Source organism: Scardinius erythrophthalmus (assembly GCF_964197995.2).
Source record: "Scardinius erythrophthalmus genome assembly, chromosome: 24".
NCBI classification, from domain to species: Eukaryota; Metazoa; Chordata; class Actinopteri; order Cypriniformes; family Leuciscidae; genus Scardinius; species Scardinius erythrophthalmus.
The window spans coordinates 18,089,684-18,150,631 of record NC_138244.1 but is presented as its reverse complement, the minus strand read 5'-3'; the positions used below and the strand labels follow the sequence as shown (position 1 = coordinate 18,150,631).

Here is a 60,948-nt window from a genome sequence, read left to right as displayed (position 1 = left end):
AAAATGACAGACTCTTAAAACTAAAGTTTCTTTATTGGCATCGATGGTTCCATGAAGAGCCTTTGGCATCCATAACCTTACCGTTTCTTCTCATTTTCAAAAGAAGTCAATACTACTCACGCAGTTTCACACACGCGGAGAGCTCCTCCACTCAATTATTTTGTAGTATGATAATTAACCAATTCACTATGCATGGCCAATTCTCAAAGGCGTCTTTGAACTAATTGTTCTCATTGACTCAATTAATTATTTGTTTGCTGATTTAATTATTTTCAGATCTGGAAAAATGGAAATTAAATAAGAGGCCAATGACGGTTGCCAGAAAAAGAAAAAAACAACACAAAAAACAGGACCCATATGAGTGATGTCCATACCAACTCTTTCTAAATAGAAAAAAAATAGTCAACATAAAAACATTAACTGATCTGTCAAATTTGATTGCCAAGCCAAATATCTTGAATTTTAAGACATAACACAGAGCCACATCAATCTTTGGGATAAAATAATTAGAAAAAATTAGAAAAAATCTTTATTTATGATATACAGAAAATATTTGACCAAAGTACTTAATGCAAATTGAGAAAAAAAAATATTTTAAATTCATGTTTACTCATTTATATGATCTTATTCTATTTATTCTGCCTATTCCAGTTACACTGCTTACAATATTGAATATCTTGTGTATATGATGTATATTACAGTGAAATGCAAAATTGGGTTACAGATCTGTTCTGTTTAGACTGCAAATAACAAAATGCAACAAACCATATGCAAATAAGTTAAAAAGGATGTGAAAATTCTTCCACATATGTGACCCTGGACCACAAAACCAGTCACATGGGTCAATTTTTTGAAATTGAGATTTATACATCATCTGAAAGCTGAATAAATAAGATTTCCGTTGATGTATGGTTTGTTAGGATAGGAAAATATTTGGCCGAGATACAATTATTTGAAAATCTGGAATCTGAGGGTTCAAAAAAATCGAAACATTGAGAAAATCGCCTTAAAAATTGTACATTTATGTTCGTGATTGTGCTGCATTCACTCACAAAAATAAATGTTTTATATATTTACCGTAGGAAATTTACTGAATATCCTCATGGAACATGATCTTTACTTAATATCCTAATGAGTTTTGGCATAAAAGAAAAATCTGTCATTTTGACCCATATAATGTATTGTTGGCTATTGCCACAAATATACACGTGCGACTTGTGACTGCTTTTGTGATCCAGGGTCACATAATGTAAATGACATGACCTCAACTTCAACTTCCTGCATCATGTTAATAATTTAGCATATTATGTGGTCTACATTTATTGTAATATTAATATTTTTGATTACTCATGTATGATAAACATTGGTATTGAGTTGGTTTTCCATTTTTACTCACAACAAAATAATTGAAGTATATAGGCCTAAATGTGAATTCTTACACAGATTCTGTTTAAAATTGGGACTTTTATCTGGAAATAATGGAACACATTCAAATATTGTTGTTAAAAGCAGCACACAAGTTACTTGAATCCTGACACTCTTCATATTTGTCCTCATCAGGTGGAGGCCGGTGTCTCGACGAAAGATGATACCTATCAGATTGTGCTACCTACACTATATTTGCATTGTTTTAAGGGTAGGGTTAGGGTTTGGACGCTAATAAAGCCTCAAACGACATGAATGTAATGCTAGTAGCACACACATTTTTCCTTGACGAACTTATCGTCAGAACACCGGTCCTCTGGCATAAAACATCATCTCAATGCCAGTGTCCTGCCCTCCACTTGTACCAGAACAGTCGACACATTAAATTGTGACTAGCCCATGGCATCCATCCAACGGCTCTCAACAAAAAGCTAATATTCCCCTGCAACGCACCAACCCCCGTCCGCTGACCGTGCCCCCGTAACGACCGGCATATGGAAAACAAATCGCCGAGGCCGGGATCAGACACCACGCGGATGTTTAAGGCCTCATGGCAGCCACTTTTTTTCCCCACCCGACAACTCCCACTATTATTTATCATGCTGTTTTAAATGTTTTTCTCATTTGTTTCCCCTTAATATTTCATCGTCCCTTAAATATTCATTTAACTTCTTCTGCTTTTGAATTTTTTACCAGTTTCTCTTTCTCCACACGTCTTTCCCGGGCTCAGCGATCATAAATAATTATGCGTGTGCTCCTAGAAACAGACTGCATAAATCATGCACATGAAGTCTTTTTTGTCTTTTCTCATTAAAACGTGTACTTCAACTAGCCTAAACACTTCCCACTGCCCCACTTGTGGAAATTGGATGCTGTATCCCTCAATATCATCGCTTAAATTGGTTATAGCCTCTTGGTATTACACCGAAAGGCGCCTTTTAATTCCTTTTGTTACCTTTATATATGGTCATCTTGAATGATGCTTTGTTAGCGCAACCGCTGGTGCGATTTAAACTCTTGCTAACTTGTAAACATTTAGGCAATTAGCCTATCTTTTCGCAAAACCAAAGCGCTGACTTTCTCGCCCTGAGTGGCTCTTTCATGCCAGCCGAAGCAGGGAAATATGTTTGCTTAATAGCTTCCTTGTTATGTCCTCATAAATTAAGAACTCACTTCATCTCATCGCGCTCCACAAGAGGAAAACATCAAACATCTCCGCGCGGAACTCACGCCCCGACTCAGGAAAAAGAAAGTTTGCTTTTGAAACATTCACAACAGTGGCGGAGAGAAAGGGAATCAGACACTCACCCCAGATGTCAACGGAATCAAATCCCGTTGAACACACAAGCCCTCAAGTTTCTCAAGCCCACTCCTGATCACACACAGGTTTCCAAATGTTTGAGGAGGGGAGAGGTTATTTGTGAGGAATGAGCATATTTGAGCTCATTTGCATACAAGCAAATCAATATTTTATTCTTCCCAATAGTTCATGTGTTTTACTCTTGCAACACCATCCTTGAGATGTTAATATTGCATCACAAATATCTCAGTCCATCTGTACGGGGAAAATTAAGACACTTTTATAGTCAGACAACAAACATTGATAATTAGAAAGGAGAAAAACTTTAAAACATCATCTTGTTTGCAAGCTATTTAATGTGTTAAGCAAATTTGCTTTAGTTAATGAGAAATCCACGACTAACCATCCCATCCTGGATAATTCTGATGGTCCAGATATGCACTTTCTGTGCACAAATTCACACATCAAAGTCGGCATCTGCTCTGTATTTGTGTATGACGCCTGCACGGAGCCTCTGCAAACATCTGGGCGAGCGGAAACAAAAAGGTACTGTAAACTTTGAATATTGTGGGATTATCTGTTACTTAATGAGGCCGTTCGATCAGACAGAGCAAATAGCAGTATGTTAATTAGTGATTATACTCAATGATCCTGAGCACACATCGCAGATATCTGTGGTACATTTATCAGTCGCCCATAGCCAGAAGCAACCAAGACATTATACAGCATCCATATCCAGATATATAAACTATGTTAATATGATGCTGCAATGAAAATCAGTCCAATTCAAGAAAATATCTTGGGTACAATATTTTTTTTTAATGTGACTATTTTGCATTTTAGATATAAGCTCTGTAAATTTTCTTTGTTCTGTCACAAAATTAGTGAAAGCTCAGAGTCCTCTCTCATTTGCATACGCTAATTGCTCGTTCTCATCGTGCAGTGTGAAGTAACCTCATTTGATAATAAGACAAGACCAATAAATCATGGACTTCATCATTAAATGAATCGCTTCCTGGGGGAATATTGATTGTTTTATCTAATTGTTTTTGTTATGTAAAAAAAAAAAAGTAAATGTAAACTATTTATACACCTATGCCATTATAAGTAACGATAAATAGATTATTACAATTATTACATAATTATAGTTTATAATAAAAGTCTTTGGGTTTTGCTCATAATTGCTCGTTTTGAATATGGACATTTTCAGTTGTTTTGAAAATATTCTATATTGACATTGTCATAAAAGATTCTGACATTTCAAAATTATTTCAGAGATTTACATACACATATGCACATATATACACTAACACACACACACACACACACACACACACACACACACACACACACACACACACACACACACACACACACACACACACACACGTATACACAAACACATATTTAAAAAAATATACATATATGTACATTCAGGTGTTTAAATATTCACTTTTATTTATAGACAGCATTTTTTTAAAGGCACACTATGTATCTTTTCAACCTTCATAATATATTTCCAAGACCCTTGTGATGTTACATCGACTTACAATAAGTTGAATGACGCGTCTGCCATAGCCTGACGGGGTCTGTATCGCTTTTACTGGCACTGCGTAACTTCGGGGTTCCGGTAGTAACCCGAGCACAAAAAGAACTACAAAATGTGTCTGCTTTACGGCATACGTCACTTCCCCCACCACTTCCTCAAATTTGGAGGTGAGAGGCCAACCAGCGTTTGTTTTCGGCTTTCGTGCGTATGTTTTTGTCATGGGGGTTGTTTACACCTGGCCACTTCATGCGTTTTCTGTTTTTCATCCATTTCATTGTTGATAATTAGACCAGTCCAATAATTTCCACATATGTCTAGCTAGCTTTCGATTATCAGAGCTGTTAACAGACTTACAAACACTCGTTTCTCTTACGAGTTTTTTGCGTTATGTTTTATTGCCTAGCTTGCCTCACAAACTAGTTTGCCAGCTGAACTCAGGTGTTGTGAGGTGTGTATTTATCACGTAGTCCTGAGGGATATCAGACGACGCTGTTGACGTTTATTCCTGCGATTATCATGAGAACAGTTTTCAATATCTCACATAAATATCAGGACATAAATAAGCCTAACGTAGAGGTTGTAAATAAACGAGCACAATTTGCAAACTATTATGATAAATTGCAATAATCATGTCTTCGGAGTCTATGTGTGCCTGTTCCATGCCCTACGCAGGTACCGGTGTACAGGGTGGAGGGTAGGGGGGGTGGAGGAGTATTTACGACAGTGCAAGTATTCCACAGCGACTCTAGGGGTCGCTGTTTGACAAAAACACAAATTCTCCACAGTGTGCCTTTAAATTAGAGTATTAAGATTTAAGCTTACAACTATGATTGAAGCAGAGAAGAAGATTTGAAGACGATTTGTTAAAGCAAGTCACCATTTAAAGCATCACAATTTAAGAGATAATATTATAGCATTGCTTTCAAACTTGCACATTTCTGCTAATTACTGTAGTCAACTGAAATTTCAGAACAGCCTAACTAAAAGTCAATGTTATCATTGTCATGAGGCTCTTGAAAACTGACATATAAAAGACATCTCTGCTGTAGACATGCATCACTAAAACATCAATGACTTAAATTATAATATCTTATAATCAGCTTTATTGTAGAAATCAAAACAGTAAAAACAGTCTTAAAAATATTAGCCTACTCTTTGTGCAGATTTTGGAGGCATCAAAAATGGGAAAAATTAACTTGTAGCCTATATTTTTTGTTTAGCTTACTAAACCTCCAAACACGGAGTATAAAAACATTAATCGAAAAATAAAATTTTATTCTAACACATTGTGATTTCAATGTTGACACTGAATCACTAAACTTAGCGAGGTCCTTCTATAGTGTTCTGCCGCCATCTTCTGTATTACTTTTGAATAGATGAATACTTGACGGCCTTATGTTATGACATCTATTCTCTATTCGACTCATCCATTAAGTCACAATCATATATCCACTGTAACTATTCTACGCAAAATACATTAACGTTAACAGTGTAATTTGCACCACATCTCGAAACAGGCTCCTTTGTTTAGAACTCCCTGAATAGCATTCTCCTATACACACACAATTAAATGTAAGTTTTACACTTTTCGGATAATTTGACAAAGTGACGGGAATAAATATTCGGTTCAAACGTGATATTTACCTTGAATTTCTTCGGACATCACGTCTATTTCATCTCAAACTCTTCACCGACGCTGCTGTGTTGACTCCTTGATAAACTACAAAAACATTGGGTGCCACCTTTAAATGCTAACACATTCATCTCACATCCCACATTAATCTAATAAACACCAACTAAAACATTTCCACTTAAAAAAATAAAATAAAAATGTTAATTTCTGAGCTCACTCTTGACTTTTAGTGTAGAAACCGGGAGACTTTTATTTTGAATGAGGCCCGGAAGTTTGGTATTATTGAGTCAGAATTCACCTTAATTTACCCGACACTTCCAAAAGGAGAATGACGGCCGGTTAAAGCAACAGATAAGATGGATCCGCAGAGTTTGTCAACTACCTAATCTGCCCTCTAGACCGTTATCTACCATTTTAAGTGTTATGTGCATGTGTTTTGATATGATCGACACGCAATCTCACCGTTAAATCCGTTAAACTGACAGCCGTTGTGCTTTAGGAAGGAAGCAGGAGAGGAAAAGGGTCTGACTGCGCACTAAAAACACACACTCATCGGGAAGTTTACTTAAAAGGGCAAGATTGTTTTGCAACTTACTTGATAACCACATAAACGCTCTTATTTTAAACATAATCTATTATATTTATTGATATTAATCAGAGATAACGTTATATTAGACTATGTAAAGTCCTGATTGGTTTATTATTAAGGTTTGTTTTTCGTGCAAAGGATTGTTTTTCTTCTGTTTTGCTGATCGATAATAATCGATCACATACCCCCGAAGTGATCGATCATGGCCACAGATGCAATAGCGGCAGAAGAAGTCTCAAACCAGACAGACTCGAGTGATATGAACGCTAACAAAAGTAATCCCGAATCAGACACACCCAACTGGACATCTGAGACGCAAGAAAACAGAAATATAAGTGGCCCAATATCATTATCATCACCATCGGTTTATACTGGGGAAGAGCTACCTGAGGACTCCATACCAGGGAATCCACTGGCGAATGGAAACAGTGGGATAGGAGCGGGAGATCCACCGCAGGAAGCAGCGAGTCCAGACAATGGACAAAAACAAGGCGTGAGGACTTCAACTCCTGTGCACACACTCTCTTCACCAGCTGAACACAATGGAAGGTATTTTTAAAGTCCCCGTGAAATCATATTTGGCAATCCTTCTTTTTTTATGGAATATAGCAGTGTTTATTATAAATGGTTTATCTGTGCCATCATAATCTTTAATCAAAATAACACCCCCTCCCTCTTGTAATGACATCTCTTCTCTGATGATGACGTGTTTACTGGCGTGAGGGCGGGACAGCCTGTCACTCACATGAGATCGACCAATAGCAAACCACAAACATCCAATCAATTCCCTATGAACAAAATCAAGTCCTGCCCTACATTTTATTCTTGTTTGAGAAGTTACATATGGATACACATCACAATGGTGAAAGAAAAGACTATAACAAATTACTTTTCATGCCGAATTTAACATTCTCTGTGTCTCAAAACAAATGCTGTCTGGGTAGGCAGGACACTATGGGTGCACCCGAAATCGCATTCTTCCCTATTAAATAGTAGGCGGAAAACAGTATGTGACAAGAATAGTATGTCTGAATTCACAGTACTCTTAAAAGATAGGCAAACAGTATCCGGATGATGTACTACTTCCGGCGAGATTCTGAAGTGCGCATACGATGGACACTACTATCCCATGAGGCAATGGGGGAGGATTTTTGAATGGCTGTGAAGCAACGCAACTGACACCGTAGGTCACGTGATAATGACAGCATGGCGAATGTAGTATGCTCAGATCAGATTACAGTCATACTATAATAGAACATACTTTTTTAGCTAATTTTACTATTTTATTCAAAATAAGTAACTAATCTAGAGAGTATGCGATTTTGGACGCAGCCATTGTTTTAAGACTCACTGATACAGTCCTTGAATACGGTACACTTTGGTCTCCCATGACTGTTTTTTAGTCATCAAAAAACAAATCAATGGTTTTGTTGAGAGAAGTAGTTTGATCAAATAAACTGTTATTTACCATGAAGTGAACATGGAAGGAAAATTTGCTAGTTTATCAAATGTCTGAATCTCCCCTTAAACTGAATAATTGTTTAGTTATTCAAAATACGTAAGGATTTTTCAATCCAATTTGATGGAATTTTACTATTAATTGAAATGTGTAAATCTGAGGGGGGAGGGGAGGGGGTGGAAAGGTTATGCAAACCCGTTAACAATTTTATTGTCATTTTTTTCCCATGATTATTGTTAGAACATTGCAGAATTTTTTTTTTTTTTTTTTTTTTTTCTATTTAGACCAAATTGTGGTAACAGGGTTTAAAATCCTAGAAAAACAATGATGATCAGCATTTTCTGAAGGTTAAAAAAACTTCATTTTTGAGTTTCAGACTTTATTTTGCACCCTGTTCGTGCCTTTTCTTTCTGTGCTGTTATTGTCACGTAAAGAGTGGCTACATGCAAAAGGAATGCCTGCAGGTTATTTACTCTTAACAAACTCTAGGTGTGTTCAGTCTATTCAATCATGTTCTTTGTGCCAAGTGTGTACATAGTTTTCATTATTAATGTTCTGTGTGCCACTAGCATTAATCATATTCTAATCTGTGATTCTACTTGACAGGTTTGATTTAATAGTTAGTTCACCCACAAATGAAAATTTGCTGGTAATTTACTCACCCTCTGGTTATCTTTTCTTCTTCAGTAGAATAGTAACAAAGACTTTGAGCGGAAACTGGTCATTGGTGATTTGTATAATGCAAGTCAATGGCTGCCGTCACTTTGAGAGTGAAAAAAAAAATAACAGATAAAGGCAAAACAAAATGAATACCCATTGCTCCTGAAGATACATTGAGGTCTTAATGAAGCAAAACGATCGGTCTGTGCAAGAAACAACATTATTACCTGTAATAAAGACTGATGTGAACACGCAATGGACCGTTTGCAAAGTGGATTACAGGTAATAAAAATCTGTTTCTTGCACAGACCGATCATTTCTCTTCATAAGATCTCAATGTATCTTGAGCCACAGGTATTAATTTTGTTATGCCCTTGTCTGTTTTTCAAAGTGACTGTAAGCCATTGAATTGCATTATGCGAATCAGCCATGGACCACAGTTTCAGTTAAAAGTCTTTGTTACTGTTCTACTGAAAAAAAAAAGTCACCTACATCTTAAATGGTCTGAGGGTGAGTAAATAAACAGCAAATTTTTATTTTTTGGGTGTTCAGTGATTAGAATATAAAGTAGGGAATCGGGATGCACCGATATGAACATTTTGGCTGATACCGATAATTCTTTATATTAACCGATAACCGATACATTGGCCGATAAATCTAAATCCAAATTTTTATAGAATTTTTGAGGGCCTGATTACAAAAAAGTCTCCCCAATAAAATCCACGTCCCAAGCACACAATTATAATGTTCTCATTCTAATTTTATGTAGCCTATATGACAGACTTGCTCTGCACATGTTGCACTTAAAGGGTTAGTTCACCCAAAAATGAAAATTCTGTCTGTAATTACTCACCCTCATGTTGTTCCAACCGCTTAAGACCTTCGTTCATCTTCGGAACATAAATTAAGATATTTTTTAATGAAATCTGAGAGCTGGATCACTCCTCCATAGGCTGCTAGGTGACCGAAACTTGCTGGCCCAGAAAAGTTATTAAAGAGATCGTTAATATAGTCCAAGTGATTCCAGTGGCTTAATCTTAAGTATATCAAGCGACGAGAATACTTTTTGTGCGCAAAAACGAACGTAGTGTTTTTGGCTAGCGCGTCTGTGTTACACGTCACCACGTAGGCTCACAATTGGCCGAAGCTGGTCATGTGTGTGATGCGTGTTGACGTGCAACACAGACGCGCAGCGCAAAAACACTACGAGGCCCAGAGAGAAGGAAATGAATAGTGGAATAAGTCGTTATTTTTGTTTGTTTTTGCGCTCAAAAAGTATTCTCGTCGCTTGATATACTTAAGATTAAGCCACTGTAGTCACTTGGACTATAATAACGATCTCTTTAATAACTTTTCTGAGTCAGCAAGTTTCGGTCACCTAGCAGCCTATGGAGGAGTGATCCAGCTCTCAGATTTAGGCTAATCAAAAATATCTTAATTTGTGTTCCGAAGATGAACGAAGGTCTTGCGCGGTTGGAACAACATGAGGGTGAGTAATTACAGACAGAATTTTAATTTTTGGGTGAACTAACCCTTTAACCATATTTTCCTTTTTTGAAGTGATTCCAATCATATTTCAAGCAATTCAAAAACGTCATGGCGAACAGTGCGCATCTGAAGGAAATAATCCATTATTTATCGGCTTTATTATATCGGCCAGATTTTCTTATCGGACCGATAACAACAACATTAATGAACATAGGTGTATCGGCCGATACCAATATGGTGGCCGATATATATGGTGCATCCCTAATATAAAGTTACAAAATGTTAAACATAAACTAGTGCTAAGAACCAGAATCTGCTCTACCTAAATTTACGGTTAGGAGCTGCTGTATGTCATAAACAGAAAAGAAGATATTTAAAAAAAAATTCATACTGTAGTTTTCGTCCATACAGTGAAAGTCAGTGGAGTCCAGAGTTGTTTTGGCCCCCTTTGAAAAACATATTTTTGTGTGTTCCTATTTATGTCGTACTAGTTTTAGCAAAGTGACATGAGAAAGCATGCGGCGTTGTGTCCCATTCGAACAGTGTGAACTGTTGCAGATCTCTTCTAGGAAGGGTGGCATTCCCCCTGGAGGAGTATGACGGACACCACATGGATGGCATGGCAATTAGCTCCCTTCCACAGTTAACCAGTGTCCACGTCTCCCCCTCACATCTGAGCGCAAGCTTCTCTTTCAAATGACTAAACAGCTGGTGGATGAATGACTCCTTTGCTGTGCCTCATTCATTAAAATCGGAAGACATAACAACCTGGACTCACAAAACGCACACACAAGCTGTTTTCTTCAGCGGGAAGAAATTCCTCATATTCTTCAAATATGATTTTGTTTTTTATTATCAAACCTAGATTTATAAATGCTTTAAAAATTTAGTTCATCATATTCATTTGAAAATAAACTAAAATGTAAGTATTACACGAAAAAACCTGGACTTAACTTCAGGTTAGAAAAACTTAAAAAAAATTGTCTTGGCAACTGAAATAAAATAAGTTGAAGGTAAATAGAAGTAAAACACTAATAAAAGGGACAAAAACACATAAACAAACTAAAATTAAATTGAAACGAAAAATATGAAAAAAGCTAACTGCCATAATAGTATATAAATTATGTAAGGGTTAATGCCCGACGAGGTGTCCATTATCAGGTATTAATGGACACCCTGCAGCCAATCAGAATCGAGTATTCACCCAGACCATGGTATAAACTAAAATAACACCGCTTCAAACAAACATTTGCTCCCAAACTAGCTACCACCTGTTATTTGCAACCCCGTTACTAATTCTGCCATAGTTTTTATATTCTTTTTTTGTACTTTTTTCTGTTTAATTTGATGCTTGTTTAATGTTTTTTTGCAAAATCACCCAAATACGGTTTTCAACAAATGTTAGTCAACATTTGAAGTGGATCAAACCCTTTCATCAAAGTTATACATGAATTTTGAACAATACCCGTTCTCGTCGAACAACTTTGATGAACTTTTTTGATCCACTTCCAATGTTGACTAATGTATAATGTTACTTTATATTGGCCTACTACTGTTTGAAATTGTGTACTGCATATCGTTTTAAGCAGTACACTATTCCAGTCCAGTGTTTAGTATTATTTGAATTTCAATTAAAGTTTGTCTTTTTGTAGTGTTAAAAAAAAAAAGACTATATATTTTTTTCATTTATTTTATTTATTTTTTTTATTTTTTTTCTAGATCAAGTTAAAATGTTGCCTTGGCATCTAGCTGAAATAAAATACATTTTTGCATATTTTATTTTATTTCAGTTAACGTTTATTTTATTTCAAGTAACAAAAATGTTTTTTTATGGTTTTAAGTTTCAGCCTGAACACATCTCATGAGAATGAATTTGTTTTTCTGTGGTTTTTGCTCTTCTGTTACAGTCTACATCATAGATGTATTCAAACATTGGATCTAGTGTTTGTTAATTAGATATAAAAAAACAACCCTTGAGGAAGCGTCCTGTCCTACCAATGATCTCGCTGTGAAATGACTTTAGTTCTAGTAAATAGGGCATCTGAACCTGCTCTGTTTCCAAGAAATTAGAGCGGGTTTGTTCTTTACATCAACACATTGAACTTTGAACACAGTCCAAGAATTTCAGGCTTTTTCAAAGTCACCACCCAAATCTTTCCCCAAAGAAGGTGAAACTCTTTCGCCTACTTCCATTTGTAAAAGAACTTATTTCGTAACAGAATTTGTTGTGTGTGAAGTCCTCAATAGTTTACATACCTTTGGATTTGAGATTAACGCACCAAAGAAGCCCATATGGATTTTTTTATGCACTCCGTCTTAATGTGCAGTGGTCTTATTAGGCCTTTTCAACCATTAAGCCTTTTCAACCATTTCTCAGTAACTACAGCAGTTTGAGCTCTGTGATGAATGACTATCAGCCAATATCGGATTTTAAATTCTGGACTCTTTCAACTCGAATGTATTGGTTTTTTTAGTGAGTGAATAACAGAATATGAATTACAGTTGTTTTAAAGTCAAAACATTTGGCTAATGGATTAATTCTTTTATTATCATTGCCTTCAGTTTTGAGCACCAGGAGTCAGTGGCGACCACAGAAGCTCGGCTGAGAATGGAAGGTGTGGAGCTAAAGGAGGAGTGGCAAGATGAGGATTTCCCCAGGTATGCTGTTATGTGTGTGTATGGTATGTTTTTTTTATATAAATGATGTAGGCTATATATTGCAAGATACATTACTATTCAAAAGGTTAGGGTCAGTAAAAGTTTTGAAAGAAATTATTACTTTTATTCAGCAAGGACACATTAAATTGATCAAAAGTGACAGTATAAAGACTTTCATATTGGTACAAATGTCTACTTTTTGTAAATCAAAGAATCCTGAAAACCCGTAAATTAGTTTCCACAAAAATATTAAGCAGCACAACTGTTTTCAACATTTATAATAATATTAAGAAATGTTTTTTTGAGCACAAAATCAGTATATTAGAATGATTTCACAGAATCACGTGACACTGAAGACTAGAGTAAAAATGCTGAAAATTCAGCTTTGCCATCACAGGAATAAATTACATTTTAAAATGTATTCAAATAGTTATTAAAAATAAGTTTACTGTATTATTTTATCAAATAAATGCAGTTTGAGTTTTGCATAGGATTTTTTTTTAAGCATAAAAAAGTCTTGTGGTAATTAATCTTGCTTGTGCTAGAAATTTAACCCAAAACTTATTATAATGCATAACAACCAGACTATTACTGTATTATTATTATTATTATTATTACTATTATTATATAATGTAGTATATATTCATTAAATGTGACCCTGGACCACAAAACCAGTCACATGGGTCAATTTTTTTAAATTGAGAGTTATGCATCATACAAAAGCTGAATAAATAAGCTTTCCATTGATTTATTGATTGTTAGGATATGACAATATTTGGCCGAGATACAATTATTTGAAAATCTGTAATCTGAGGGTGCAAAAAAATCGATACATTGAGAATATCGCCTTTAAAGTTGTCCATTTATGTTCGCGATTGTGCAGCATTCACTCTCAAAAATAAATGTTTTATATATTTACCGTAGGAAATTTACAAAATATCTTCATGGAACATGATCTTTACTTCATATCCTAATGCTTTTTGGCATAAAAGAAAAAGCGATAATTTTGACCCATACAATGTATTGTTTGCTATTGCTACAAATAAACCTGTGCGACTTGTGACTTTTGTGGTTTTGTGATCCAGGGTCACCTATATTATAAATACAATTATAAAAAAATAATAATAATAATAATTGCAGATTATACAATTTACAAATGAAAGATACTTCATCTAAATTGATTTCCTTTTTTTATTTGAACTGCGCTCTAAATAAAAGTCTTTTTTATGATTATAAATTCATAGCTGGGAAAAAAAGATAATTTGTTTTATTTGGATGTAAACTACAATATTAAGATTATTCATAACAATAAGTCTGGCATTACAGCAAAAATAAAGACTCAAAACGGTAATACCTTATAAATCTAATAGGATGAGCCATATTCAAAATAGTTGTAAAATAGCTAACTTATACACATATGTAATGTGACCAAATATAAATGCAAAAAAAATGAATATAAAAATAAATTGAAACTAGCCATTATTTTCTGCTTAAAGGCCCCCTGAAATCAAAATGTAAGTTTTTTAGCTTAGTATGAATATGTTAGCCTTAAGGTTATGAATAAGCTGGTGTGTTGACAAAATTCGCATTTAGGAGATATAAGCATTCAAAACTTACAGTATCTCACTTCCGCTAAAATGGATCACGGATTTTTATGACGTCACCGCGGACTTCAGCTTCTCATCACATCTTCTGTCCAATAAAATGCTCTAGCTATGCTATAAATACCACCTGGCCAAAGCGACCGTGGCTGTACTTGACTGTACGTTCGGTAGTACACGCATGCTCTCAGCACAACATGTCTCAGTTCAGTGAATTGTCAGAGTTACTGGAGTAACATTGACTTATTTCGAGTCGGAGGGACTATCAGGCACGTCCAAAAGTGAGTAACTTTAGAAAACGTCTCCGGTTACTTTCGTAAACTCGGTTCCCTGAAAGGCAGGGAACGAGACATTACGGATGTCGTATATGGGAACTCCCTCTCTTCTTCACATCTGCTGAAATCTTATAGGCTAACGCCAGCTGACACAGCTGGCCAATTGACGCAAAATATGCAAATACTGACAAGACACCTGGCAGTATAAATTGCATTAAACGCGCCAATTGCATCAGAATAACGAAAAACGCTAAAATCTGAAGCGAACACGGCGGCTAGCGTAATGTCTCGTTCCCTGCCTTTCAGGGAACCGAGGTTACGAAAGTAACCGGAGACGTTCCCTATCAAGGCGGAACTTCGACATTACGGATGTCGTATATGGGAACTGTATAGAATCCCGCCGTGGAGAAACATACCACTTGAGACTGACAGAACCCACAACCAATAACCGTCCTTCTGGGAATGCGATCATCTGATAGGGCGAGACTGTCAAAGCAAGCCCCTTACCCTGATAGGCCGAAACTGGCCAATAGCAAGCTCATCTGGACCTTGCTAGAATTTGCATATCCCAGGCAAAATAATGAGGAGGATGCAGCACTGACAGTTATACAGGGCAACACAACTCAATAGAGAACAGTTCAACGCATAGCGGCGACAGTGCACTAAGCATAACACAGTAAAACACAGATGACTCATGAGCAATGCGCAGAGTAGAACAACTGTAACTGTGTAAGGGTTAAATCTTAACTCACCGAAAGCACTTGAGATGCTACAGAGGGTATATCCAACTTGTAAAATCTGGCGAACGTATTGTGAGAAGACCAGCCAGCCGCAAGGCATAAATCCTGAATAGACATACCCTTGGCCCAAGCCCATGAAGAAGCAACCGCTCTCGTCGAATGGGCCTTGATGTTAAGGGGGCATTCCTCCCCCATGCGATCGTAAGCCAAAGCAATAGCATCCACAATCCAGTGAGCAAGCCTCTGCTTCGAAACTCCCCGACCTTTGTTACACCCGCCAAAGCACACAAACAGCTGGTCCGATTGCCGAAAAGCGTCCGAGCGAGTAATATACATTCGTAACGCTCTGACCGGGAAACAGGACTCTGAGCATCAGCGTCACCCGAGGCTGACTGCTCAGCAGATAAGGCCGGCAGGGAAACAATCTGCGCTCTGAACGGGGTATTGAGCGATTTAGGGACATACCCAGGTCTCGGTCTCAGCGTAACATTACAGTCTCCCGGTCCAAAACGAATGCAGTCGTCGTTTATCGAGAATACCTGTAAGTCCCCGACCCGCTTCGCCGAAGCGAGAGCTATAAGAAGAGCCGTTTTTATGGAGAGTTCCTTGATCGCTATCGAGGCTAGGGGCTCGAACGGCGGAAGAGACAAAGCCTTCAAAACCAGAGCCAAATCCCAAGGCTGTACCGAAGGCGGTCGCGCAGGGAATAATCTCCTAGCTCCCTTAAGAAAACCGATCACAGATGCATGCTTACCGATCGACCGTCCGTCGACCGGGGTGCGAAACGCAGCAATAGTGGCCACATACACCTTTAGCGTGGACGGTGAACTCCCGTTATCCATCCTGTGCTGAAGGAAGCGCAGGACATCCGACACGGAACAGTTAACCGGGTCGATCTCGACATCTTGGCACCATTTAGAGAAAACACCCCATTTCAGAGCATACAAACGTCTGGTCGACGGCACCCGCGCCTCAGCAATGGTGTTCAAAACCCGCGAGTGCAGCGCGTCCTGTCCGCTCAGCAAGCCTGCAGCGGCCACACATGGAGGTTCCACAGCCCAGGATTGGGATGCCAGATCGTGCCGCTCGCCTGGGACAAAAGATCCCTCCTGAGTGGAATTTCCCATGGCGTTCCCGCTAGTAATTCATTCATGTCCGCAAACCAAGGCTGGTTTGGCCAGTTGGGAGCTACAAGGATTACTGACGCTTTTTCCTCCCTGATCTTGCACAACACCGTGGGCAGAATTTTTACCGGAGGAAAGGCATAGAGTCTGGTCTTCGGCCAGCGCGAAGTCAACGCGTTGCCCAGCGGGGAACGAGTCAGCGAGAAGAACACCTGACAGTGCGTGTTCTCGACCGTGGCAAAGAGGTCGATCTCTGCTCTGCCGAAACGGTTCCAAATCAGTTGGACCGTCCCCGGGTGGAGCCTCCACTCCCCTTGAGGAATCCCGTCCCTCGACAGCATATCCGCCCCGCGGTTCAGGACACCGGGGATGTGCGCTGCTCTCACGGAGAGAAAGTGCCTGTCTGCCCATAGCAGGAGAGCCTCCGCCTGCTTGAAAAGGGCTTTCGAATGCACTCCGCCTTGGCGATTTATATAGGAAACCACGGACGTGTTGTCAGTCCGGATCAGCACGTGTCGTTGTTCCAACTGAGACCGAAAAGCTCTGAGGGCTAGGGAAACCGCCATGAGTTCCAAGCGGTTTATGTGCCACTTCCCCAGCAGTTCTGACCACTGACCCGAAGCGGGCTCGCCCAAGCAGACCGCTCCCCAGCCTGAGGTCGACGCATCCGTCAAAACCTCTATGCTTCGCGTCACGATGCCCAGGGGAACTCCTGAGCTGAATAACTCCGTGTTTTTCCACGGCGCCAGAGCGCGAACGCAGCTGTGGGTAACCGTGATACGCTTGTGGCCGGAGGACCACGCACTCGGAGGGACTCGATCTTTCAGCCAGAGTTGAAGCGGTCTCATATGCAGCAGACCCAGGTGACAAACTGAGGAAGCCGCTGCCATCCGTCCCAGTAGTCTCTGAAAGTCTTTCAGCGGGACCGACCTGCCCAGTTTGAAGAGACCCAGAGATGATCTTAGAGCCTCGACTCGCTCCGGGGAGAGACGGGCTCGCATCCTCACCGAATCGAAACACACCCCCAGAAATGTAGTGGTTTGACTCGGCGTGAGCACACTCTTCTGGACGTTTACCCGCATCCCAAGCGTACTCAGATGGTGAAGCAGGGCTTCCACATGACCGATCAGCGTTTCTTTCGAGTGAGCTAGAATCAGCCAGTCGTCCAGGTAGTTTAGAATGCGCATTCCGCTCGACCTGAGGGGAGAAAGCGCCGCATCTACACATTTAGAAAATGTGCGGGGGCTAGAGCCAGTCCAAACGGAAGCACCGAATACTGGTAAGCCGTGTTCTCGAACGCGAATCTTAGGAAGCGTCTGTGACGCTTCACTATTTGGATGTGAAAGTATGCGTCCTTTAAGTCCACTGAAGCGAACCAATCCCCGGGACGAACCTGTGCCAGGATCTGCTTCAGCGTCGTCATTCTGAACGCGCGTTTGTGGAGCGCTCTGTTGACGGGTCTCAGGTCGAGTATAGGACGGAGACCTCCTCCCTTCTTCGGCACCACAAAGTAGCGGCTGTAGAAACCGCTTTCCCTCTCGCCCGGGGGGACCGGTTCTATCGCTCCTTTCTCGAGCAAGCCGCGAACTTCCTGTCTCAGGACATGGGCGTTTTGGGGCAAAGTCAATGACGGAATCACGCCGCGGAAGCGGGGTGGTCTGCGTTTGAACTGAAGCGTATACCCGTGCCGAATTATGTTCATTACCCACGGCGAAATGCCCGGAATAGCCGCCCACGCGGCTTGAAAGTGACTCAACGGGGCCGTGTCTTGATCTGCGGCCATCGCCGCTGCCGATGGGCTGCGAACGATTTGGGACCCCTCGCATCCGCGAGGTGGCCTTATAGGTATGAACCGTGACCCTGTGCTGCTCGCGGGCAGGGCGGGAAACACGGTGTGAGGTGTAAGAGGGGGAAAGAGCTCTTTTTGTGAAGTGGTAGCATGCTTTATTGAACATTTTAAGTTTGAACATCAAACAACACTCACAACATTTACACATTCGTCCCTCAGCGAAGAAATCTGAGGGACGTTGAACATGAGAGCACGGCGCTTGGGGGAGGGCCCTCCCTGGCACTCTCTCTCCCTCTTGCCCGGGTTGTCAGGACGACTGCTTGGGAGCCGAGGGGGGCGCGTTAACTTTCCCTCTGTACGGACTCCTCCGCTGGTTCAGCCTCTTCCTCCCGGGTCCTTGCCACTGCCCGCTCCATCCCGCGCGAGCATCTGGTTCGGCGCGGGATGCCGCTGGCTGACTGGCTGAGGGCTGTGGGCGACGCGAGGCAGACGATGAGCGGGAGCAGTGCTGAGGTGGCGGTGCCCTGCGCGGGATGACGAGGCTCATGGCCTTCGCGCGCTTTTGGGTCTCCGAGTAACGCTCCGTCACTTTTTCCACGGCGTCCCCGAAAAGGCCGGCCTGGGTGATCGGCGCGTTTAACAGCGTCTTCCTGTCCGCTTCTTTTACATCGGAGAGGGTGAGCCACAGGTGTCTGTGGAGGACCACGAGAAAACCCATAGCGCGGCCGACAGCCTGGGCGGAGCGTTTGGTCGCCATCAGGGCAAGGTCAGTCGCCGAGCAGAGGTCTCGGATGACGCCAGCGTCGACTGAGGCGGCGTCATCGGGGGACTTAAGCAATTTAGCTTGGAGGACCTGGAGAACAGCCATCGTGTGGAGGGCTGACACTGCTTCTCCTGCCGCTCCGTATGCCTTGTCAGCCTGATGGGCGGTGAACCTGCAGGGCTTGGACGGCAGGCTGCGGTCCGAGCCCAGAGCAGGCGTCGATGGGCAGAGATGGGAGGTGACGGTCTCTTCCACGGGCGGCACGTGTAGATATCCGTGTGTCTCCGCGTCGTCGACGTGGGGAAACAAGGCCTGGGTAGAGGCGAGGGTGCGCGCCGACTGGGGCGCAGCCCACGACTTTACCACGTGGTCGTGCACGTCCGGGAAGAAGGGGGTTCCCCTCTTCGATACGGCCTGGCGGCGGCTCGAGTTGAGGAACCACGAATCGAGCTTACTCCTGGTAGGCTCATCCGGAGCGCTCCAAGAGAGGTCCAGCTCGGACACCGCCTTACTGAGGATCCTGAAGAGCTCCTCTTGGAGGTCTGCAGGGCCTTCCTCTGGCTTGACGGATTCAGATGCCCAGTCCTTCTCCGAAGCCGACAGGGACATCGAGTCGTCTTCCACGCTCGCACCAAAGGAGATGAAGTCCGCGACTTCGCGAGGGGGGTGGAAGGAAACATCCAGGAAGCTTACCGCGTCCCGTTCTTTGTCCCCGGGGGTGGCGGGACCCACCAGCGGCTCACTGGCGGCGGTGGGCCCAATCTCCGCTACTGTACGAGCCATATCCCGCCTGGCCTTGAGTGCTCTCATGGGCATTTCAGTGCAGAGATCGCACGCGAGGCCGTCCGTGAGCGCTGACTCGGCGTGAGCCAGGCCCAAGCAGGCGATGCAAAAGAGGTGCGAGTCGGGCTGCACGATGGGGCCCGCGCACAGATTGCATACGGTCGCCATCGGATGCTGAAGACAGTAAGGTATCTTCGGTGCACCTTCAACGATGGCAAGGTTGATTTCTATTTCCAGTCGATAAGTATAGCACACTTGATTTGAGCGTGAAATGAGAGATTCTGATGCAATTGGCGCGTTTAATGCAATTTATACTGCCAGGTGTCTTGTCAGTATTTGCATATTTTGCGTCAATTGGCCAGCTGTGTCAGCTGGCGTTAGCCTATAAGATTTCAGCAGATGTGAAGAAGAGAGGGAGTTCCCATATACGACATCCGTAATGTCGAAGTTCCACCTTGATAGGGAACTGTGAATCAGCGTTCACTCAAGACTGTTTTGAACGATTCAGTTCGATTTGGTGAACTAGTTCGACCGGTTCACTAAAAAGAACCGGTTCAAAAGAATGATTAGTTCCTGAACTAGACATCCCTACCGTTGACTCGTCACGGAGCAATTTGTATTGGAGATGTGTGATCGGTTGCTCAAACGCTCGAGTTTTATCCCGTTTTCCATTCTTTGGTTAAGAATGAAATGGCTAGAATTTATTCACACCTCTACTATTGAATCCAACGTATCATCAGTGCTCGGATTCACTTCCATGGTGCTGTCAAGTACGACTTGCATTCTGTGAGGTAAACTAAATGCTATTGGCTATTTGAAAAGGCGGAGGAGCCATTCAATATGTCCCGACTAGCTTCCCGTTTCAGTGGAAATTACGTCAAATTACATCAATGTATAGTCTTGTCAAACAATTTTAAAAAACCTGATTAATCACACATTTTTTGATCATTTATCATGATTAATCGCACCTAATATTAACATTTTTATTTGATTTTTATGTTGTAATAATTTCACATTAAATCTCCAAATTCATGTAGAAACAACATAAATACGTTTAATTACATCTTTTTACTAAGTACTGTAATTTTTTTTTTTTTTTTTTTTTTTAACTACTGTGATTTTTCTCAATCTCTGGGGATGAAAGGAGTTTATTAAGCTGCGGTCACTTTAAGACCTGACGCACATCTCCCAACTTTTTACATTCATTTAAGTCTTTTTAACTCATTTAGGACTGTGCTTATGTGCTTTTTTTTTTTTGGTCCATTCAAGCTCGAAGGAGAACTCAATGCAGCGCTGGCGCGCTGTCTGAGAAACAGCTTTCTGTACGTGTGTGCCGAATGTTTGTGTTCACATAGAGACAGCGCATCTTGTATGAGTTGTCTTTTGCGTGTTATAGCGCTTCAAAGGTCTAAAAGCATTTGAACTAATGACAAGTTGATCATATAATGTAACGTTCATTGCGTTAAATATTTTTAACACGTTGAACAGAAAATAATTAATTGTCAATTTGAACATCACTAATATATACACAGTCATACTGCCAAAGCCTATAGAAACATCTAAATTATATTACAATAAATTTCAGTGTGTTTTTATTTGGGTTTCCAGGCCACTCCCAGAGGAGGAAGATATTCAGCTTGATGAGGAGCTTTTCACTGGGTCTTCTGGTGAAGGAGCACCTGGTAAGCCGTAATGATATATTCCCAATATATATAATATGTAAAGACAATTAAAGACAATTATTAATTTGTTACTATAGTCAGGAAACATTTTGATAGCTTTTGTTCTTTTGACTTAAATTGCAGCTCCACAGTCTTACGGACTAAACAGTGCAAAGAAATCTAAAAAGAAACTTTTGGCTCCGGACATCAGCCTAAACCTAGACCACAGTGAAGGCTCGGTCCTGTCTGATGAGCTGGATGAGAGTACAGAACTGGACCTGGATGATATAGACACTCCTTCAGACAACAGCAACGAGTTTGAGTGGGAAGGTATGATGGTGGTTAAACCTGTAAATGTTAACAGTTTATCATAAGGGGTCATGAACTGAGAATTCAAATTTTCCTTGATCCTATGACAGTTAAGAGTTCGTTATACTATAAAATAGTTTCAGCTCATGTTAAATGTTAATATAGTTTGAGTTCAAAACTCAAAACTTCCTTGTTATTCCAAAAACGATTTAATTGAAACCAAGGCCACTGGAGCGTTAGTGAATGAGAACGAGAAAAGATCGACACAGGATCAATACCATTACCTTCCAAAGGATCCTAATGCTAGGATAGTAGGAGGTTTTTTGAACAAAGTGAATGTCTCAGCAGTGCATTATTTGTTTGTATTCGGTACATTTCACTGTGAATTATTAGGTACATTTCAGCGCAGGCTTTGCAAACAGACTTTTATGATATGGATCGGCCAGCAATGCCACAAACATGTAAGTAATCATGTTTATTCTAATGGCTGATCTGTGATCAGTGATTTCTGATGTATAATTATTCAAGTTCAGACAGATTATCTCTCAAAATCGTTCTATACTGTTTATGCAACAGTAAATCAAGCCTGTGATTAAACGATCAACTTCACGTTGTTTCTCTTAGTTGGATGAAAATAGTCTTATTTAAACTCAGATTAAATTACGTACAGAAAGCGATCAAAGAACGCTCCCTTTCTAATCGCCCAAGCTGTCAATCGCACAGCGCGAGTTTATCTGGACAATCCCGTTATGTAATCAATGACACTGTTACACTGCACAACGAAGCTCTTACTGTATTTACATCGTGTTTGCATTGTAATTGTGATAGAAATTGTGTTGCAATGATGAGATCTCTTCATTCACGCGATCAACTGTCTGTCATCTGCTCAAGGCTCATCACTGCAACCTTTCATGTGATGGGAATACATCTAACTTTTCACGATTCGTTAATCTCGATAGCTGTAATAGTAAAAACGTAGTAAAAGATTTGAGAGAGTTCCACTTGAAATACTAGCTATTTCATATGCAAAGATGCCAGCCAATCACAGCAGTGAGCGTTTACACTGAAGTCTCACACAGACACGCCCCTTCAAACAGAGCCTTCAAATCACAGGGCTGAAATCAGGCTTGGAAAAATGCCTTTTGTTTCTAAATTATGACAATTTTTGATGTAAAAATCATACTAACATTATAAAATAATCCAGTTCATGCCCCCTTTAACATAATCCCTAACAGCGACTAATCTAATTAATTAGTCATTTTGCAGCCATTCAAGCTCATGTCTTTCTGATGCTGTAGAAATGTTCCTTACTAACAGTACAGAGATCTTTTCATGGACCAGCTTTTGTGCAATAACTCTTAGTTAAACAGTGTTATGTGTTCTTGTTTTGTTTTTCTGTCCCGCTGCTCTCTTCTCTCTTTCCTGGAAGGATTGTTTCTTCTCATTCGTTTGCGACAGGCCACAGGCCTGCGGTTTGTGGTAAGGTTACCTGACTGGATGTTTACTCCCCGATCAAGTTCTACAGCATTGATTTATTTTTCTTTTTGAGAGATTCCCTTTGAATGACACTGCAAATCAGAGGTTATCCATTGTTTTTGTTTGAAGATTTTGATTTGTGCATGGTTTTTCCCTCCAATCTCATCAAATCTGATTTTGTTAATCAGCCTCATTTTGGTGTCCTGATCATTTTTGTTAAATCACTGCAGATTTCCCTCCTGAAAAAAAGTACATTTAACAAATTTTGTATTTATTTCGAAAATAATTTGTTTTTAAAGAATTTACTTTAGTGCAAACTGAATGTAATGTTTTTAGACACTTAATTGCATGTTATTTACAATTGAATTAAAATGTATTCTAGTTTAAATTTGTATTAAATGCCATTTTTTAGTTAAAATGTGAACACACTACAGTTAAAAAAAAGGGAAAAAAAGATTATTGCAACATCATGATTTCAAATGTAATTTAAAGTAAAACTTTTAATTTGAAATGTATTTAAGTGTTTAAAGAAACTAATGAAAGTGTACTCTTTAGGTACACTTTAGCAGCCATTTAGTTCATTAATATTATGTTATCTGCAAGTACAATTATATTTTTATATATATATATATATATATATATAGTTGTTGAATATTTATAAAAAAAATTGCTTTCCCTTTGAAACATCACTTATCAGGCTTATGCTACTCTGAATAATGCCTGAACTTTGTATCTTGAGCACTTCTTGCGTTGTTGTTGTTTTTGCCTCTTCATGATGACTCGCTTAATTTAGTCCTAATTTGTAAGTCGCTTTGGATAAAAGCGTCTGCTAAATGACTAAAAGTAAATGTAAATATATATATATATATATATATTTTTTTTTTTTTTTTTAAGAGATGTGACGTGATAATATTCTCCTACCGGTTAATCGACCGGTAATATTGGATTCATTGGGTGTGCACTTCACTTTCACTTTTAAATTAGCGTCAATTCTTCCTTCGCAGGGAGTTTGATTGACATGCGATCTGAGTCTGACCAATCAAAATCCACCATTTTTGTCCGACAAAGCAGCAGTCAGGAGGAGAGTAGATTAACATCGGTGGATTTGAACTTGGCTTTAACTGAGGCAATCTGTCACGACACATTAAAGGGTAACTAAACCCCTGGTCAGAGCCTGACTCCACCCACTGACAATATTTGAAAAATGCTAGAAAAGTGGGCAGACCCCAGCGGAGATAGAGGGGACGAACCGTGAGTGGGGGGGCATGCACCGGAGACCTCTGTCAGACTCTAAAATGGAGAGTGACTCACAGGGTCGCAAGACGACGTAAAGTACATGCATCTGGTGAGTTTTATCGAGTTGATGTCAATAGCGCGCGCTCTCTATAGGCATATTCATATTTTGCCGCTATGTGAAAAAATCCAGCAAAATGCGCCGGCGCGTTTGTCGACCCCAGAGGATTAACTTTAGCCTAACCATAAATTGTGATTAAAATATATATGATCACTCACATCAAGACGCTGCTGCGGTGGTGGAGTCCATGCAGGAGGAGCAGCGTTTGCCCATTTCCACCTCTATTGCGTTGGAAAAGCAATCCCGCGTAAAATGCAGGTTTCACACTCACGGTCTTCCAGGCCAAGTGCATGCAACCACTGGCGCCTAATTTCCAAGTCTCCTGGAAAGCTATGCAGTCCAGCAGTGCTGTTGCAATCAGCAACACTACACCTACATACCCTCCTGACCACTGTACTAAATACAGATAAATCTACGCTAGCTCATACCAGGGGCGTGGTGAGCTGGAACCTGCTTACATCACGTACCACCGCAAACATCCAATAGGAAAAGTCAACTGCAGTAGCCACTGTTCAACCTGAAGAGGGCAGCACTCAGACGTTTTTACACCATATATTGTAAAATTAAAACACTTTATACCCAAATGTCAAAAAAGTTACTCGAATCAATGAACAGCACTAATAAAGCCCCATTCTTACAGATCATTAACTAAAAAAAGTTGGTTTAGGGTTTAGTTACCCTTTAAAGAGCCACAAAACGGTAGGCCTATTTATTGTTTAATTTTCTTTGACTGACCAAATTTGAAAGTTGAGACTTTGTTTCATATTAAACATTAATTTAATAGGACCTGCTCGGTCCTGTCTGTCAGCGCGTTGTCAGTGTCCTCTATTTTTCACTGCTTGAGAACATGGGTTGAATCCGAAACCGCCCCCTAAACCCTCATTCACTAAGAAAACTCGATACTGACGCGCACCTTTTCCGTGGGTCGTGTGTGTGTAATAGGCAGGATTTTACAGCGCGGCCTCTTTAGTCTTGTCGCGCTTGAATGGTTTAAAAGCATTCACATTAATAAGAGCGTGATCATACAATGCTAAGTTAGTCAAAACTGAAAAAAAAAACGGATACTGCGTAATTGCGTTAAATATTTTTACCGCTTTAAACCTTTTTTTTTTTTTGGCGGTGCTGCGGTGGGCAAGTGATGAAACCGGTGTTGCGACTGAACACTATACTGTATATATTACTGTTAACATTTGAAGTATGCTACTAGTGCATATCAAATACAGTTAAAGGTAAAGTAGGCAATTTCGGAGCGGCTAGCAATAGCAAGCTAACTTTGAAAGCATTAGATTCCGCCCTCCTTTCAGAGCGTCTCCAAAGCCACGCCTCCTTCAAAACACATGAACACACACAGCAGAGTCTGCAAAGCGTCATGAGAGACGGCATTAATTTACCTCATGTCTCAAAGCACATGATGATAATAATAAACGTAAATAACTTACAGAGCTCTAGTTGTACCTCCTGACTGCTGCAGATTCATTTCAGCATTGATAGTCTTGACATGGAAATGCTTACATCCAGGTCTGAGGACGTGAACAGCTCCGCGTGGAACATCACGCGTTGACCTCTTCTAATTACGGTTACAACATGGCGTGAACGCAGCATAAGCTCGTTGTTTTGGTTCAGGGGGAACTGTAAAAGGTGGCTGTTGTTTGTGGTGCTCGTGACTGACGTCTGTCTACAACTCTACATATCTTCATTGAACGCACTGATGACATGTGATGTCTGCATGAGCAGGTGTGCGGAGGTATGGAAATACATATGTTGACAGGCAGGTAAGACATCAGTCGGACCGAATGCATTGATTGGACGAAAAAATGTTGGACTTCCACAGACGATATATAGGCCCTACATGTTTTAATATTTAGACCACTTCTATTATTGATTACTATCAGGATGCGAGGAGTTGCAACCAGTATAACAAAAAGTGTTCATAAAAAAATTACCTACCCTACCTTTAAGCACACTTCTTTTTCTCATTAGCTCTGTTCCGAACCCTAGTTAGCTGCCTCGCTGTCTACATAGGGAGCTCCCTTCTTAGACAGTGTACCAATCGAAATTGAAGTGACTGATTTGAAAAGCTCAAATAAGTTATGCTTAAAGTTGATACCTGTAGTCTTATATTAGCTTGTTGCTAAGATAATCACTGCATACTTTTAAAAAGCTAAGAAAATACATTGCACACACAAATAATCGTGGCCGTTTCTGTCATACTTACTATTTACTTAGGCCCATCGCTCCTCCTGGAGCATCTGCCATCGATAACAATTCTCTAGCGGGCACGGTCTTGGGCTGTCTTTTCTATTTGAGTCCAGGTGATACCACTCGTCTTCAGCTCTGTCCCATTGTCTCACCTCCAGCTGTTCTTGGGCCGTCCCCTCTTTCGTCTTCCTTGAGGGTTCCAAGTGAGGGACTGGCGTGTCACATTACTCGTTGGTTTACGTAATGTGTGTCCAATCCAGCCCCACTTTCTCCTCCCTATCTGCTGGGTGATGGCTTCTTGATTGGCTCTTTGCCAGAGCTCCTCATTGTTGGTGCGGTCAGGCCACCAGATCTTGAAAATGCGCCTTAGGCATCCATTGGTGAAAGTCTGGATCTTCTGCAGTGTGCACTTGGTCATTCTCCATGTATCCCACCCATATAGGAGAACAGACTTCACGTTGGAGTTGAAAATCCTAATTTTGGTTCTTCACCTATCTTTCTGGAGGCCCAGATGCTTTTGAGCATGATGAACACCGCCCTTGCTTTGCCTACCCTGGCGACCACATCACATCACTACCATCCTGTTTCTGTCATGCTTGAATAAAATATATGTGTATTCCCTTGAATCTACCATCTTGGGACATTTTCATGGAGCGTCTTGAAATGTATTCTGGATTATTCCTCTTTGAAGAAAGATATATTATGTGACGATGCTACCTGACCCCGGATTTCCACCAACTGCGGAACGGCTGCAGATCCACTCCGGAGCGGCGTCGGAGTCAATAGGTTTCCATTAAAGTCAATGTGTGTATTTTCACTGACTGTGTAACGCCTGCGTTCCGACTCCGTCCCAGCTCCAGCGATCCGCAGCCCCCCGGAGCAGATACGCAGAGCTTCTATTTTTGCCAGGTGCCGAAGAGCTCCGCAACAATTCAGCACAGGGCAGATTGTGCAGGACAGGAAGTCTAACACAGAAACAAAATAAAACATCCGCTTAATTATCAAAATAAAGTACACCGTGCTCATGGCGGATCATATTTCCCTGCACTACACTTTGAAAATGTCATAATGGGCAGAGACAGGCCTGAAGGGCTACTCTGGATGGAAACAAACTGTTGTTGGTTTTGTGGTTCTGTTTATAGAAACTACATCCTGTTATATCGCGGTCATACGTGAATTCGCGTGGATCTCATGATCACGAGGATCTCGTGGGTCCTCGTGACTTCAGCTGTCAGTCATGGCCGCAGCCGTTCCGCAACAAATCCGGACCTGGTGGGTATTGAAGGACGGTGGAGCACGGAGCCAATACGCAGCCGCTCCGCAGTTGTTGGAAATCCGGGGTGAGATTTTTGGCCAACGTTCGGACTACAGTCTTGCTGCGATTTAAGAATATCAGAGACATGAACATGCATAAAAGAGTTTATTTTTATCATAGTTATGTTTATTGTGTAATACTCATTCATTTGCCTTTGTTTTCTGGCACACAGAAGTGTTTTCAACCTTGTTTTGTGCTCCTAGGAAGTTTAAATGGAAGCTTGTTACTTATTTCCCCTTTTTTGAGAGATACAATTGTGAGATAGAAACTCTCATAATTGTTGCTTTATTTCAGACGTAATCGCAATTCAGACTTCTTTTCTTAGAATTGTGAGATTTTAACTCACAATCGCGAGTTATGAAGTCTGAATTGCGAGGTATAAAAAAAAAGTCAAAATTGAGATAAAAATAGGGTAAATTTTACTTTTTTATTTATTACTTTATTTTTATTTCTTCTTTAATTTGAACTGTAAGTCGGCATCATTCCCAATCACATATATGCGTACATACAGTCACAGAACTGAACCCTGAAAGAAAATGGCGCACATACAAGTATTAAATAGATAACACCCCATTATTTCCCTTGTCAGATGATCTCCCAAAACCCAAAAACACAGACCTGCTGCGTAAAGGAGTGGAGTCGGTGCAGGAGTACACCAACACAGAGGAACGGGAGGAGGGACGTCGCTGGAGAGTTTTCCGCTTTGGAGAGCAGGAGCACAAAGTGGACATGAAGGCTATTGAGCCCTACAAGAGGGTTATCAGCCATGGAGGTCAGTGACCACACATTTCCATGCACTCTTAACCCGAATTAGTTGACTTTACTCGCAAATTGCGAGAAAACCCGTTACCTTATACCACTTTAGTTTTTACACAAGCAGAAACTAAACATGTTGAGTTGTATTAACATGGAACCCTAACCTTTTACACAAGCTGAAACTAAACATGTTGAGTTGTATTAACATATATCCCTAACCTTTTACACAAGCTGAAACTAATCATGTTATGTTGTATTTACATGGTTTAGGATAATAGGTTTACTATTGGGTACCCAGCATGCATTGCAAGTGTCACTATTGTTGAGATTCATATACAATTCTGTTGGATTTTAAGCTGGAAAATTACAGCAAAAGTCAAGTGCTACTGACTTTAGTAACTTATAATCTCTATTGATAACGGCATTATTCGGCAGTTACAATCGATTGTTCAGTTTACTGATGGCTTTTTGCTATAACTATTGTGCCTTTTAAAGTCACAGTTAAAGCAGCCAGAGAACATATAATGTTTAAATGTCAAAGGCAAGAGCCCAACTAAAGCCAACACCTTTCACCATCATGGTGACTACAAATGAAACAATAAATAATCAACATCTAAACCTCTGTTGATTCTCAACAAGATCTTTTGTAGACGTCTGACAGAAATAAAGTCAGTCTGTTTAGTAATAAGTTAAAGGGGTCATATAATGCCATTTTTGTACAAGCTAATATGATTCTTTAGGGTCTAAATTAAAAGTTTGTAATATACTTTAATTAAAAATTCTCATTAGTATTGTAAGAAAACACTAATTTTACCTGGTCAAAAACAGCTCTGTTTTCAGCACGCCGTTTCAGTGCATGTGTCTTTAAATGATAATGAGCTTTGCTCACCCCGCCCCTCTGTTCTGTGGGTACACCGTATTAGACATTCTCTGACCGTATCTAACACAATAACCACGTGTTATTCGTTATAAACGTGGGATTATGAATTATATTGAGAACGTCGTACATAGAAAACATGCCGTAATGTACCCTGAGTGTAAACCTTAGACGCATTCATCGTGAAGCCTGCAGCAAGGTTTGCAAATTTCGCAAAGATTAATATAAATACTAATATAAAGGTTAATAAAACATTACACTCACATTTTCTGGAGGTTCAGCAGGAACACGTTGGTACCGATCCGTTTTTTCTCGTTTGTGAAGCTGTCTGGTGTGAAATGATTCGCGCAAACATGAAAGCACAGACGATCGTGGGGAATCCCCGTGAGGGAATCCCCGCGTCAATCCTTTGGGCATATTGCTTCAAAAACAAAACTCAGCCACTGCTTCTTCAACGGCTCGGATTTAGGAACATCCAAATGACTGCTGTGTTCCTTATTACATCTAAGAACAGAACACCACAATCGCTTAGACGCCATTCTACTCCAGCATATCAACAATGGCGGACTACTATGACGACGGCTGTCACAGCTCACTCAGGGCGGGTCTTGTGTTGAAACACGGCTGTCAATCACAATAGCGGGAGGGGCGTACGATCTTATGACGTCACAATATCGAACGGCTTGATTTCAGAGATGGTCAAACATATAAGGAGATTAAAACAAAACCACTGGATGGATTTTTATCATGATAGGATGGTTGTGTACAGGCACTGCCAACAGACATTTCAGTGCAATCAACTTGTAAAAGTGCATGTACCATTATATGACCCCTTTAAGCTGGTAATGTTCGACTCTTCGGTTCAAAATTTAAATGGCGCACTCTGCGCTCTGTCACCTGTTTAAATAGGCCACGCCCCTCCCTTACAAAAGCTTAACATAGCGAGTTATCTTAGCTTAACATGATTAGTGCAATGAATCTTTCAGCTAAATAGTACAAACAACTAATGTTGTTTAGTAATGATAGCAGGTTTTTACTAAACATAAAAGAATAAGTAATGATTACTCGTAAGTTTAATTAGAAACAAAATCTGGGTTTACAGTGTGCCAGTGTGTCCTGTGCATTATTCATACAAGCATGTTTTCTTTTTGCACCCTTCAGGAAGTGAATACCATGTTTTTCAAAACTGTCATTATGAGATACAGAATACATTCAGAGCATTCTCATGGCAATTCTGCATTCACACTTTTCCTGATTACCTTTAAGCCAGAAGAGCCTGCTACTGTCTGTCACTCCTCTTTTTCCACTTCCTCCTTTTTGCAAACCACCAGCTGTTGCTTTCATTCTAAATGCCTCTTTTGCATGCTGTTATTTAATGAACAATTACACTGACTCTACATTGTGCTGTTGATTTAGATAGATTGGATTAGTCAAGTTGTTTAATAGCTGTAAAAGTGCGAACTACAGTAGTGTTCAAACGTTTGCCAGTGGCCACTTTCAAACATGTTCCCCTTTTTCACAGGTTACTATGGCGATGGATTGAATGCCATCATCGTGTTTGCTGTTTGCTTTATGCCTGAGAGCAATCAACCAAACTACAGATACATCATGGACAATCTTTTCAAGTAAGTTCTAGGTGTTGTTTCTAGTGGTTCCACATGACTTATTCTTGTCAAGAACCCTTCAAAATAGTAAGAGAAAACTGACATTTAAAGCATCCAATTACAGTCAGTTAGTTCTTCAGTAGTCCCTGAAACATAATGATAAAATTAAGGCAAAAATGTGTTGCCATTAATTTCAATTTGTGAATGTATTTCAAGGACTGTGAAACTTGGGCGAATTGAGCCACTATTTTTTCCTCGGAAATGCAACCTAGTCACTTTGTAAACAAATTGATTCCCCTTTGGACTGATAAGAACCTGTATAGTACAGTGTTAATCTCATCTGAATTTAAAAAAAATATTTTTTTATCAATTTTATCAACTACAATCAATGTTATTTCCAGAGAAACTGTATTTTCCAAAGAAAATATCGCAATTCTTGGGTTACGGTCACAGCATATATACTTTTTGCAATTAAATACAGCCTTTTCCTTTTGCAGTATTGTCTTTTTTCCCCAACAATATGCATCATGATTTTGTCTCCATAGTCCATTTTTGTTTTGGAGACCAATGATTTAAGCCTTTCTTTTGAAATACTTAACATGTCTAGACGTATTTGAAGGTGCAGTCACATTTACCATTGTTTGGCGAAGTTTCATGAGAGAAATTGAGAAGTTGGTGTGAGGGTGAAATGTTTACCCACGCAAATTTAGAAAATTTTCAAGTGGGTTATGTGGATTTGGCTTCTTGACCAACAGAAAAAGTGACTTTCAAACAAATTACATTGTCTTAAATACAATAGACAATGTACCTTTTTTGTCCTTAAAAATGTGCTGAATTTTCACTAATGTGACCGCACCTTTAGTCTCGTGAATAACTGTGTCTTAGACACACTGAAAGTGTTGTAGACAAGTCCTCACCAGATGCCTCAAACCTCAGGTAGTTTTGCAACTAAAGTTTTGTGTATCATTCAGGTATGTCATAGGAACTCTAGAACTGCTTGTAGCTGAGAACTATATGATTGTATACCTGAACGGAGCCACCTCGCGCCGAAAGATGCCCAGTGTGGGCTGGCTCAGGAAGTGCTATCAGCAAATAGATCGAAGGTGAGAGGCTCTTTGACAGTATTTACTAACAGACTTTAATTTCTTAAATTGCCAATCTCTAGGTATGGTGAAGGCTATGTGATGATGTGGGGCTATTTTAATTCCAAAGGCCAAGGGAACTTTATCAGGATGCATAGTATCCTAAAAAAATTATTAAAAAAAATACTTAAAAATAAAAATCTGCCTGCCTCTATGGTAATTTAACATAAGGGTGTCCAAACTTATGCACCCTGTATTTTAAGGAAGAACATTTATTAATTTACGATACATTATTCATTCACAAAGAGAATTGGTGTCCTTAAAGGTTGGATTTTTCCTAATTTTTTAAATTAAGGCATTAAGTTCAATTTCCAAAAGATGATTTTTTATTCCTCTTTTTAGTCAACTTTAGCATGGGTGTCTAAACTTATGCATAGCACTGTATACTGTGTATGTGTATATGTATATATGTGTGAACATTTTTCTCAAACTTTTAATATATGCAATCTCTGAACCCTGAAAACAAAATAAAAATCTATGTTTCGCACAACATTGTTCTGTTAAAGGTTAAGGAAGAATTTGAAGTCTTTGATAATTGTGCACCCGTCCTGGTTTATTCGCACCCTCTTGGCCCTCACAAAACCTTTTATAAGGTCAGTCCTTTTCTAGTTATCTTCAGATATGTTTGGATATGAATTGATTTTCTGCAATGACCTGATATCTTAACGCTGCCTTATTCAATGCAAAATGTCCAATTACAGCTCAAAATTTAGCCAGAAAATCAAGTATGTGTTCAGCCTGACAGACCTGGCTGAGCTTGTTCCGATGGAGTATGTTTCCATACCAGACTGTATTAAAGAGTAAGTATCCCTCTAGTATGCTCCTTCTGCTTGTTAAAGCACTACTTCCTGTTTTTTATAGGAAAAATCAGTTTCTACTGTACATGCATTTCACTGGACAATGCTAAATACCTAAATTACCTTCCATACTGTTTTCTTCTTTCAGCAGTATTCCAGCTTTGTAATTATTTTATTAAAAGTCTGATCTGCTGCTAAGTAATAGCTGCTGTTGGCTGTGGTATCTTCAGAAACTCTCTATGCCCTAACCCCTTCTCCCTGCCTTTCTTCTAAGGTTTGACGAAGAAAAAAATAGGAAAAAACGTAAAAGGTATCTGTATTTTCATTCCAGAGATCTCTGCCAGATCTCTGTAGACTTCATCTGAATTGCACGAAACTAACAATTAAGCGTTTGGCTTTATTAAGTGTCCACCTATACTTGGTTATTGGCCCAAAAGTTGCTTTTTGAGTTTCTTTTCATCCTTGATTGTCAACAAGATGCTAAATTTCTTCTGTGTGCCATCTAACTATAATTATTTTGATTTTAATGCAGCTGTTTTGCACTTTTTAATTTTACATTGAGCACAATTTGTCACATTTCCTGAGCAAAAAGTTTTGACTTGCATGATAAAATCCAGTGAGGCAAGCAATATTTCCTGTCATTTTTGTCCTATCGCTGTTATAGTTTCAGATTCCTTGCTGTGTTCATAAAAAAAAAAAAAAACATTTGAGGCTGTTCATTTCTTTATAAGGTTATTGATTTATTAGAATATATATTTTTTTTCTAACTAAAAACAACTACTTTTTTTATGCATATACTATACACTCACCGGCCACTTTATTGGGTACACCTGTTCAGCTGCTTGTCAACACTGATATCTAATCAGCCAATCACATGGCAGCAACTCAAAGCATTATGGCATATAGAGCTGGTAAGTCCCGCCCCTTCCGCTAACCCCGCTGGACCTCTAGGTTGAAAAATCGTCAATGCAAGTGAATGGGAGAAAATAATTATTTTCTGGTCCCGTTTGAATTGTGCCATGAATGTGAACATATGTTGTCTATGAATTTTTTATATAATCTTTCGTGTAAACAATGCTACAATTTAGCGGGTTGAAGTTTGATACGGTTAGACTTTGTGTGAGAGCACTTTGCGGACTACAACTCTTCGCTGCTTTCGACGCTTTTGAGACGTCACCACCACTCGCACACGGGCACTAGCTCACGGATCCTGCTAAACATGGCTGTGTCTTTGGTGCACTTCACCGCCTTCTTTCAGGGAGAGAGCAAAATCGTTGTGGTTGGCGAAAACCACGGGTAAGTCAACTTTGTGGGGTGACGTCACATAGGCGACATGTAGTCTTTCTCGTTATGTCTTTTCCACAACTGCTAGCCGAAGAATCATACAATATACTGTCAAACTCGCAACATGAAAGATTATATAAAAAAATCACAGACAACATATGTTCACATTCATGGCACAATTCAAACGGGACCAGAAAATAATTATTTTCTCCCATTCACTTGCATTGACAATTTTTCAACCTAGAGGTCCAGTGGGGTTAGCGGAAGGGGCGGGACTTACCAGCTCTATATGGTTAAGACGATCTGCAGACGTTCAAACTGAGGCTATGTTTACACGGAAACGATCTGAAGAGAAAACGCAAAAGTGGCGTTGCGTTAACACTTTTTATTCTGCGTTTAGACGAGTGTTATGGGGGGGGGGGATCTGCATGCATATGGTTACGCAAAAGTGTGTGAAATTCAATGTAGTATGCACTCCAGGTGGCTAGGTGGCAATGTGAAGTACGCGACGAGAGCCACCGTGAGCAGATCGGTGCCTTCACTGTCTAGCACAGTGGTTCTCAATCCTGGTCCTGGGGACCCACAACTCTGCACATTTTATATGTCTCCTTTATCTGACACACCCAGTTCAGTTCAGAGCTCTTTCCTAACGAGATGATGATCTGAATCAGGTGTGTTAAATGAGGGAGATATACAAACTGTGCAGAGCTGTGGGTCCCCAGGACCAGGATTGAGAACCACTGGTCTAGCAGACTTTTGCGTTTTTACCCTTAGACCAATAATATCTGTCTGCAGAGCCGCAGAGCCACAGTTTTACCCCAGCAGTTTCAACCATAGACTGTAAAAAAATGGTTTCACTCCGCGCATGCGCAGTGTTACAACAACAGTTTTGCGCAGTTTCAGGTTGTAATTCAAGCCCTATAAATAGTCATTTATATGCAAAATTGTCACTATGCCCGTGTTGTTTTCTCCGAGGCAAGAGTAATGCTGCTGTTTCTTCAAAATACAACGATAAAACAGTCAACAGTAGCCTATAAGAAACCTCTGAGCAGCAATAATCACAATTAAGTGTCCAATAGCGACACCATTTGACAGCTTCAAAAGAGCTTCGTGCAGAGTCCGTTTACCGTTACATTAACCCATACAATTTGTATTATGCATTTCCTGAACATGTACTTGCTAATCAAGCACTTTATATGAACAAACTACTAATCTATAAAACACAATCGTTCTTCCGACCTTTTACTATTGTGTCAAATGATGATGATATGCGCGAGGGAGAGAGAGCAATAGCGCTCGTGTTGTTTGAAGGCGGTGAGAGTGCGCGCGCGCGGCCGGGTCTCTCTCTCTCTCTGCTTGTTCTTTTATGCGCCCTGTCCACTGATGTAAATAATTCGTTGTTAGGACGACTTATTTGTTCCCCCGTTTTAATAAATCGTGGACACGTTGAACTAATTCCCTCCCTCATTTTGATTTAACGAATTACAACGTGGCCACAATATAGTAAAACGAGGAATTATTAAAAATTATTAATTCGTGGCCACGAAACAATATTCACCTGAATATGCACCAATTCACTAGCCTGGCTAACGTCAGAACCACGTGTTCATTTTCTCGTATTTGAGGCGTGGTTTACGAATGCCCAGAGCCGTTTATGAATGTCTATTAAATGCGCCTGTATGTAGCTCATAGCCAATCGCTTCAATTATACCAGATGACGTATGTAGAGTGACAGAAATTCGACGAGGAAGAAGATGATGGGTAAAAGATTTATTTGTACATGATGGCGTTTAGCGAATATTACCGTTTGTGCAAGATACACATGAGGGTAGAAGGTAACGTCGAGTCTGATGCCATGTTGGATCCATAGATATAAACAAACGGTGTCGTCATCGTCTTGCTGCTCCCTCCCCGTTCTGTGATTGGTTCCCTTTTTCAGGGGAAAATTTGGTCCATGGTGTCCAGACTGCCTAGCGGCGTGGATAAAATTGCTCTGCGAGCAATGCAGTATGGGGAAACCCAGGCTACCAATTCACAAAAATATAGGTCTTTTTTAATATCTGGTGTAGTGAAACTGCGCATGCGTGGGGTGAAACTGCTGGGGTGTAACTGTGGCTCTGAGGCTCTGCAGTCAGACCCTTCTCCTTTAGACGGGAACGCGACGGTGGAGCATTTTTAAGATTTCCCACTCTAAAGGGTGGTTTCAACGTCGTCACGTCTAAACGAAAGACACATCTGATCAAATATTTGTACGTTTACACCCGTGAGCGTTCTCGTGTAAACAGGGCCTGAGCATCAGAATGAGGAAGAAAGATGATATGCGTAACTTTAAACGTGGTTGAACTGGTTGGCACCAGACGGGCTGGTTTGAGTATTTCAGAAACTGGTGATCTACTGGAATTTTCTCACACAACCATCTCTAGGGTTTACAGAGATTGGTCTGAAAAGAGAAAGTATCCAGTGAGTGGCAGTTCACCTTGTTGAATCTATGTTATGAAGAATTAAGGCAGATCTGAATGCAAATGGGGTTCAACCCAGAACTAGCAAGGTGTACCAAATAAAGTGGCCATATATAAATAAAAATAATAATAATAATAAGAGTGGAGTGGGGTGGGGGGACAGAAGTGTTGTTTAGATGGAACATCTGAGTCAAACACCAAATCTGAGTCATCCAATTACTGTTATTAAATCCATTCAGGTCTTTAGCCAAATGCACTAACTTGCTTGTGTTTGCAATGAACGTCTCACAGATTTAGATTCTGACGTTCTGTCCTCTCAGTTCTGCCACTGTTAGTATGGTATGTATGACCATGCCAATAAATCAATAAATCATATTTTATGGTGAAGGATTTGAACAGTTAAATCACGGGTGGTTTACATTTTTTTTTTTCTCAAATGCATGCCTGGCTTATGGACATTCTCACTGCTCACTGCATGTCCCACTATACACGTCTCAGGAAGCAATGTGTAAAACGCAAAGTAGGGACAATACAGAGAGTTAAGAGTCAGAGTACACTTACAGACATTGTTTTCCATATCATATCGTGCTAAAAACAGTGTTAAGCACTTTTTAGCAGCCTTATGGCAACACCTTGAAAACCACCCACACCAGTTTAACATGTGTACAAGCTTCATAAATGTCATACTTTGAATTGATTTACATGAATTGTTTTAAGTGCTTGTTTTGCTTGTATAACAATGTTTTTAACCTCAATCGAAAAGTTGTCTTTGTGATCAAACTAAACCTTTAAGTGTAAAGTCATGAGACCATCTTTTTGTTCTCTCTGTATTGAATTATGTGGAAGAAAAAATCAAAAGCTGTTCTTTTCTATAGTTTGATATTCTTATCCCTTATACTGTTATCATTTTTCTTTTTCTTCTTTTTCTTTGTAGGATTGACAAGGACATGCATGGAAAAGTGGAGATAGCAACTGCTGCAGTGCCAGAGTGAGTTAGAAGAAGAGTTGAAGAAGCTGGAAGAATAAGAGAATGTATTGGGTTTCTTTTAACTGGAGAACGCAAGATCTTGATGTCAGAAAAGTGCCTTTTAAAGGAATATTTCAACCCAAAATGAAAATTGTCCTTATTTACTCAGCCTCATGGCATTTTAAACCCACATGACGTTTTCCCCCCTGTGGTACACAAATGTAGACATTTAGCAGAATGTCCAAGCTGCTCTTTTCGATAGCCGTGGTCCCCATTCACTTTCATTGAACGGAATAGATCAACTTGTACATTCTGCTAAATATCTCCCTTTGTCTTCCACGCAAGAGTCATATTTAGATATTGCAGAGGTTTGGAACAACATTAGGGTGAGTAAATTGTCAGATTTTTTTTTTTTCTTGTGATCTATCCCTTTAAAGCTTTGATTGCCTGTTACTTTGTTACCTTTTTTTCTCCCTGTTGCATTTGTGTGCCAAACACCTGTAAGATGATATCTGGTTAAACATTTTAGTAACCTTTTATGTATCATTTCAATAAGTAGATACTGTCAACATGTTCTAGTTCCTATATCTTGCCCTTAGTTAAGGCACTCTGTTTTTGAACTAGTCGATGCATGTTCTTCATTACATTTAAATGTCTATATTTATATCAAAAGGCGATAAAGGAGAAAGATTAATATATTTTTATGACTGAAATGGTTTTTTTAGGGCCACAATCTGGCATTGTTTGTCATCTGCTCACTAAACATCTCATAGTTATACCACATATTGTTTACTGCTTTGTCTTGTTTGATTTGAGAACATGGAGAAATGTGGAAAGGAGACAATAAGGAAACAATCAAAAATGAATTGAACCAGTAACATTTTTCCAATTCACCTTTATTAATGGTTTGGGAGGGTGGGGTACTTGTATGTTATGTTTTTGCAAGTAAACTTCCACACAAAAATCACATTGTCATCATGAATATTATATAGCACTGCAGTGTTTAGTCACTATTGTGTCAGCATTTCCCTTACAGAGAACAGGACATGATGGAGTGTTTTTTGTTGTTTTTTAATTGTACTGCTATTATGAGCTCCTTTAGAACAAAAAAGAAAACTGTATTTGCTTGTCCTTAATATTGCACAGTACTGACTTTAAAATGTCAAAGACACATTTTGTGCACAAATTTTGATAAATATATACACACACATGCGCTTTTATGGATAGAATGACACAAATTTAGACAATTTTATATAATGTAAAAAATATATATATTACATTTGTGGTAGTAGTATAGATCATTTGTATCCTGTCAATAACTTAAAAAGAGTTTAAAAACGAAATAATTCATGAAATTTTCTTACATCATTTCTATCCAATTAAATTAATAGAAAATCATATTGACAATATTTTGAAAAATGGATGGACAGTTATTGAACACATCACTACTGGCATCATAAAATAATGTCAGATTTTTGAACTGTTAGTAATGATCGACCATTAATAGCTTTGTACCTTAAAAAAGCCTCCATACATTTAATCGCCACATCATCTACTTCTGGATCAAACTTGTTTGCCAAAAGATGGTGTTGCCTCACAATCCATTTCAAGTCCCCAGCTCCATAAACACACACCGCCCGTCTGTGCGTCCCAGTGCATGGTGGGTAGGGAGCCCCACTCCTTAGATCTCCTTCATGGTAGCTCCACTTCACTAGACGAGCAATTGCGTTCATGTCCGATTGCTCGTACTTTATGTTTGGAGGGTTTGATCCTGGTACTGAAGGCATCCGCTGTAACGTAGCCCACATGTGCTCATCTGGACTGTATGTGTCTTTCTCCCATTCCATGAAATCTTGAATCTCTTTGCTTTTAATGATGTGATCCACAAACTCTCTTGAAACCACAAAGTAAGCATTTCCTGAGAACATAGGGCTCTGTATTGGCGGGGGTGACTTTCTAACATCGGTCCGAATCACATTGTTCGTAACATTGTGATGATACTGCCAGCGCCAATTTTTAGACTGTACCGTCTCAGACTCCAAACTGTTCTTTCCGTTCAGTTGTTTTAGGATCTGAACCATTTCAGCATTGGTTTTAATGGGGAAATCAGTGCCACAGGTGTTGAGCAGATACCTCCACTGGACGGGTGACTTGAGCAGATCCTGCATGCAGTTGATGTCCGCTTGAACTCGAGACCAGGAGGCATAGATCACATTCTCCAGTTTGCTGGCCACAAACACATTGGTCAAACAGGACGCAATGGCCCTAACTGCTTCTTTAAAGATCTCAGGAGACCTCTGGTCCACATGAACACAGTACACATTGTCAGGAGTGTAAATGGCTCTTAAAAGCCTTTCAAACATCTCAATCTTCTCATGGATCACCATGGAGTAAGCAATGGGGAAATCTCTCTCCTCTTTACTGAGAGAAAGCGTCAGAAACCCTCTGTCTCGGATGTAGGATGGACAATCCTTGGTTGCGTTGAGATAAAATGACTCCTGTAGCAGGGATTTTCTTTTTTTCGAGGTCATGAGATTCCTGAAAATGTCCTTGTCCACTCCATCCATGTCTCCTTGGATAATAGCAGAACAAGCCTGTAGTTCTCCAACATCCTGCTTTAGTAAGTGATTCAAGACCGGCTTTTCTTTATTTGAACAATTTGTCCTTTGTTCTGGACGGTTCATCAAGAGGACGGTCAAGATTGTACTCACAGAAAGAATGGAGATCATTTTCAAAATCCTCTGATTGTTAAATGCCATGTTAATTTCTTTAAGATTATAACCTGCCAGGAGAGGAGACCTGAGTCAGTGAGGTATAAAACAGTCTCTCTTGTTAATATACCAGAAAGGTGTGGTAGGAAGCCAGCAAAGCATATACAAAGGGGAAGGACTAACGTTTACAAGAAAAGGTATAGAAATTGTTACACAGCAGAGGTGTGGCTAGAAGTTGTGATTGTCTGATCTTACAGTCAATAAGAGCATTGTCAAAAAGTAAACTTTGCACACCAAGATAGTTAAGACAAATTAAATAAATAAAAATGTTTTGATGCATTAAGGAATATTGAAAGTAAAGTTCCTCTTTGAGGAAGCTGATTAATCTTATATTTTGGTTACCAGATCTGTAGCTTTTCTGACAAGTATGTGTTATCTATGTTTATATAGCCTATTCCCACTTTTTTTTAGCTTATCTAGTAATCTGTTTGCAGTTATAAGCATTTACATTACATTTACATTTATTCATTTAGCTTACGCTTTTTATCCAAAGCGACTTACAATTGCTATATATGTCAGAGGTCGCATGCCTCTGGAGCAACTAGCGGTTAAGTGTCTTGCTCAGGGACACATTGGTGTCTCACAGTGGATTCGAACCCGGGTCTCTCACACCAAAAGCATGTGTCTTATCCATTGCGCCAGAGGAATTACAGAGGAATTATAACCTCGATGCCTAACTTGAGCTAATTAATTTAGTGTTGTTCTCTATACTACTTTTGCTGTACAAAGATGCCCACTTTTGTCAGACTAAAACTAATGAATATTTTGGGTAGGTTAAAAGAAAGAAACAGAAAGAGATGAACGGATTATGTACTTGTTAAACTTGTTGTCAGTGCTGCGGTCACATACCAGGTTAGGGGCTGAAGGAATGTTGCTGAACATGCAAAACGACCTTATGAGACGTTTGTGAGACATTCTGTAGTGAAGTCTGAAACCACAGTGGAAATGATAAAGCGCACTCATTCAATCCCATAATGTACTGCAATATAGGAAGTGTCTAACTCACACACTCAATGACTAGAGCATATGCATAATGGACTGTTTGGGTCACATCAAATTAAATGATGTATCTGAATTGTTTATGTGAGAGCTCTGGAGCCCAACTTTTTTTCTTGAGCTGTGACATCAAAGGCAACAGAGAACAGACATTCCATTGTCCTTTTGCTTATGTGTTTCATTGTTGTCCTTTTAATATACTGCCTTTTTGAAACCATATTTACTTAAAGATGATATAGTTTCTGCGACACTAATATCACCTTCCCCAACTCAAACATCACAATCACAGCCGCTGTGAACGGCTGCCCACTGCTCCGGGGGTGTGTGTCCACGGTTTGTAGTTCACTACTCACTGCTCCTAATGTGTGTGCACACTACTCACTGCTCCTAATGTGTGTGCACTATCTTGGATGGGTTAAATGCAGAGGACAAATTCCAAGTGTGTGTTGCCTTACTTTGACTTCACTTCACTTAATTGAAGCGTCCATTTTAGCGTGTACCTTCGACCCATTCACTTTGACATGTTCATGAGCCATTTAATCTTTGAAGGTCTAAGGGGCCTTTTATACAACACCATTTTCAACAAAAACTGAAAAAAGTTTTTGAAAACGATACCGTTTTTGTCGCCATGTAAACAACAAAGACGCATATTACGTGTTCAGTCTAGGTGAGTAATGTTTGTTTCTTTACAAAGCGACATCGCCTACTATAGTAGTTGGCAGCATAATACATCGTTTTGACAATGTTGTCTGTACGTGAAAAAAGCAAAGGAAAAGGTTTTTAGTACATTGCCATGTAAATGTACCCTAAATGCAGGGAATTTTGCCTATAGCAAGTTATCTGTAAAAGATATCATCATGAAATAAATTCATGAATTGTCTTTCTTTTGCTTACTTTTGTCTGGCTTTGTGTAGATTCTAAGAAGAATGCAATACAATACAGTGCATAACATAATAGATGGTTATTACATTACTACTGAGATTGCGTGGCCTGTGTTTGTTTTAGAACCTGTCTTATGGGCCCTATTTTGGTAGGTTACTTAATACAGCTGAAATAAAATTATGTATACCAGATCATTAAATTATGTTTTATTAACAAGGTTCGGGAGGAGAACGTTCAGATAATTAACACAAGTGGAGAGCACTCAGCAATCAATGGTAAGAGGTATGTATATATATACTCAGCAGTCTCACCTCATTCCATTGACAGTTTTTGCAGCATCCCTCCACCACCCCTTCTCCACACTTCTAGTCCTAAACACTTACATACGGGGAGAGTACTCTGGGTTCGGGCCGAACTCCGAGCTCGGAGCCCTCCCTCCGGACAGCACGCCATATACGCATTAAACTTACCCATTCAAATTAAATGTAAGTGTGAACTCGTGAAATCATGGTAATTCCTCTCTGACAAGTTGATCCAGGAACATGCTAAACTTATTTAAATCGGGTTGTGCAGAACAGTGACATCATCTCTAAGATGCTTAGAACAACCTACCTGACAAACGACTGTGAAAAATATACCTAGGAAAAAGGGTGATCACTCCAAATATTCACGTGATGTAGTCCATGGAAATAAATTGGTGGGGCTCTTCCAACGTTTTTGAGGGAAAGGAAAAGCTAATTATCACTATGTCAATTGAAGAGTGAATTTTGCAGTATTCAGTGATGTTCACAAGTCTTTCATCTGAAGTCTGAGAAGATCAGATCAAAGAAGGCGGGGCTTTACTTTTCATAGAAATTTCATCAGTTTGAACTGAAAATATGCTTGACATGATTGTGACCCTTTTGTTCTGTTTGACACCTGCAGTGTATTGTGATGGTCATATTTGCATAGGTTTGCTATCAGGTTGGTTAGCTTCTTCAGCTGAGAAAGTCTTGTAATCTGTATATAAGGCACAATGTAAATGTACTAAAATATATTCCACAATGTGGCCACTAAAATGTTAAAAAAAAGCTGTCTAAAACTTTGTGCTACTAGTCATGAGGTTTTGTAACAACACAAGGATGAATACATTATGGCATATTTTAAATGTTTGGGGTGAACTGTCATTTTGTATGTGTCTTGTTAGATAAAGGTTTAATTGTTTTGATTTTGTAAAATAAGAACATAAAATATGAACATTAACGCACACTGAGATACTGTGCACGCTTAAACTTAATTTAAATTCAAAGATAAAGGATCACTGTAAAATCCAATAGATCTGACTCACATATATTTAGTCAACTTTACCCAGTAATAAATACATGCTTCTTACTAGGATTTGTTGAGTTACAGTCAATTGCAGGTTAAAAATAATAAGTTCTACTCAATCAAAGTGACGCTTACTTGAAACAAGCAAGTAGCAGCAAAGGATGTAATGATGTTACTAAACCAGTGAGAGGCAGCAGCCCATTAAAGCAGCCCATTAACCCTAGTGGAACTCTTATTGCATCAAAGATGGACTAGACCTTCTCAATGCAAAGACATGAGATTGTGGATGCAGATGGAGCAGTGGCCAGCTCTTTTTACAGAAAGACAAGCAAGTACTTATTCATATCCCTTTTTCCACCATTTGAAACCACATTCTGTTTAGGTTTGGCTTTAGAATTGGCCTGCAGGCCTAACCATGCATTGACAAATGTCCACACTGTCCCATACATTTTATTTTATTTTATTTTTTTGCCTGTGTTGTAGTCACCACAGATCTACAGATTGCAGAGTAACTTTCATGGCTCTGTGGATCGCTACAGACCACGCTTTGTCACAGTCTTCAAGAAGCATTGGAGAGAAATTGGATGAGCTTATCCAGCAAATTAATACAGGGGTGAGTTTATTGCAGCCTTAATTTTTTATTATACTGCCAAAAGCTAGTTATTTTAGTCCATAAAGTTTTAATTTTTCTTATACAAACGGATCGCTTCACTTCACTTCAGAAAGCCTTTATTAACGCCCGGAGACGCGTGGAGCACTTTTATGATGGATAGATGTATTTTTATCATGGATGGATGCATTTTGATGTACTTCAACAAATATACGGCCATTCACTGCCATTATAAAGCTTGGAAGAGCCAGGACATTTTTTTTATATAACTCCGATTGTATTCGTCTGAAAGAAAAATGTCAGATACACCTAGAATGAGTTGAGCGTGAGTAAATCATGGGCTAATTTTCCTTTTTGGGTGAACTATCCCTTTAAGAGTCTGGATTGAAAAAAAAGATAAATGATATATACTTAATGGGACATGGATTAAAGGCCGTGTATGCAGGGCAGATAACTGACAATTAATCATGCCTTTTCACTTTTCCCTGTTGTAATATTTTTATTGTTTGGTTTCATTCAGGTATGTGATGTTAATGAATCCTGGCCACAAGTATCTGTTGGGGTGCTAACTGTCATTGATGAAGAACAAAACCTCTCTCTTAATAATAATAAATAATAATAATAATGTGTTTATTTTATATAACGCCTTTCAGGAAACTCAAGGTCGCTTTACAATAAAGTACAATATACATGACATAGAAACAAGACATGAAACAATACAAATAAACCGAGATGGATAACATAATAGAAAGTGGTACATAAACATAGACCATGGAGTGCTTTGAATGTGATAAGGAGTATCTTGTATTGAATACGAAAGCTTACCGGTAGCCAATGGAGTCTGTGTAAAATCGGAGTAATGTGAGAAGATTTCTTTGTGTAAGTGAGGACCCTAGCTGCGGAGTTCTGGATATATTGGATCTTATTTGTAGATGAATTGGATAAGCCATAGAAGAGAGAATTGCAGTAGTCAAGCCGTGAAGTGATGAAAGCGTGAACCAGAGTTTCAGCATCATTGATATTCAGAAATGGACGTAAGCGAGCGATATTGCGTATAGATGAAAGAAGGCGGAACAGTGAGCAAGGAGATGTGTGGAAGGAAGGAAAGAGAGGAATCAAAGATTATACCAAGGTTTTTGACAGTGGTGGAAGGTTGAACCAAAACTCCAGCAAAGTTAACATTGTCCACACAGAAACGGGATGTAATTTGAGGTGAACCAATAAGAAGTAGATCTGTTTTATCTGTGTTGAGTTTGAGAAAATTACTATAATAAACTCTACCTTTGCCCAGTCTCTACTGCCATCATTGTTGAGAGAGGTATTGTAATAGATTATCTGCAGAACCTGCCTCAGGCAATTTGCATCTATTTTGGTCTGTCTTATGCTTTAAATTTGGATAACCCAAAAGACATGAAAACGTCTCGGTTACGTATGTAACCCTCGTTCCCTGAGTAGGGAACGGAGACGTTACATCGGATGACGACGAATGGGGTTTCGCTTAGAAAGCCTATCATCTTCGAGTATATAAAACGAGCCAATGGCAATGAAATGCCATGGGTCTGCGGAATTTGCATAGCGTATCTCCGCCCCACGCAGGGGGTATATAAAGAAGTGCGCGAGCAACATGCAGATATGTCTTCGCTGAGGAGCCGAGACTGAACTCAGGCGTTCCAGCGGAAGTGGCCTACTCAGGGAACGACGGTTACATACGTAACCGAGACGTTCCCTTTCGTTGTCACTCCGAGTTACGTCGGATGACGACGAATGGGATTCCTAGTGTAATCACACCACCTCTCGACTGTCTTCCAGTGCCCTGCGTAAGTCTGAGCTCCCTGTCGTGAGACTGGCACGGACGAAGGACTCCTACTTAACACAGGAATACACCTACACACCTGATCTCGAAAAGGTGTGGTGGGAACCTTGGGCACATATCCAGGCCGGGGTCTCAGGATCACGTGAGAGTTAGCCGGCCCGAACTCCAGGCACGCTTCGTCAACTGAAAATGCCTGCAGGTCCCCTACCCTCTTGATGGAGGCCAATGCAACCAGGAGCGCTGTCTTCATTGACAGGAACTTAAGCTCCACTGATTGCAGAGGCTCAAAGGGAGCACTCTGCAGGGCAGTTAAAACCACTGAGAGGTCCCAAGAGGGTACGAGGGGAGGACGAGGAGGATTCAGTCTCCTCGCTCCCCTCAGGAACCTGACGACCAGGTCGTGCTTCCCCAAGGACTTACCATCAACTGCGTCGTGATGTGTGGCAATGGCGGCAACATACACTTTCAGGGTGGAGGGAGACAGCCTTCGCCCCAACCCTTCTTGCAGGAAGGAAAGCATGACACTGATGGGGCATTTCGTGGGTTCAAGATTTTTAGAAGAACACCAGTTGATGAAGAGGTTCCACTTCAACGCATAGACATGTCTCGTGGACGATGCTCTAGCGGAAGTGATGGTAGCCACCACCGCTGGTGGTAGGGTACTCAAACCTACCTCGTCCCGTCCAGGAGCCACACGTGGAGGTTTCACAGATCGGGACGAGGGTGCCATAAGGTGCCCCGTCCCTGAGAAAGCAGGTCCTTCCTCAGGGGAATAGGCCAGGGAGGTGCTGTCGCAAAGAGTACTAGTTCTGGGAACCAGGTGTGGTTGTGCCAATACGGGGCAACCAAAATTACCTGCTCCTCGTCCTCCCTGATTTTGACGGTTGATGTATGCTACTGTGGCGGTATTGTCTGATCGGACTAGTACGTGTTGACCCCTGAGCAACGACCCGAAAGCGGTGCAGGGCAAGGCGTACAGCCAGCACCTCGAGGCAATTGTCATGCCAAAGGCGCTGGGGTCCTGTCCAGGAGCCCGCGGCAGCATGTCCATTGCACATGGCACCCCCAACCCGTGGCGGAGGCATCTGTTGATACAACAACATGCCTGGAAGCTCGTTCTAAGGGAACTCCGGCTCATAGAAAATTGAGGTTCAACCACGGGGCGAAGGTCTGACGGCAGGTCGGAATCACTGGGACCTGGAGCCTGCCGTGTTGCCATGCCCACCTCGGGACTCAATCCCGAAGCCAAAGCTGAAGCGGTCTCATATGAAGCAAACTGAGCGGCGTTACTGCGGCTGCGGATGCCATATGCCCCAGGAGCCTCTGAAAGAGTTTCAGTGGGACCGCACTCTTGCCCTCGAACTGACGAAGACAAGTCAGCAGTGATTGCGCGCGCTCGCTCGTAAGCTGCGCGCACATGGCAACCGAGTCGATTTCCATACCGAGAAAAGAGATCCTCTGCACGGGGCAGAGTTTGCTCTTCTCCCAGTTGACCCGAAGGCCCAGACAAGCTAGGTGCCGGAGCACAAGGTCCCTGTGTTCGCAAACCTGGTCTCGAGAGTGAGCTAGAATCAGGATGCGAACCCCGTGTTCTCGTAGGGGAACAAAGGCTGCCTCGACGACCTTCGTGAAGACGCGAGGAGACAGGGCTAGCCCGAAAGGGAGAACAGCGTACTGGTATGTCTGCCCCTGGAAAGCAAACCAAAGAAACGGTCTGTGTCGAGGAAGAATGGAGACATGGAAGTAGGCGTCCTTCAGGTCGATCGCTGCAAACCAATCCTGTGGCCGTACGCATTCGAAAAGGTTGGCCGTAAGCATCTTGAACGGCAGCCTGTGAAGGGATAGGTTCAAGACGCGCAGGTCCAGGATAGGTCGTAACCCACCGGATTTCTTCGGTACAATGAAGTAAGGGCTGTAGAAGCCGGACCTCATTTTGGCTGGAGGGACAGTCTCGATCGCACCCTTCGCCAGTAGGGTGGCGACCTCCGCTCTCATGACAGGGGCATTGCCACCGACCAATGTAAAGCAGACTCCCCTGAAGCGGGGAGGAGACCGCGCGAACTGAATCGCGTAGCCGAGCCTGATGTTCCTCGCGACCCAGCGGGACAGCCCGGGAAGCTCTAACCAGGCTCCCAGAAACTGAACCAGCAGGGTCATACGGACCACAGACGTACCGTCAGTGGTGCAGCGAGGCGTAATGACCGGCCCAGACGTGGGTGCCATAGCGGCCCGGTGCAGGGCACGGTCATTAGCCGCGTCCTGCCAGAGGAGGCCAGGGGAGGACCAGCGTCCCACGGGGGCGTGTTCTGGAAGGGGTCTGGTGACAGAAGGGGGATGAGAGTGGCGGGGCTCGTGAGCGGCGCGCACTGTCATCCGAGAACTCTGTGTGCTCAGAGATGGGAGAGTGAGTTCTTTAACCATTTTAGGGTGCTGCCCGTCGTGGGACGGGCAGCGCGAATGGGATAACCAAGGATTCTCCCCCGGCCCTCCACCGGGGGAAGGAGCGGCCCTGCTACCGGCTCCTGAAAAGAACTCAAAACCATCTCTGAGCAGCCCGTCTCAGGAGCGCCGCTTGGCCTGGCGTTTAGCGGGGCACGGGGCGGGAGAGGGCTGTGGCGCCTTCCTGCGGCTTCCTCCACGACGTGGGCCAGAGGCAGATGACTGCTGAGGCCGGTCGGGAGGGGCGGGAGCCACAGGAGGGTGCCCTCAGCGGCGAGCAGGTTGAGGCACCTGTGCCGACGACTGCGCTGCCGAAGCAGCGGGCCGCCGGGGCAGGACATGTTTTAAAGCCTCAGTCTGCTTCTGGGCAGTCGAGGACTGCTGGGCAAAGTCCTCGACTGTGCCGCCGAAGAGGCCAGCCTGGGATATGGGGGTGTCGAGGAACCGGGTCCGCTCGGCCTCCCGCATATCAGCCAGGTTGAGCCACAGGTGTCGTTCCTGGACCACACATGTGGACATCACCTGACCCAGCGAGCGTGCGGTCACCTTCATCGCCCGGAGAGTGAGGTCGGTGGCGGCACGCAATTCATCGAAGAGTGCTGGGTCAGTCCTCCCCTCGTGCATGTCACGCAACAACTGGGCCTGGTAGACTTGCAGTGTCGCCATGGCATGCAGTAAGGAGGCTGCCTGCCCCGCAGCTCTGTAGGCCTATTGGGGTTGGGCGGCGATGAGGGTCAGCGGCCGCTCCCAAAAACCTATCATCCAGCTGTGAGCGCCCTGGCCCAGGTGGCGGGGACCACTCAAGACCAATGGCCGCGGCTGCCTGGGAAAGCATGGCCGTCAGCTCGGGATCAGACTCGGGCAATGCTGGGACACCCGAGGGTGGCAGCACAGCCGAATCGTCACTTCCCAAGGACTCCTGCCCAACTTGTGATGCAGTGATCGACATACGGTCCTCCTCTGGAGCGCCAAATGAGACATGCGGCAAGTCAGTGGACTGTACTGCAGGCTCATTTGGAACACTCGCGGGTTGCACAGTGCTAGAGGGCGGTGTGGAGCATGGAATAGTCGGCGCTTTGTTCCACACCGTAACCCTCAGGTCACCCTGGCCGCCAGCCGAAGTACTAGCTCTCGCAGAGCCAGTAGATCGGGGAGCGGGTGAGGGGACTCTACCACAAAGGTCATTGAGTCTAGACCTCAACCGTGCGATGGGCATGTTCCCGCAATGGGAACATGACTCATCCACAAACGCTGCCTTAGCGTGCTCGACACCCAGACACACAAGACAGCGATTGTGCCCATCAGAGTCAGACACATATAGACCGCTACCAGAAATACACGGACGAGGCATCTTTAAAAAGACGTGCCGCGTGCAATGCTCTTTTGTGAAAGGAGATTTCTTCACAAATGCTGAAGCGACCAGGGTGATGAACACACAAACTCTGGCAAATCCCTGCACAGATAAGCAGAGAATGTGCACTCGCTGGAACTCGCTGTCACACCAACACTTGGAGAGAGGCTCGTCTCGAAGAGAATGAAGAGATGAACTCAGAATTGGCTGTGGAGTGAAGAATCAACTTAGCTCCGAAGCGAAAACATATCTGCATGTTGCTCGCGCACTTCCTTATATACCCCCTGCGTGGGGCGGAGATACGCTATGCAAATTCCGCAGACCCATGGCATTTCATTGCCATTGGCTCGTTTTATATACTCGAAGATGATAGGCTTTCTAAGCGAAACCCCATTCGTCGTCATCCGACGTAACTCGGAGTGACAACGAAAGGGAACCACTTTTAACTTAATTCAGAAATTGATGCTTGGTTTGGAACAGAACAAACTCCCACCAAAACTGCAATCTCCTGTTGAGTAATCAAATGTGCAAGATTGATGATGTTTGGCATTAGATTAAATTAGTTTATGCAGACTGATCTCATGAAATGGCGTATGTATGACACGCCAATTCGATTTCCATTTTTGGCGTGCTATTAACACGCATAATCGCTTTTTAGCGTGTTTATCAACGCCGTTGACTTAACGTTACATTACTGTATAAATATGACCTACCCCAACTCCGTCCCTAAACCTACCCGTCACTGGGGTTAATAGCATGTATAGATTATAAATGTAAGATCCCTTAACTGTACTCCCACACCTAAACATACCCATTTTATGGACAATATTAAAATGATAAAACGTAATGGACAGGTATGTAGGAAAATGGCATTTTTATGAACAATATGGCATTAAAACATAGTTTGAGCCACGAATCCTACCCCTAAACCTAACCATAACCATTTTTAAAAACTAACTAGGCAATAATTATAAAGAAAAACAACAGACAGACGAGTATAATCACAATAATTTAATATAACCTTACAACACAACATCGATTCACAAAATACACCAATTTTATTAGCTTGATGTAATCCAAACCTTCAGAATCCATTATTTGCAAGAAAAAGATCCAAACTCAGCCCTTTTATCCAGTAATCGTCATCTTGACCGTAAACGTCAAACCCCGCGCTTGTTATGAATTCAAATTCAAAAATTGCGCCCTCAAGAAGTGTTATGACAGGTTACTATGGTTACGGCAGTAATATCAAACGCTCATTGGCTCTCGCCTCGCCTGCTTCGTCACAGATTGCGTCATGCACATTTGAAATGAAATGAAGCGCGCACTGCCGCGCAGCCCTCAGAGCAGCGAACCGAACCGAAGACGGATTAACATTTTCATGGATTTGAATTAATAACTTAAATTCTGCTTTGTTACCTCATATACAAAACCACTGCCAGAGAGGACTGCGACACATCGTCACGTGAACAACTTTTGGTACCGATTTGGACATTTTCTCATTAAATAAATTATTGTGATTATACTTGTCTGTCAGTTGTTTTTCTTTATAATTGTAGCCTACGTAGTTTTAAGAAATGGTTATGATTAGATTTTGTTTATTGGCGTAGACATACACGCGGAAGATGACGGTTCGTTTCGGCGTAAACATACACGCGGATAGCTCAAAATGCGTATAAATAACACGCCACTTTTGACTTGAAAGTGGCGTGTATGTTTACGCAAAGTCATGATGCCATGTTGAGTTTATGGCAGTGCAATTAGATTAGTTGATAGATAAATAAAAGGGAAACTAAGGCACTTGTTTAAAATTGTCAGCCCATTGGTTCTTGAGTTGACGTAGTGTAAAAACTACAGCGCTTCTTCATTCTACGTCAGCTTATTATTGGCCAGCATCACATGCATCACACGCATGACTAGCGTCGGTCAATAATTAGCCTACGTTCTGACGTACAACCCAGAAGCGCTGTACTGTTTACACTACGTCAACAGCATAGGAGAATGACGTGAAAGAGAAGGATTTGTATTAACTAACATTAACAAAGATTAATTAATACAATAGCAAATGTATTGCTTATTGTTAGTCTGACTAATGTTAACTAATAAACCTTATTATAAAGTGTTACCGGTGTTTTTTTTGTTTTGTTTTTGTTTTTTGCTTGTTTTTTTTTTTAAACCTAAAGTGACTATTTACGTAAATGTTATACCCCAATGCAAACTTGTGTGGACCAAGCCTGTGTCCATTGTTAAGAAAACAAACACAATAAATTTACCTTTGAACTGTATCATTGCCTCAAATGTATTTGTCCAGTTGTAAATGTTATCTTTGTAAAATTGTGAAACTATTCTCAATGGTTTATAATAGATTGAAAGAACTTAAATTATTGGAGTAACGCTTACTTGCTCTTTTTAAGGCAATCGGTTTGCATGGTTTTAACAGATGAACTGGATTGCTTTTGAAGTAAAATAAACTCAGTAATTCCAAGCTGTGCAGAAAACATCAGAGTTAACACAACTAGCATAAATGAGTAGTAAGGAATACTCTCAAAGTGCATTTTACTTGAAATGATTTAGTTGTTAAAAATAGTAATTCTGAGTAGTCTATACTAGATAAGTACATCTAAAGTAAATGATCAAGTATACTATACAAATTAGTTTTAAGTTACTGGAACTCTCTTGTAAGTTTACACTACTAGACAGGCACTTGTTATTACTACATACTATTCCCATTTCACTTTACTCGTTTTTTTCAAGGCAATCGATTTGCATGCTTTTTTTTAAGAAAGGTTTACTAATTGTTCATCATTTAGAAGATAATGCTTTCTAAAAACTCATTCACATTACCAGTCCAGACATACTGTACGGATTGTTTCTTCTCAATACACGTTTAAACAGAAAAAAAAAGACAATTCTGTAATTAATTCTGTAACTACTAATTAAATAATAATAAAAAAATCATACTGACAATATTTAGAGAAAATGCTAGACAGTTATTGAACACATCACTACTGGCATCATAAAATAATGTCAGATTTTTGAACTGTTAGTAATGATCGACCATTAATAGCTTTGTACCTTAAAAAAGCCTCCATACATTTGATCGCAACATCATCTACTTCTGGATCAAACTTGTTTGCCAAAAGATGGTGTTGCCTCACAATCCATTTCAAGTCCCCAGCTCCATAAACACACACCGCCCGTCTGTGCGTCCCAGTGCATGGTGGGTAGGGAGCCCCACTCCTTAGATCTCCTTCATGGTAGCTCCACTTCACTAGACGAGCAATTGCGTTCATGTCCGATTGCTCGTACTTTATGTTTGGAGGGTTTGATCCTGGTACTGAAGGCATCCGCTGTAACGTAGCCCACATGTGCTCATCTGGACTGTATGTGTCTTTCTCCCATTCCATGAAATCTTGAATCTCTTTGCTTTTAATGATGTGATCCACAAACTCTCTTGAAACCACAAAGTAAGCATTTCCTGAGAACATAGGGCTCTGTATTGGCGGGGGTGACTTTCTAACATCGGTCCGAATCACATTGTTCGTAACATTGTGATGATACTGCCAGCGCCAATTTTTAGACTGTACCGTCTCAGACTCCAAACTGTTCTTTCCGTTCAGTTGTTTTAGGATCTGAACCATTTCAGCATTGGTTTTAATGGGGAAATCAGTGCCACAGGTGTTGAGCAGATACCTCCACTGGACGGGTGACTTGAGCAGATCCTGCATGCAGTTGATGTCCGCTTGAACTCGAGACCAGGAGGCGTAGATCACATTCTCCAGTTTGCTGGCCACAAACACATTGGTCAGACAGGACGCAATGGCCCTAACTGCTTCTTTAAAGATCTCAGGAGACCTCTGGTCCACATGAACACCGTACACATTGTCAGGAGTGTAAATGGCTCTTAAGAGCCTTTCAAACATCTCAATCTTCTCATGGATCACCATGGAGTAAGCAATGGGGAAATCTTTCTCCTCTTTACTGAGAGAAAGCGTCAGAAACCCTCTGTCTCGGATGTAGGATGGACAATCCTTGGTTGCGTTGAGATAAAATGACTCCTGTAGCAGGGATGTTTTTATTTTCAAGGTCATTAATTTCCAAAAAATGTCCTTGTCCACTCTGTCCATGTCTCCTTGGATAATAGCAGAACAAGCCTGCAGTTCTCCAACATCCTGCTTTAGTAAGTGATTCAGGTCCCGTTTCCCATTAGAAGGACAATTATTCCGTATGCAATTCAGCAGATAGAGGGACAGTGTTGTACTCAGTGAAAAAATGAAAATTCTTTTTAGAATCCTATGTTTGTTAAATGCCATTTCAGTTCTTTATCATTTTTAAACCAGACCTTCCAGAATCTACTGCCACTGTGCAACTAAGGATGCGGCAATAACTTAGGCAGGTGGAAATGGTAGGCAAGGTAGGGACCGCTCATCCATGGAGAAATCTATGGTTACCAGCCACGGATTCATTTCTATGGGGACAATTAAGTGACATTTCCTTGGAGCTTAACTATATTTATAGGCAAAAACATGCTTATAAAATGTTGTCTGTATACAGTTTTTAGGTTTTATTTTTATAACCTTAACCTTCTCAGAACGTTCCTTGTAGGTTATTTATTTAATAACCCAAAGAGAACCTTCCCAGAAAGTTCCCTGCAGGTTATTTTTAGGTTTTGCCCTGCATTTGTGTGTTATTTTATTGCCTATCATTGTTTGCTCAATTAAAATTTGAGAGAACACATAAACATGAAACATCAAATCTGACAAAGTGCGTTTGTATGGTTAGCCTACAAAGTAGCCTAAAATCTGCATAATTCTTATTATTTAAATAGGCTATACAAATTTAGGCTGATGTGTTTTCGTTTTTTTTTAAACACCCTCTGGCACCCTGTAATTATGGCAGCGCTCAAATTTGCTAATTGATTAATTAAGGTTAGCCTAATGCTAGTTTCCATGGCAGAGTTCAAAGATAAATATTTTCATTAATATACTGGAGCTGCGTTACTACGTTTGAAATTATTATTATTAAACAGCAAGCAAGCCATGTGGACCATATTGTAGGGAACAGTGAATGAGGGTAAAGGGGGCAATTTCGAACACGGCAGGTGTTATTGCTCTGAATGAAATACTGCCTAAAGCCGAGTTCAGACTGCACGATTTTCAAAGTAGTCGGGTCACTGTTCTTTTCACACTGCGTGACTATCCGGGGTAACATTCAGTTGCAGTGTGTTCACACTGCACGATGCATCGGCGACAGGAGGTTTCACACTGCATGACTTTCAGGAGAAAGAATTGCCGACAACTTCTGTCTGGTCCGCAAACTACGTTTAGCAACCAAACACACGCGAGAAGTGATAAGGAAATAGCGCAAAATCCCGCGTGCGTAAGACCGCAGCTCTCGCGCGAGACTGAAATTGTTATTAAAAATGATAGCCTGCAGTAGCTTGCAAAAGAAAAACATATTATTTATGAGGAAATGGCTAGGAAGACAAGGGGAGCAAGGACTGTGTGTTCTGCAAAGAGAGTTGGGGGTAAATAAATATTTTTACAATGTGCTGCTGTTGCTGCTGGTCAAGCAAATGTTTGTGCTTTGATCTGTTTGATATAATTGTAAATATATCTATTAAAATACTGATACTTTGGCCTATAACTCCTCCCCGAACTCCCCGCTGCTCTGTATCTTGCTCTCTCATTGGCTGTCGGTCTTCGCCGATGTAGTTTTCAGTCAAAACACTTTCACACAGCAGGATTTTGAATCGCCGACAGGTCCAGATATTTAGCATGCCAAATATCTCACGGGCGTCGGCGACTCGTCTGTGATTCTCTCAGATAGCGTCTTTGCTCATTCACACTGCGTGATTGTCACTCGCATTAACGAGCACCAATTTGCCTGTGATTTCGGGCATCCTTCCGAGGCTGCCCTTCCTGGATGGCGGGATTAGTTTTTCTTTACGTTACAAGAAAAGCTACCCTGCCTCTGCACGCGTCATTCACCGGCGAAGGAGGTTCTTTTCTCTCACATTTCTCAGTTCCCTGTTCAGTGACTGGAAATATTATTGCAGCAAGTGAGTCTGTTATAACTCACTCGAATCCCGGTCTAGCGGCATATATATTTATGCCGCCAATGCTTTGCTCTGTCAGTCCCCTGAAGGCGACTGCAGAGATGCATTTTGCAGCCAGCGAGCGCGTAGTACCCGCTTGCCTGCAACCGAACACTGTTTCTACGGTTCCCGTGCGTCACTGGCGAAAGGAGAATGGAGTGTTTTCAGCCCCGCTGAAACTGGGCGATATCCACTCTTCTCACATTCTGCCAATTTGCAGGCTTCTGAAAATGCAAATCACTCTGTTTGTTCCCCGAGAGGCAACTGCAGACGCTTTCGCGCGGGGGATCCGAGTTCGAATCCCAGGTCTGCCGGCAGAAAATAACTGTGCCCGCTCTCCCATGCCCACACTTACTCACAGCCATTATATGTCCTACGGGACTCACCCAGCCCTCCTTTGCTCGGTTAAACACCGCAGCGGGGTCGAGCGCAGGCATTCTGTCCACTGTGATCAGCGTGCTTCCCCCTAGGGCTCGCGCACATAAAATCGACTCAGGTCAATTGCGCTTCCAACATAGTAAAAGTGCCCACGAACACTATGTCTCACAGATCACAGGCTCTCTGTAAAAACGGGACCTGTGCGCGCTCGCTCTGCTCTGGCAGGCAGCGCGTCCAAAGCAGTGAATGTGCCCGTTTCCCGCCCACATTTACTCGCAGACAGCATGAGTCCCACGAGACTTTCTCAGCCCTCCCTCACTCAGTTAAGCACTGTAGTGGGGTCGAGGACGAGCGTTCTGCCCGCTGTAATAAGCGCGCTCCCCGCCTCGAATGTCACAGGCGTAACGCCTATGTTATTGCGCCCCAAAGCACATCTGTTGCACGGCGAAAAGAGCGCGCTTCGCATCCAACCCTTAGCCAGCCATGCAGAGGCATGGGCAGCGCTTCCAGGGGTTTCGGACTGGGTGCTAGACATTATAAACAGAGGCTTCTCGCTACAGTTTTGTCGACGCCCTCCCCGCTTCACAGCGCGCGTCGAAACTACGGTGATTTTAGAAGTAGCACACCTACTTCGCGCCGAAATATCAAAACTGATGAGCAAAGGGGCGATAGAGCATGTATCCCAAGCTCAAAGCAAAGGCCTCAGGTCCCGCAACCTGCTTGCCATAGCCACCCAGCTACTGTTATGGGCTCACACCAATCTGCGCTCGCTCAGGGCAGCTCACGTGCCGGGCACGTTGAACAGGGGAGCAGACATGCTCTCTCGGGGCGGGGTTCCCCCAGAGGAATGGTCTCTCCACCCTCAGACGGTTCTCCTGCTTTGGGAGGTCTTCGGGAAGGCAGAAGTAGATCTCTTCGCCTCAGAAGACAACTGTCACTGCCCAATCTTCTTTTCAAAGAGCAGGGATGCGTTGGCCCACGACTGGCCCAACCTCCCCCTCTATGCGTTTCCTCCGGTCTCGATGCTCCCTCAGGTCATCGAATGGATCAGGGACACGAAATGCGCAGTTCTCCTGATAGCTCCCCTCTGGCGAACCCAAACTTGGTTCCCGGAGTTGATGCAGCTGTCTGTGACAGACCCTTGGCCAATCCCAGTGAGGCGCGACCTCCTGGCTCAGGCCAACAGGACCATCTGGCATCCCCGTCCCGATTTGTGGGCCCTACACGTTTGGCCACTCAACGGGTACCCCAGGACCTCCCAGAGGGCGTCCTGAATACTATCAAGGAGGCTAGAGCTCCGTCTACCAGACGCCTCTACCACCATAAATGGTCAGTGTTTTCCAGCTGGTGTTTAGCTCGAAACCTCGACCCACACACTTGTGAAGTACCAAGAGTGCTATCTTTTCTCCAAGAGATGCTGGATGCGGGTCGTTCCCCCTCCACTCTCAAGGTGTATGTAGCAGCCATTGCTGCACATCACATATTGGAAGCCGGAGCCTCCTTAGGAAAATGCGACCTTATAGTTTGCTTCCTTAAGGGTGCCAGAAGGCTTAACCCACCTCGGCCACCATCTGTCCCAGCCTGGGACCTTTCCCTGGTTCTACGGGCTCTTAAGGGACCTCCCTTTGAACCACTTCAGTCAGCCGATCTAAAACCTCTCTCCCTGAAAACCGCCCTGCTTTTGGCACTGGCGTCAGTCAAGAGAGTAGGTGACTTACAGGCACTCTCTACTAGCGCTTCCTGTCTGGAGTTCGGCCCCAATGACTCTAAGGTCATCCTTAGGCCAAGACATGGATATATTCCTAAGGTGCTCCCAACTCCGTTCAGAGCCCAGGTTATTTCTCTGTCAGCTCTTCCCGCTTCAGAAGAGTTCAGTGATGCTCTCACACTCTGCCCCGTCAGAGCTTTGAGAATTTATTTGGAGCGTTCAGCCTCTTTCGGACAGTCTGAACAGCTTTTTGTTTGTTTCGGGGGCCGAACCGAAGGTCTTCCCGTCACGAAGCTTACGCTGTCTAGATGGATAGTGGATGCCATTGCTCTGGCTTACACCTCAATGGGCCTTACATGTCCCATAGGTGTTAGAGCTCACTCCACGAGAGGCGTCGCCTCCTCGTGGGCCTGGTCGAGTGGTGTTCCTATCGAGGACATTTGTGCGGCGGCCGGATGGTCCGTTCCGTCCACATTTGTGAGATTTTACAACCTAGAAGTTCCTGCTCTGCAGGCACGAGTTCTCTCTATCTAAGCTCTGGCTCTGCGGACCCAGGCTAGTTTTGACATTCCTTCTGGCACATTTGTGCGATGACCGGCTAGTCCGTTTCGTCCAAATTTTTGAGACATTACAACCCAGAAGTCCCTGCTCCGCAGGTACGAATCCTCTCTATCTAGGCCCTGGCTCTATTGACCCAGACTAGTTATTGAAGTTCCTATACAGGATATTTATGCGGCGGCCGGCTGGTCCGTTCCGTCCGCATCTGTAAAACTTTACAACTTAAAGAACCTGCCTTGCAGGCATGAGTTATCTCTATCTAACGCTGGCTCTGTGGACCCAGACTAGTTTTTGACTCAGACACTGGTAGTCATTCTGAGTTGTGGGACTCTTAAGACTGGCCTTGGCCCAGCTCTTATCTGTTTGGATATCTAAGGGCCCGAAGATTCGGTCTCTTTATCCTAGGCTATTCTGTACTTCCTGGAGCTCCCGGTGAGTCAGATTGGCCAAAGATTGACAAGCACGGCGTTTTAAATAGTGTTCCCACAGCGTTTGCAACGCAGTACGAGAGAACGTTCTCGTAAGGGAATGTACTTGGTTACTTACGTAACCTCGGTTCCCTTAGAGATAAGGGAACGAGTACTGTGTTGCCTTGCCGTGCTATTGTCTCTTATGGCAGGTGTCTTTTCACTTCAGTCGATTTAAACCTGTCAAATGGCGGATTCTCTGTATATTTATACTCTCCTTTCACGTCCAGTTTCGCGCGCTTGACTCTGGCAGAGTGCCAAGCGCCCTGATTGGTTCGCGCTCCTCTGCTGATCCGCCATTGGTTCGTGCAGTTGCTTTGCACAAGCCAATCAGCACGCTCACGCGAGCTTCTAGCTCTCGCATGTGCTGCAGCAATGCGTTTTAAAATAAAGGCTTCAATATTCTCGAGAAAAGGAGTTTTCCCACAGCGTTTGCAATGCAGTACTCGTTCACTTATCTCTAAGGGAACCGAGGTTACGTAAGTAACCAAGTACGTTCTCTCTAGAAGAGGGAACGAGTACTGCGTTCTCTGCCGTGCGTACGGTTCACTCTGGTTCGCTTCGGCGATGAAAATCAAGTGAATCAGCCTTTTCGAGCTCCTTTTATAGAGGTTAGCCACACCCGTCTCGGCGGGAAATGGCAAGGAGGGCGCGAAGCGCCCTCATTGGCCTGACGTCACCTCAGGCCTCGCTCGATAGGCTTATGCAGTTGCCGCAGAGCAGCCAATGAGCGAGCAAGCCGTCTCGCCATAGCTGAGTACTGCTGCAACGCGCTTTACATGTATGAAAATTAAGGATAATTTTTTGTTTCAGTATTTCGTGAAAAGAGACTTTTCCCGTAGCGTTTTTACAAAAACGCAGTACTCGTTCCCTCTTCTAGAGAGAACCGAGGTTACGTTAGTAACCGAGTACGTTCTAGAAAGCATGTGTTTTAAGTGAAGTCTTGAGTTAATGATAAAGTCTATTTATGGTTTATTATGAGTTTTATCTAAACTTTTTTTATGTGGTTGTCATTTGTAATTTTATTTTGGTTATTGCTGTAATGTGATGACACTGCAGCTTACTGCTATCTTAAAATTATTTTCCTCTGAAATAAGAGGATAGAAGTTTTAAGTAATTTTGTTCTAATTTTGACCTAAAATATAGGTCAGGTTTTTGTTCCTGTGGAGGTAATAACTGGATATTTCCTTTGATGGCGAGCCCCCGTGGATCTGGAGACTAGACTATCTGATTGAGTAGGCCTTAACCCCCGATTTGTGAACTCTATTTCTTCAAATTTGAGGTGGGATCTTCACTCACATATTTTTTTTTCTTCAATATTTTTCCTATCACTTGAGACAGTGATTCAAAATTTTCTGGATCAAGTTCAAAGGACTGGACTTCTGTTTTTTGTTTTCCTAAAAAAACGTTTTCCTTCTTTTTTTTTTTGAGGAAAACAAAACTAACCCTGATTGAAAAATTTTGAGAACTGTTCAGCTTGAATTTCATTGATTTTTTTTTTTTCATTTTTGATTGATTGAGTTTTATATTCATA

General features: G+C 41.7%; 3 protein-coding genes across 4 annotated transcripts; 1 reads left to right on the top strand and 2 right to left on the bottom strand.

The window, feature by feature from the left end:
* Nucleotides 1-6,168: 6,168 nt before the first annotated feature.
* On the top strand, nt 6,169-39,200 carry bnip2 (BCL2 interacting protein 2). Of its 2 annotated transcripts, XM_081356205.1 has the most exons (11): nt 6,169-7,045; nt 12,666-12,761; nt 21,445-21,518; nt 21,642-21,827; nt 28,740-28,922; nt 31,306-31,408; nt 32,359-32,490; nt 33,036-33,122; nt 33,231-33,329; nt 33,601-33,636; nt 38,004-39,200. In XM_081356205.1, the coding sequence occupies exons 1-11, from the start codon at nt 6,699-6,701 to the stop codon at nt 38,059-38,061; spliced, it is 1,401 nt and encodes a 466-aa protein (XP_081212331.1). In that variant the 5' UTR covers nt 6,169-6,698; the 3' UTR covers nt 38,062-39,200. The 2 variants fall into 2 exon arrangements, with proteins under 2 accessions (XP_081212331.1, XP_081212332.1); XM_081356206.1 differs by lacking the exon at nt 33,601-33,636 and having other exon boundaries at nt 6,197-7,045; nt 38,004-39,170.
* A 249-nt stretch (nt 39,201-39,449) lies between these two features.
* On the bottom strand, nt 39,450-42,677 carry LOC308684703 (beta-1,3-galactosyl-O-glycosyl-glycoprotein beta-1,6-N-acetylglucosaminyltransferase 3-like). The gene has a single exon (XM_081355957.1). It carries the CDS (start codon nt 40,793-40,795, stop codon nt 39,491-39,493), a length of 1,305 nt encoding a protein of 434 aa, XP_081212083.1. The 5' UTR covers nt 40,796-42,677; the 3' UTR covers nt 39,450-39,490.
* Nucleotides 42,678-53,220: 10,543 nt separating this feature from the next.
* Nucleotides 53,221-54,153, bottom strand: LOC308684601 (beta-1,3-galactosyl-O-glycosyl-glycoprotein beta-1,6-N-acetylglucosaminyltransferase 3-like; the record flags this gene model as incomplete). Its single annotated transcript, XM_081355866.1, has 1 exon — nt 53,221-54,153. One exon carries the CDS (start codon nt 54,151-54,153, stop codon nt 53,221-53,223), a length of 933 nt encoding a protein of 310 aa, XP_081211992.1.
* Nucleotides 54,154-60,948: the final 6,795 nt, after the last annotated feature.

Excerpts from the sequence above, each read along its gene's own strand:
- LOC308684703 (XM_081355957.1), bottom strand. The coding sequence starts at position 40,795 with ATGGCATTTAACAATCAGAGGATTTTGAAAATGATCTCCATTCTTTCT.
- bnip2 (XM_081356205.1), top strand. The coding sequence starts at position 6,699 with ATGGCCACAGATGCAATAGCGGCAGAAGAAGTCTCAAACCAGACAGAC. Across the intron at positions 21,519-21,641 it reads TTCTGGTGAAGGAGCACCTG|CTCCACAGTCTTACGGACTA; the intron begins GTAAGCCGTAAT and ends CTTAAATTGCAG. Across the intron at positions 33,123-33,230 it reads CTCACAAAACCTTTTATAAG|CTCAAAATTTAGCCAGAAAA; the intron begins GTCAGTCCTTTT and ends GTCCAATTACAG.